Source organism: Salvelinus fontinalis, chromosome 4 (assembly GCF_029448725.1).
Source record: "Salvelinus fontinalis isolate EN_2023a chromosome 4, ASM2944872v1, whole genome shotgun sequence".
NCBI lineage: Eukaryota > Metazoa > Chordata > Actinopteri > Salmoniformes > Salmonidae > Salvelinus > Salvelinus fontinalis.
In genome coordinates, this window is record NC_074668.1 from 31767474 (window position 1) to 31839562 (window position 72089).

Genomic DNA, 72089 nt, shown 5'->3' on the forward strand with positions numbered 1-72089 from the left:
TCATATGACCTACTGAAGAGATAAGTCTTCAGTAAAGACTTAAAGGTTGAGACTGAGTCTGCGTCTCTCACATGGGTAGGCAGACTGTTCCATAAAAATGGAGATCTATAGGAGAAAGCCCTGCCTCCAGCTGTTTGCTTAGAAATTTTAGGGACAATTAGGAGGCCTGCGTCTTGTGACCGTAGCGTACGTGTAGGTATGTACGGCAGGACCAACTCGGAAAGATAGGTAGGAGCAAGCCCATGTAACGCTTTAAAGGTTAACAGTAAAACCTTGAAATCAGCCCTTGCCTTAACGGGAAGCCAGTGTAGGGAAGCTAGCACTGGAGTAATATGATCAAATCTCTCTCAACAGTTGATGTTGAGATGTGTCTGTTACTTGAACTCTGTGAAGCATTTATTTGGGCTGCAATTTCTTAGGCTAGTAACTCTAATGAACTTATCCTCTGCAGCAGAGGTAACTCTGAGTTCCTTTCCAGTGGCGGTTCTCATGAGAGCCAGTTTCATCATAGTGCTTGATGGTTTTTGCGAGTTCTTGACATTTAGTGGAATTGATTGACCTTCATGTCTTGAAGTAATGATGGAATATGGTTTCTTTTTGCTTATTTAAGCTGTTCTTGCCATAATATGGACTTGGTCTTTTACCAAATAGGGCTATCTTCTGTATACCACCCCTACCTTGTCACAACACAACTGATTGGCTCAAATGCATTAAGAAGGAAAGAAATTCCACTTTTTAACTTTTAACAAGGCACACCTGTTAATTGAAATGCATTCCAGGTGATGACCTCGTGAAGCTGGTTGAGAGAATGCCAAGAGTGTGCAAAGCTGTCATCAAGGCAAATGGTGGCTACTAATCTCAAATCTCAAATATATTTTGATTTGTTTAACAGTTTTTTGGTTGCTACATGATTCCATGTGTGTTATTTTATTGTTTTGATGTCTTCACTATTATTCTACAATAGAAAATAGCAAAAATAAAGAAAAACCCTGGAATGAATAGGTGTGTCCAAACTTTTGAATGGTACTGTATATCTGAGGTGGAAAATGATTGTTGTCTATCAACAATGACAAGCCACCAGGGTCTGACAACTCGGATGGAACATTACTAAGGATAATAGCAGACGATATTGTCCCTCCTGTTTGCCATATCTTCATTTTAAGCCAAATAGAAAGTGTGTGCCCTCAGGCCTGGAGGGAAAAAAAGTCATTCCGCTAGCTAAAAATAGTAAAGCCCCATTTACTGGTTCAAATAGCAGACCAATCAGCCTGTTACCAACCTTTAGTAAACTTTTGGAAAAAATTGTGGTTGATGAGATACAATGCTATTTTACAGAAAACAAATTGACAACAGACTTTCAGCACATTTAGAGGGAAGGACATTCAACAACCACAGCACTTACACAAATTACTGATGATTGGCTGAGAGAAATTGCTGATAAAAGGATTGTGGGGGCTTCTTTTCTGTACTTTTTACCCCCAATTTCATGATATCCAATTGGTATTTACTATCTTGTCCAATCTCTACAACTCCCGTACGGACTCGGGAGAGGCGAAGGTTGAGAGCCATGCGTCCTCCGAAACACAAGTGCCAAGAAACACCATACAAATGGCGACCAAAGTCAGTGTGCAGGTGTCCGGCACGTCACAGGAGTTACTAGAGCGCGATGGGACAAGGACATCCCGGCCGGCCAAACCCTCCCCCAACTCGGACGACGCTGGGCCAATTGTGCGCCCCCTCATAGGTCTCCCGGTCACAGCCGGCTGCGACACAGCCTGGGCTCGAACCCGGGTCTGTAGTGACGCCTCAAACACTGCGATGCAGTGCCTTAGACCGCTGTGCCACTCGGGAGGCCTGTGGGGGCTGTTTTGTTAGACTTCAGTGCGGCTTTTGACATTATTGATCGTAGTCTGCTGCGGGAAAAACGTATGTGTGATGGTTTTACACTCCTGCTATATTGTGGATAAAGAGTTACTTGTCTAACAGAACACAGAGGGTGTTCTTTAATGGAAGCCTCTCCAACATAATCCAGGTAGAATCAGGAATTCCCCAGAGGCTACTTACTTTTTTCAATCTTTACTAACAACATGCCACTGGCTTTGAGTAAAGCCAGTGTGTCTATGTATGTGGATGACTCAACACTACACACCTCAGCTACTACAGCAACGGAAATGACTGAAACATTTAACAAAGAGCTGCAGTTAGTTTCAGAATGGGTGGCAAAGAATAAGTTAGCCCTAAATATTTAAAAAACTAAACTAAAAGCATTGTATGTGGGACAAATCATTCACTAAACCCTAAACCTGAACTAAATCTTGCAATGAATAATGTGGGAATTGAGCAAGTTGCCATGACTAAACTGCTTGGAGTAACCCTGGATTGTAAAATGTAATAGTCGAAACATATTGATACAACAGTAGCTAAGATGGGGAGCAGTCTCTATAATAAAGCGCTGCTCTGCCTTCTTAACAGCACTATCAACAAGGAAGGTCCTACAGGCCCTAGTTTTGTCGCACCTGGACTGTTGTTCAGTCGTGTGGTCAGGTGCCACAGAGGGACTTAGGAAAATTGCAATTGTTTAGAACAGGGCACTAACATACGGTGCCAATAACTTGCCATGTTATTTTGTACAATTGGGGGGGGACTTCCCTTACATTAATAATATGCATGTTAATCTCTCCTGGCTCAAAGTGGGGAGATTGAGATTGACTTCATCACTACTTGTATTTGTGAGAGGTATTGACATGTTGAATGCAATGTCTGTTTAAACTACTGGCACACAGCTCGGACACCCATGCATACCTCATAAGACATGCCAACAGACGTCTCTTCACAATCCCCAAGTCCAAAACAGACTATGGGAGGCGCACAGTACTACATAGAGCCATGACTACATGGAACTCTATTCCACAAGTAACTCATGCAAGCAGTAAAATTAAATTTAAAAAACAGATAAAAATATACCTTATGGAACAGCGGGGACTGTGAAGAGACACAAACACAGGCACAGGCACAGACACATGCATACACACACACGATAACACAAGCACTATACACACACGTACACATGGATTTTGTGTTGTAGATATGTGGTAGTAGAGTAGTGGCCTGAGGGCACACACTTAATATGTTGTGAAATCTCTTGTAAATGTATTGTAATGTTTTTTAAATTGTTTAACTGGCTTAATTTCGCTGGACCCCAGGAAGAGTAGCTGCTGCCTTGGCCACCTGTCCCCTTCCAGCCCTAGTATAGTGCTTCCCTTCATGTTTGTGATGAGGAACAGATAGTAAGATATTGGGCTTGTGAGGAAATGAATCTACCTAGTAGAAACTCTGCTCTGCTTGCCTGGAGCTGTAACCAATGCAGCAGCAGAGATGTTATGTTTGTTCACTCTCTCATTGGAGAGTAACGGTACACCTACTGTATACCAAAGGAGCACAATGCCATTGTTTGAGACATGTGAGATTGCTGGGGGCTAATTACCGGTGATTAGTCATGCAGTTGCTCCTTGCATTTCATAATAATACAAGCATAACCATACTGTGTAAAACATACAAAATAAACTGTGTCTTTGTGTATTAATATAAAAATGCTAAAGTAGTAATGATATATATATTATTACTATAGAATAATACATCCGGCCTTTCCCTTCCAACTCTGCTGTTAATTTTACTCCCTGTGTGGGAGACAACCAAACTGGGATGCATGTGTCAATGCAAATGAGATTAGGAGAACTTCATTTATTAGGCATGTGATTCAAATCAAATGAGGCAGGGCAGGGGTGACATGGCATCAAAGACAAAGACCATATGAAGTCCCTATATATAAAAGATGTGATTGATCGGAGTCAGAGAGCAGTGACTTTTATGTTTGTCGTGAGTAAGTTACCAGATGCGCTCATACTGCTGCTATTTAAAATAGTGTTGATGTCCTCATATGGTTTTCTATCCAGTTACTGTAAAGTGGTTTTAGATATGACACACAGTTTTAGCTTGCTATTGCCATCAAACATGGGTTTGAAATGTATGTGAGTGGAATGACTCAGGTAGAGAAATAAGAAAAAGCATATAGTTAGTCTTCACCACAAAACCTTAGGTCTGTTATGTAGTATCATTATTACCGTTGCATTGATACATCTTTAGGGCGCTTATTTACATTCTTTAAACTGGCATCAGTGTTTTCTACTGACCCAGCATTATTTTTAATTTTTTTCCTATCTTCTAGTTTATTTTCTTACTTATATACAGTGGAGAGAACAAGTATTTGATACACTTCCGATTTTGCAGGTTTTCCTACTTACAAAGCATGTAAAGGTCTGTAATTTTTTATCACAGGTACACTTCAACTGTGAGAGACGGAATCTAAAACAAAAATCCAGAAAATCACATTGTATGATTTTTAAGTAATTAATTTGCATTTTATTGCATGACATAAGTATTTGATCCCCTACCAACCAGTAAGAATTCTGGCTCTCACAGACCTGTTAGTTTTTCTTTAAGAAGTCCTCCTGTTCTCCACTCATTACCTGTTAACTGCACCTGTTTGAACTCGTTACCTGTATAAAAGACACCTGTCCACACACTCAATCAAACAGACTCCAACCTCTCCACAATGGCCAAGACCAGAGAGCTGTGTAAGGACATCATGGATAAAATTGTAGACCTGCACAAAGCTGGGATGGGCTACAGGACAATAGGCAACAACTGTTGGCGCAATTATTAGAAAATGGAAGAAGTTCAAGATGACGGTCAATCACCCTCGGTCTGGGGCTCCATGCAAGATCTCACCTTGTGGGGCATCAATGATCATGAGGAAGGTGAGGGATCAGCCCAGAACTACACGGCAGGACCTGGTCAATGACCTGAAGAGAGCTGGGACCACAGTCTCAAAGAAAACCATTAGTAACACACTACGCCGTCATGGATTAAAATCCTGCAGCGCACGCAAGGTCCCCCTGCTCAAGCCAGCGCATGTCCAGGCCCATTTGAAGTTTGCCAATGACCATCTGGATGATCCAGAGGAGGAATGGGAGAAGGTCATGTGGTCTGATGAGACAAAAATAGAGCTTTTTGGTCTAAACTCCACTCGCCGTGTTTGGAGGAAGAAGAAGGATGAGTACAACCCCAAGAACACCATCCCAACCGTGAAGCATGGAGGTGGAAACATCATTATTTGGGGATGCTTTTCTGCAAAGGGGACAGGACGACTGCACCATATTGAGGGGAGGATGGATGGGGCCATGTAAAGCGAGATCTTGGCCAACAACCTCCTTCCCTCAGTAAGAGCATTGAAGATGGGTCGTGGCTGGGTCTTCCAGCATGACAACGACCCGAAACACACAGCCAGGGCAACTAAGGAGTGGCTCCATAAGAAGCATCTCAAGGTCCTGGAGTGGCCTAGCCAGTCTCCAGACCTGAACCCAATAGAAAATATTTGGAGGGAGCTGAAAGTCCTTTTCTGATGTATCAAATACTTATGTCATGCAATAAAATGCAAATGAATTACTTAAAAATCATACAATGGGATTTTCGGGATTTTTGTTTTAGATTCCGTCTCTCAGCCATACTTGTGGCCCAGCCTGCAATTAGCTAGGCTAGGGGTTAAGGTTTGGGTTAAGGTGTGGAGTTAGGTTAAAGGGTTAAAATTAGGGGAAGGGTTAGCTAACATGCTAAGGAGTTGAAAAGTAGCTAAAAAAGTAGCAAGTAGTTGCAAAGTTGCTAATTAGCTAAAATTCTAAAGTTGTCCGTGATGAGAGTCAAACACACAACCTTCGGGTTGCTAGACGTTCGCGTTACATGCCTAACCATCCACCCCGACCAACCAACCAAATATTTGTTTTGCCTGACATTACCTTCTGTCTTATGTAACCATACCAAAAGTAAAATATCATACTAATTTGAGTGTCCCGGATTTATATTTATTATGTCAGGTCTAATTGCCAACACATTGTGTTCTATACATTAAGCCTAAATGCCAAGCAGCTACTGTGATAAATAGAATGGTGTGGTTGTGTATGTGTGAGTCTTTTATAATAAGTCTGTTCCGGGATCAATGCTGAGCATTCAAAGAAACATTAGCATACATGCAGTAATACAAATTAGAATAATTTCCTGTTAAAAAAAAAATGTAATTAATGTGTTGCGTGTGTGAGGGCAAAGAGCGCGCGTTTAGAACTACAATCCCACAATGCAAAGAGCGCGCTGAAAAACGTGGGTACAGAGGTGTTGTGGATGGCAGGGGAAGCCAGGTTTGTTCAAACCGGGTGATGCGAATAGGCATTTGCTGCGATGGACGGGGGGAAGGCTTCCACGAATCCGGAATCTCGTTGTCTGTATGCAGTAATTTGGCCGGGGGTGGTCGAGGGCAGCCTGAGTTGAGAGAAGTTAGGTAGACATGAACGCACAATTAAAACAATAAATCAATTTAATGTCGAGTCTTTCAGCCAGTAAAAAGCCTAGCAAAGGAACTTTGAGTCGGTTTGACTGTTTCTTCGTGAGCTAATGGATTTATGAAAACGACGAACGGATCTTCTATCGCTTCTAAAATCTCTTAGAATTGACGTGGGGAATATTGCGCACACCTAATCACATTTTATAGTAGCCGATGTAGTCATATCCTACATGTTTTTTTCTTTCTTCGTTTTTACCTTGTACATTTGGAGGTCTGGGATTGGGGCAGACCTCTCCATGGAGGAAGCTTTCTTTTGATGCTTTGCGCATTGTTTTCTTTTCTTTTTGGCAAGTTGGGTAAACGTGGGAAAAGTATAATATATTGTAAAAGTTTCCTCGTTTATTACCACATATTTACGGGTTAAAATAAACTACGTTGGCTATTCAAGCTTTAAAAAAAAAAATTCAACATCAAATCTCGGAGTCCAACATTTTTCTACGCTGGCAGTTTCGTCGCCCCTCGAGGTTTTTGTCAAAAAGGTAGGTTTTTTTCAAGGTGTACATTCTAATAATTTGTATTTACATGTTCGGCACAGAGCGTGCTGCTAGAATTATTTTTTGCGAGGTCTACCTATCTAGCATTATTTAGATCAGGTATCCACATTGTGACAGATGACTCACAGAAAGAACATTTTTATTTGTTTAATTTATTTTTTATTTTTTAAATAGCCTGTAGCACTAGTCCCCTCCGATTTGGAGTCTGGACATATGTTTCTGGTTTGGAAACAAACCATGCACCAATGATGTGACTGGACTTTTATTTTCCCCCTTCAAGTTTTTATTTTACACATTTTAGAAAATTGCCTGTATATTCGGTTGAAAATTTTACATTTGGTGATGGTTTTGTAATTTTTTATTTGTTTGTCATGTGCTTAATTGGTTGGGGAGAGCATTTGTAGTAGTGGGGGGCAATAACCATCTGGAAGCTCAGTCACCTCTTCAAACACTTGGAATATTGGGAGAGAAGATTACATTTGTGAGTATTTAATTGTTGTAATTTATTTTGTTGCTTTTCCGGTTGATCTCTTCAATTAGCCTTAACATAGGCCTACATTAGGATTTAAGTTCCCCTTCCTCAGTGTGACATGCAAAATGTTACACCTTTGGTGAGAGGGTTTTGTATCAGTATGCATTTTCAATTAAGAAATATTATGACGTGGTGGCTATGCAGTGTATTTCTGTCTTTGTGATGTTTTTTTGAAAAATTGTTTTTTTCATTCCCATTTTATTAGATATATTGCCTTTACCTCCGTCACCTGTGTTCCTGGCTAATTAAAAGATGCAAGTCAGTGCTTGTTTTGACATAACATGTTTGCACAAGATTTTGCTTGAGTGTGTCTTCAAAACAGCCCATAATTTGAAATTAACTTCTGAAGAAAACAAAGTGTTCTTTACATGATTTATTTACCTCAGATTGAAATTAGATGCTCTTTTGCTTTAAAATATCTAGGGATCACACCCCCCTGCTCTCTATATAGTCTCTAGTACTCTTATCTTTAATCTCCAACATTTCCAGTGGTTATCAGTAGGGCCTACCCATCCTGACATTACCAAACTTTTCAAGAGGGAGGGATCCTGATTTATACCAGCCAAATCCCTACGCCCTCTCCTTCATATTCAGTCGTTTTAGATAGTTTTTAAGGAAAGATGCTTTAGTACTCGAGAGTTATGTGAAACAAACGAGCAAACTACAAAACAGACTCCTGGGAATAAGCTTAGTCAACTACATTGACTTCCAAGAATGCACATGTCGAATGTTCACAACAAAAGTGTTTACAATGTGAAACAAAAATAAGATCAAGAGAATATTGATTGGAAGATGCTTTTTTTCTGTGAAGTAATACTACTTAGAAGTATCAGTTACAGGGTTTTGATTTCAGGCTGTCTGTTTACCCCAAGTAGTAAGCATACTTACTGAGAGAAAAAAAAAAGTACATACTGTACAATTCCCGCTAATATCTAGCAACTTTGCACAGCCATTGAAGAGTGGGACAACATTCCACAGGCCAAAATCAACAGCCTGATCAACTCTATGCAAAGGAGATGTCACACTGCATGAGGCAAATGGTCACACCAGATACTGACTGGTTTTCTGATCCTCGCCCATATTTTTTTTTTTAAAGGTATATGTGACCAACAGATGTGTTTCTGTATTCCCAGTCATGTGAAATCCATAGATTATGGCCTAATTAATGTATTTAAATTGACTGATTACCTTATATGAACTGTAACTCACTAAAATATTTGAAATTGTTGCGTTTTATTTTTTTGTTCAGTTTACATGAAATCATGTGTCCACCCAAAAAGCCTGCGTTTGCCAATTTAGTGTTGCTAATGCTGACTTTGTATTGAAGCAGGTTTAGAATGGATAGTGTCAATGAGCCTTAAATGTTACTATCAAGTTGGTTTTAAATGAGAGGGAGAAGATGGATGGTTGAGCTAAGCAGCATTCCCTTAGGGAGTTCACCAGGAAAAAAAGTTGTTCTGTTGAGCTGTAGGAAAGGAAGTGAGGAATTGTCATGCCCTGTAATTTACTAGGCTGCTGGGTTGGCACAGTTATTGTAGCTTACTGTTTCTGTGGAAAGTTGTTTCAGTGGTTTAATAATAGTTTGTGGCGAAATGTGGCATTGAATAACTTAGCCTACATTGGAGAATATCTTACCTGTAATTTGTATGAAAAATAGACTGAAGTTATACATCTTTTGAAATAGAGATCACCTTGTTACAATACTTGATGCACATGCATAGTAATTAAACAACATATTTAGAAACTTGGGAGAATTCAGTCCTTTTTATTTTTTCATTTTTACTTGACCAGGGAAGACACATTGAGACTTGGTCTCTTTTTCTAAATGTGCCCTGCACAATACAATACACACACACACATGCAGGGCACATTTTGAAAGAGACCTACGTCTCAATTTGTCTTCCCTGGTAAAGTAAAAATGAGTGAGTAGGTGTGTCCAAACTTTTGACTGGTACTATACATACATACAGTTGAAGTTGGAAGTTTACATACACCTTAGCCAAATACATTTAAACTCAGTTTTTCACAATTCCTGACATTTAATCCTAGTAAAAATTCCCTGTCTTAGGTCAGTTAGGATCACCACTTTATTTTAAGAATGTGAAATGTCAGAATAATAGAGAATTATTTATTTCAGCTTGTATTTCATCACATTCCTAGTGGGTCAGAAGTTTACATACACTCAATTAGTATTTGGTAACATTGTCTTTAAATTGTTTAACTTGGGTCAAATGTTTCAGGTAGTCTTCCACAAGCTTCCCACAATAAGTTGGGTGAATTTTGGCCCATTCCTCCTGACAGAGCTGGTGTAACTGAGTCAGGATTGTAGGCCTCCTTGCTCGCACGCGCTTTTTCAGTTCTACCCACAAATGTTCTATAGGATTGAGGTCAGGGCTTTGTGATGGCCGCTCCAATACCTTGACTTTGTTGTCCTTAAGCCATTTTGCCACAACTTTGGAAGTCTGCTTGGGGTCATTGTCCATTTGGAAGACCCATTTGCAACCAAGCTTTAACTTCCTGACTGATGTCTTGAGATGTTGCTTCAATATATCCACATAATTTGTCTTCCACATGATGCCATCTATTTTGTGAAGTGCATCAGTCCCTCATGCAGCAAAGCACCCCCACATGGTGTTCTTTGGCTTGCAAGCCTCCCCCTTTTTCCTCCAAACACAGCGATGGTCATTATGGCCAAACGGTTCTATTTTTGTTTCATCAGACCAGAGGACATTTCACCAAAATGTACGATCTTTGTCCCCATGTGCAGTTGCAAAACGTAGTCTGGCTTTGGAGCAGTGGCTTCTTCCTTGCTGAGCGGCCTTTCATGGTATGTCGATATAAGACTCGTTTTACTATGGAAATAGATACTTTTGTAACTGTTACCTCCAGCATCTTCACAAGGTCCTTTGCTGTTGTTCTGGGATTGATTTGCACTTTCACACCAAAGTACGTTTATCTCTAGGAGACAGAACGCGTCTCCTTCCTGAACGGTATGACGGTTTGGCGGTGGGTCAGTCATGGTGTGGGGTGGCATTTCTTTGTGGGGCCGCACAGCCCTCCATTTGCTCGCCAGAGGTAGCCTGACTGCCATTAGGTACCGAGATGAGATCCTCAGACCCCTTGTGAGACCATATGCTGACACATGCACATTTGTGGCCTGCTGGAGTTCATTTTGCAGGGCTCTGGCAGTGCACCTCCTTGCACAAAGGCGGAGGTAGCGGTCCTGCTGCTGGGTTGTTGCCCTCCTACAGCCTCCTCCACGTCTCCTGATGTACTGGCCTGTCTCCTGGTAGCACCTCCATGCTCTGGACACTACGCTGACAGACACAACAAACCTTTTTGCCACAGCTCGCATTGATGTGCCATCCTGGATGAGCTGCACTACCTGAGCCACTTGTGTGGGTTGTAGACTCCGTCTCATGCTACCACTAGAGTGAAAGCACCACCAGCATTCAAAAGTGACCAAAACATCAGCCAGGAAGCATAGGAACTGAGAAGTGGTGTGTGGTCACCACCTGCAGAACCATTCCTTTTTTGGGGGTGTCTTACTAATTGCCTATAATTTCCACCTTTTGTCTATTCCATTTGCACAACAGCATGTGAAATGTATTGTCAATCAGTGTTGCTTCCTAAGTGGACACTTTGATTTCACAGAAGTGTGATTGACTTGGAGTTACATTGTGTTGTTTAAGTGTTCCCTTTATTTTTTTGAGCAGTGTATATATATATGTGTGTGTATGCATGTGCCATCAAAAGTTTGGATACACCAACTCACTCATTCCAGGGTTTTTCTTTATTTTTACTTTTTCCTATGAAAATAGTGAAGACATCAAAACTATGAAATAACACATATGTAGTAACCAAAAGTGTTAAATCAAAATGTTTTATTTGAGATTCTTCAAAGCCACCCTTTGCCTTGATGACAGCTTTGCACACTCTCTGCGTTCTTTCAACCAGCTTCATGAGGTCGTCACCTGGAATGCATTTCAATTAACAGGTGTGCCTTGTTAATTTGTGGAAACTGGTTATCGTGCGGACCACAACAGGAAAGGAATATTCAGAGTTACCTCTGCTGCAGAGGATAATTTATTTCGAGTTAACTGCACCTCAAATTGCAGCCCAAATAAATGCTTCATAGAGTAATAGACAGCCCAACATCAACTGTTCAGAGGAGTCTGCGTGAATCAGGTATTCATGGTCGAATTGCTGCAAAGAAACCACTACTACAGGCCATCAATAATAAAAATATGCTGGCTTGGGCCCAAGAAACACAAACAATGACATTAGGCCGGTGGAAATATGTCCTTTGGTCTGATGAGTCCACATTTTAGATTTTTGGTTCCAGCCGCCGTGTCTTTGTGAGACGCGGAGTAGGTGAAAGGATGATCGCCGCATGTGTGGTTCCCACCTGAAGCATGGAGCAGTGGTGTGGGGGTGCTTTGCTGGTGACACTGTCGGTGATTTATGTAGGATTCAAGGCACACTTAACCAGCATGGCTACCACAGCATTCTGCAGCGATATGCCAACCCATCTGGTTTGCCCTTACTCCCACTATCATTTGTTTTTCAACAAGACAATGACCCAACACACCTCCAGGCTGTGTAAGGGTTATTTGACCAAGAAGGAGAGTGATGGAGTGCTGCATCAGATGACCTGGCCTCCACAATCACCCAACCTCACCCCAATTGAGATGGTTTGGGGTGAGGTGGACTGCAGGGGGAAGGAAAAGCAGCCACAAGTGCTCAGCATATGTGGGAATTCCTTTAAGACTGCATTCCATGTGAAGCTGGTTGAGAGAATGCCAAGTGTGGAAATCGGTCATCAAGGCAAAGGGTGCAGATTTACCTAGTTAGATGGAATTTTTAAACAAATAGGGATTAATGTATAGATCTGTGGGTCTTTTAGCGAAGTCCAGCCAACCTTTTGATGCAGTGTATCGAAACTGTCACTTGTGACGAAACAAATGGCATTAAGTAGCTGGTGTCCAGTGGTTTGAGTAGTAGCAGCTGCACTTTGATAAATAATATCACCATAATAAAGAACAGATGAAAAGTTTGACTGAATTATCTGCTTCCTACTGCTTAGAGAAAGGCACGATCTGTTTCTGTAGAAATAGCCAACTTTCAATCTTAGCTTCTTAACCATCTCATATGTTTATTTTTTTTAAATTTCAAATCAATCCAAGTGCCAAAGTATTTATATGCCGGAAGATGTTCAATTGGAGAACCATCTAATGAGTGAACATGTAGTTCATCTGAAACATTCTTACAAGAGTTTAAATAGCTATAAAATCTGTCTTGTAGTTCTAACACAGCCAGATCAACAGTTGGGGCAATGGCATACTTAATGGTGAAAAGCAGACTAAACACATCTGACTGCTGCCGACTTGTAAAAGCAGCTTAACTGGGTGGAATGGGCAAACTGAGTAAGTCCCCTAAATTGAACTCCCATGGAGAGAAGCTTGGTGTCTCTGCTCCGTAGACTGGCTCTGGGAGGGGAGAAATGAGTGGGGTTGGACTACAGAATCTAACAGAGCTAAGGAATTGTATGCATGGGTGAATACAGTAATTACGGGGCCATGCTTTGGCTTACACCCTGTCTCTCTACATGTTTTAAATTCAACTTTATATGATAAAAATATGCCATTTAGCAGACCCTTTTATCCAAAGTGACTTAGTCATGCTTTGTGAAGGCAGATCTCTTCGCTTTCTGATTGCTAAAACATTTGCAATTTTCAGATTTCTCTGTCTCTATCAAAACTCACAACTCTTGTGACCTGCATTACACATTGATCCAGCAGCTCATCTCCGTCTCAAATGTGACTCCGTGTGGATTCAGTGTGATTGTATGTTCAGTAGAGGCTATGTGACATGATAAGCGGGGACCCTACAGCTATTGTTTGAGAGAAAATGTTTTTGTTTACTTGGATAAGTGTCTACTTACTTTTAGTGTAATTGTATTCTAGCAGCCTTACGGCCTCATTTCAAGAACACATATAACAATGCTAGTGTCAACTGCCAGAGACCACATCTCTTGTGACTGTGTATTTATTTCCAAACCCTAATGTTGCACAACATCTATGAGATGAGGGTATTTTACACAAGTCAAGCGGTGCTGCAGATGCGTAATGCATATGTCAATATCTAGTATTCTCCGTAGTTGTAGGAGATGGTGAGAATAAATGAACTGAACGTCTTTATTTTGTGTGCTTTTCTCAAAATGTACCTGAGGAGTCTAGTGGACCACAAATTAACAATGTTTATACATGTCAATAATCCCTTTTTGGGAATAGGTTTGTCGGATTATATAATATTCAGAAAACATTCATTTAACCATTTGTGTGTTTCGTGCGGTATGTTCTTAGCATAGGCCTACAGTAAAAATGCAGTTTGCACTTGACAAACTTGGGCGTTGCGTGATATTTCACACTCTGACGACATTATTGGTTCCCTCATCACGGAGCGTTGTCTAAATGGTTGTGTAGTGATGAGCGCTCGGGGAACGTGGTTGGCCGTGTGCTGTGCGGACTTCCTTCTGTTTGGCAGTTGAAGTGGATTCTTGGAGCCTGACCAGGCACTGACTCACTGCTTACGGGTCTGTGCCGGAACACTAGGCCATTCTTGGAAAGTGAAATTGAATTTATTTTGACGACAGTACAAGGAACATGTTTAAGTGGAGAACACTCATGAAGACCATTCAGACGTTGCCCATCATTGTTGCCTGTTAGACAGCCAATCTGTTAACTCATATGGATGACCTGACCTCCCTTGGATGTTTCCCATAGATTTTTTGGGGGGTTTGGATCTATAGATTTTGGATTACTCCTACAGGCTTTTACATCAGTGAACTATGTAGACTATGTTCATATATGCATCCTATCTCATGTATATTGCTGATTTAATTCCAAAGATGCTAATGCTTGTTACTTTAGACAAAATGTATGTAGACTTCATTGTTTTCGATAAGGTGTGTTCTCAGAATCCAGCACCCTACAACAACTTGACAGGGATGGGAACAAATTGTGATTGGAGATTGCGTTGGGGTTGGGGCCAAACCAACTGTTGGGTGAGAGATCTGCTAGTGTAATAAATAAAAAAAAATAATTGTTATGGCTTGGCGGCCTTTCTACAGGGGTGTCATGTAGCAGCCCTGAGTTTTTGGGTCCTTAACAAATGCCTCGGGGGATTATGGGGGTGAGGGGCAAGCGTTAATCTCTTGAGCCAGATGCTGCAGGGTGTAGGGGCGAGCAGATATGCATGTGAGGGTCACCCACAACAGTTTGCCCATGTACAGCACACGTCCCCATCTTCAATTTGCCATCAATAGCCATGGGGGAGCTAGTCTGTGACATGAGCTCTGCCTGCCCAGTTATCTCTTGTCTTTTTGTATCCTTTCTTTATTCTTCTTAATTGTTTCCTCCTTGTTGTATCATGGCAACAAAGATGACTTTGTAGCACTCACATTGTTGCCTCTTTTAGAACAAGCTTATTTAAAGTTACTGCTTAATAAAGAAAGGTGTTTTAGCTACTCTTGCATATAAATACTTAAACAGCTCTTTAGAACTAGGGAATACAATTTCACTTGTTTGTTCAGGTATTTCAAAACAATCTGATACATGCTTTGTATTTTCTTATCACACAGGGAGTATCTGCACATGCAAAAAATGCAAACACCAACCTTGAAATTCAAAAACCAACATTTTTATCAAAGAACAATGGACAATCTGCTGTACTTGTTACACTGAACAAAAATATAAACGCAACATGTAAAGTGTTTGTCACATGTTTCGGGGGCTGAAGTGAAAGATCCCCCAAAAAAATCATACACACAAAGCTTATTTCTCTCAAATTTTGTACACAAATTTGTTTACATAAGTGAGCATGTCTCCTTTGCCAAGATAATCCATCCACCTGACAGGTGGGGCATATCAAGAAGCTGATTTAAACATCATGATCATTACTAGTGATGCACTGAGATTAAATTTTTGGCCGATTCCGATATTTCTCTTGCTCAAACAAACTATACCGATTTATTTAAAATGTTAGTGACCTTTTTAATCATTTTAGTACAGTTAAATAGTCAACGCACACACATGGACGCAGTGGTCTAAGGCACTGCATCTCAGTGCAAGAGGTGTCACTACAGTCCCTGGTTCGAATCCAGGCTGTATCACATCCGGCCGTGATTGGGAGATCCATAGGGCGGTGCACAATTGGCCCAGTGTCGACCGGGGCAGGCCGTCATTGTAAATAAGAATTTGTTCTTATCTGACTTGCCTAGTTAAATAAAGGTTACACACACACCACACTGACCAAAAAGTAATTTTATTGGCATTTATGTATGTCCCCATTACCAGAAAAACATAATCAAAACCTATTTCTTTCACTTACTTGCTGTGCTGTTTCGTTCAGATTTCATTCTCAACCAGGATTTCTATGGAACGCCGTTTGGGTCTTTGCATGTCAAATAACACTATTTGACGTGTCAAACAAGCTTGTTGACTGAATATAACTGCACGTTACATAATTTAATGCGTTCATTTTTTTTTTTACTTCGTTATTACACATTGATTACACTCACTCGTATTTCATATGTCACAAAGATTCCTCGATACGTATGCTATGATGCTGGTAAAGTTGTCTCGCGCACCGACAGTGCACCTACAATGTTCTTCCTCCAAACATAGCAAAACGACATCTGTTTCAGTAGCTATAGTTAGCTAGCTAACTTTATAGCTAGGTGTCATCTAAAAGAACCCTTTGCTTTAATGGTCGGACCCATCTATGTGAAGCTAGCCACAATAGTGGACTTTGCAGTTACTTTTATTTTGAAGGCTATGTCATTGACAGTGATGCAAATTAATACAAATACTAGAATTATGCCATAATTGAATAGATCATGCTACACGAGGTTGGAATGTTATATAAAATGAACGAAAGACAATTTTGTTAACTTGACAATCTGTTGAAATCAAACTGGATGTATTATTCTTTAGAATTGCATTGGGGGCATACTTATTTCACTGTACAGCCTTACCTATGGATTGTGGATCAATGACATGGGGTATCAGTCTACTCAGTGACACCCAGAGAACATTATCCTCAATCCCCAATCCTTAGGTAAAGCTGTACAGTAGCTCTTATTGCGTGACTCTGAAACAACTGTGAATTGAGCCACATTTATTGTCATTCTGTGTATTGAACACTATTCCCAAGGAAAAACAATACTGTGTGGATGTTTGGAGTCTAACTCTGAGGAGGACGTTGGGATAAAATATCTTGGTTATTGAGTAGACTGATACCACATTTTAATTGATCCCCAATCCTTAGGTAAAGCTGTACAGTGCAATATGAATGTCAATACACACAATAGGCTGACTGGGAGGTGATTTCACACAGTCACAATCCTGCGATAAGAGCTACAACGCTAATATTTGCGTAAACTCTTCAGTTGTGTTCTGTGGGTGTCACCGAGTAGACCAGTGGTCACCAACCTTTTCTGAGTCAAGATAACTTTTGCAGTCAAAAAGCAAGCTGAGATCTACTGATCAGATTATATATATTTTTTACAATAACCGCACAAACAGTTTTGTAGGAATGAGGTTTGGGCAGTAGGCCTAATACATTATCACAGCATATTGGCTATATGAGTGACCTGCCAATATCAGACCATATATTTCAAAACTCGAGCTTTGATAACAAATTATATCAGTTGGTTTAGCACTTGAGGCACTGTGGAGCATGAATTTAAATAATATCCTTTTTAATTTTACTGGACTGATAGTACCTGCATCTGATGGTCAACGAGGTCAAATCACAACATCAGTGATCTTCAGGTCGAAAAGTCGGAGCTCTAGAAAGATTCCCAAGTTTCCGAGTTGGATGACCGCTAAACAATTTTTTTCACAACCGCCTCTCACGGTCCCTGCTCTCACCTTCCTTTCCTCCGGTGAGACTGACCAGAGAGAGGGGACACCGTCTTCCACCTGATGGCGAAACTCGAGTTGCACCGCATCTGCCTCATGCACAAATTCATGTTGTTCCTGACCAGAGAAAGTGAAATATTCCTTAATATTAAAATCGACACAAGCTGCTAATAATAATAAAACGTAGGGCTTTCGATACTTGGCTACTCATTCATTGCAGCTGCAGCCCGAGCGGAAGTACAGAGAAGCGTGTTTTGTAATAGTGTTGAATATAAACGGTGACAGTGCTGATTTATAAACTTAAACATGAACTCACTCATATAAACGGCAGCTCTTTGCTGTATTCGTTGACAGTCTCTCTGTGGTCTTGGTTTTAAAATGATTAAATCTTACGTAGGCTAGTAGCCTATTAAACTTGGCTTTGGCCTGGTCATGGAAGCTTTGTAGCCACAGTGATTTGAGCAATCCGATTGGGCAGCGTAGTAGGTGCACTAGATTTAGTCACAGATTTGCCTGTCCAGCGGGTAGGCGGTGTTTGTCTCATGGGAACACTTTGCTTACCTGGTGCGCAGGACTTTTGAATCAAGTGCACCTACCGGCAACAGCTCAAAATCATTTTAAAAAAGGAGCGCAAGCCTTTGTCTTTCGTTGACTTTTCTACAGAAATCGACTAGGAATGCCTTGAAGATTCATCGACCGGTTGGCGGCCACTGGAGTAGACTGATACCCCATTTCATTTCTTCACATTCCAACCTTGTTTAACATTATCTAGTCTAAATATGGCATGATTCCACCAATTGTAACCTTCTGCATCACTTTCAAAGAGGTACTTTTATGTTGAAGGAAAACCGCAAATTCCACTATCGTGCATAATCCGTGTTGTGGCTAGCTTCGATCCGGTCGAGCCTTTCTAGCCAGATGAAGCTAGCTGGCTGCTTATAACGTTCGTTTTGGTCAACAGGGTTAAGTAGCTGACTAGCAATTTATTTTCAATTTCAATAGGTGAACAAGTGGCTACCTAGCTAATACTTACTCACAAGGATTCCTAAATTGTTGCTAAGAATAATGAAAATGACTGCAGTTTCTAATGGTCATTGTTTTCAGGCTGGTTGTATTAGTGCTAGCTAGGTACCAAGCTAAAGCTAGCTAGCTACCCCAGAAGTTGCGGTCGAACAAATAATGCTTTATTACCAACGCAGTATTGTAAACGCATCGTTCGTGGCCGGTGTTTGCTGACCTTTTCGTACAGCTTTGACAGTGCTACTGATAGTAGTGGTGGCACTTGGCTTACTCGTGCAAATTCAGAACACACAACATTCTATAATAGAACTGTGTTATTTGACGTGTCAAATTTAAAAGCTTATTTAACACGTTTCTTTTTTTTTGACACACAAAGACCCAAACGGCGTTCCATAGTATGCAGTGACAATATCACTGTGACTCCGGTAGGGCAACATCTGAAAAATAGCGCACTTGATAGTGTGTACCGGTGCTTTCACCAGTTGTGAAAGCCAACATCACCCACGACAGAGAACGGTTGATTGTCAAGGGCAAGGAATTCCATTATCTTGGCGTTTGAGTTGCCTCTCAAATGTTCAATAGGGGGTGCTGTTTGCACTTTGTAATAATTTAGTTCCCAAATTAAACTGCCTCGTACTCAATTCTGGATCGTACAATATGCATATTATTATTACTATTGGATAGAAAACACTCTCTAGTTTCTAAAACCGTTTGAATTATATCTGTGAGTAAAACAGAACTCGAGTTGGAGCAATTTTCCTATGAGGAAGTGAGAAATCTGAAATCTGCAGGCTGTTCTGAGGTCGGTTTATTAATTTGCATGTCTTTTATTGGTTGAGATGCACTGCATACGCCTTCCCCTGGATGTCAGCAAATAGTGAGAATTGAAATGGAGATGCTAGGCAGATCTGAGGCCTTATAAATGGGCTGGCAACGTGGGATCCTCTCTTTCTTTCCTTCGCCATGACGCAAGACAGACCTCAGGATGGCATTCTAGAAAGCTCCCGTTATAGCCCTTAGATATATCCGGCTCTGATTTTATTTGATATAGGTGTTAAAGACATCATAATGTTGTTATTTTAAACCGAGTTATATCAGTATATTGCGATTTTCGGCTATTTATTTGTGCTGCGTTCTAGTGAGTTGGGCACATCTGGCCCACATGGCTAATGTTTACTGCTAATTCCAAAGTTGAAGGCGATCGACAATCTACAACCGAGCAACGATTCTTTTGGAAAAAGGAAAACTTGCCCAAGATTCTGATGGGAGCTCATCAAAAAGTAAGAAGTATTTATGATGTTAATTCGTTGTTCTGTTGGAAAATGTAAAAATACTATTCCGCCATTAATTTCGGTGCGGTCTCGCTTTAACGCACGCTGTATGTCGTAGTAACGTTAATTTAAAAAATCTAACACAGCGGTTGCATTAAGAACTAATGTATCTTTCATTTGCTGTCCAACCTGTATTTTTTTAGTCAAGTTTATGATTAGTTACTGATTAGATTAGGTGCCTCTCCCAAGATTTCTCCCGACATTTTGTTGGCAGCTTGGCTACTATTTTCATTGTATAACCACGATTTGTGCCGCTAAATATGCACATTTTTGAACAAACCATATGTATTGTGTAATATGATGTTATAGGACTGTCATCTGAAGAAGTTTGAGAAGGTTAGTGAAAAAATTAATATCTTTTGCTGGTTTATTCGTTATCGCTATTGTTGGCTTGAATCAATGCTGTTGTGTGGTTGGCTATTGTAGTAAGCTAATATAATGCTATATTGTGTTTTCGCTGTAAAACACTTAAAAAATCTGAAATATTGGCTGGATTCACAAGATCTTTGTCTTTCATTTGCTGTACGCTGTGTATTTTTCATAAATGTTTTATGATGAGTATTTAGGTAATTCACGTTGGTCTCTGTAGTTATTCTAGTTGCTTTGGTGAGAGTTGTGATGGGGGCTGCAATGTAAAACTATGATTTATACCTGAAATATGCACATTTTTCTAACAAAACATATGCTATACAATAAATATGTTATCAGACTGTCATCTGACGAAGTTGTTTCTTGGTTAGTGACTATTTATATCTTTATTTGGTCGAAATTGTGATAGCTACCTATGCAGGAAAAAAATGGTGGAGAAAAAAAAGTTGTGTCTTTTGCAATCGTGGTTAGCTAATAGATTTACATATTGTGTCTTCCCTGTAAAACATTTTAAAAATCATTAATGATGGCTGGATTCACAAGATGTGTATCTTTCATCTGGTGTCTTGGACTTGTGATTTAATGATATTTAGATGCTAGTATTTACTTGTGACGCTATGCTAGGCTATGCTAGTCAGCTTTTTTACTGATGGGGGTGCTCCCGGATCCGGGATTGTGATGAAGTAGAAGTTAATCTTTCAAATGCCTGCTCGACTTTTTGACGACTGGATGCACACAGCAGACATTGCGGGCTAGGTTAGGAATGCTGTGTTGCACGTGTAGGGCAAAATTTTACTTGGTCATTACTTTATGTACCTACGTTATATAGGTATGCACGTCAGCTTTGACATCGGGTTTGCACTAGACATCAGGCCGATACGATGTTGGAATTTTTAGCTAATATTGTCCGATTCCAATATGTTCACCGATATTTTGTGCATCCCTAATCATTACACAGGTGCCCCTTGTGCTGTGAACAATAAAAAGCCACTCTAAAATGTGCAGTTTTGTCACAACACAATGCCAAAGGTGTCTCAAGATTTGAGGAGGCGTGCAATAGTCATCCTGACAACAGGAATGTCCAACAGAGCTGATGCCAGAGAATTTCATGTTCATTTCTCTGCTTTAAGCCGCCTCCGTTTTAGAGAATTTGGTAGTACGTCCAACCAGCCTCACAACCGCAGACCAAGTGTATGGCGTCGTGTGGGTGAGTGGTTTGCTAATGTGAATGGAGTGCCCCATGGTGGCATTGGGGTTATGATATAGGCAGGCATAAGCTACAGACAACGAACACAATTGCATTTTATCTATGGAAATTTGAATGCACAGAAATATGTGATGATCCTGAGGCCCATTGTAAGACCTTAAAAGAAAATGGCCATCTGTGATCAACAGATGCTTATCTGTATTCCCAGTCATGTGAAATCCATAGATTAGGGCCTAATTCATTTCAATTGACAGATTTCCTTATATGAACTGTAACTCAGTAAAATATTTGAAATTGTTGCATGTTGTTTTTATATTTTCGTTCAGTATAATTCTCTGGTGCAGCGTTAGTCTTTCTAGGTGTTTGTTTCACATGAACAACACGTTAGCTAAAGGCATCTGCATACAGGTTCAGTTTGCTCCTAACAGAACTCAACTAGGTGACGTGAACGTCTGTTTTTGTATACTCCCTTAAAATACCTTTGCTTGAAAAATGAGAAAAAACATTGGCAATATTACGGTTTGAGATGAGATGCCGTACTCAACATACAGTAACTCTTCCTCAATAGTCAGAATCAGTCTAAGATAAATCAAGAAATCTGTCATTAATTTTGATGTTTTTGCCGAGGAGGTCTTAGTCAAGCAGTTTTACATCTAAGACGTTTTGGTGCAGTATTTCTCAAGTGAAAGAATTTGCATGAAAACTAGTCTGTCGCTGAATAAAAACAAACACTTCATTGAAGAATTCCTATTGTTGCCCAATCACCAACGAAGGGGCGTAGACTACAGCTACCCAACTTTGGCTTGCATCAAGAAAAAATGTTCAAACACCCGGGAAAAAAACACCAAAACAAAATAAGTAACACAATTTCGTCTTCATATATGTGCAATCTGTTTCGACTGGGAAGCATGCGGTAAGCCCAACTCTCAGTTTAGGTCTCGTGGGTTTTCATGCAAGGCTCTCAAATCATAACTTTGCATTTTGTGTTTCACATGTCACGTGAGCATAGTTTCACCGTGTTGTTTGTTCCTCCAGTTTGGCACAGTGAATGGCTCAGTGCTGATGCCCCAGAGGTCCGGATGGAGTTCCAGTCACAGAGTAGTCAACAGCTGTAGCACACCCCACAGGATGTTGGCGGTACAGAGTATGCTGGTGGTTCTGGCCTTTCTTGCCCAGATTTTACTCTCCCAGGCCCGACCTGCCATCCCAGATGAAGGTAAGGCTCCCCTCCCTGGCCCTTTAAAAAAACATTATTTTATTATTTTTATTTTTAAATATGGCGCCAGTCCATCACCTAAATTGTATGTCTACTTGTCACATTTCTCCTGATCATGTTTTTGTGGTCAAAATTAACCACAATATATTTGACTGGCTCTTATCCCAGACCCTTTTGAAATGGGTCATATGCTGCCCTTTTTTATTATTAATGTACTTCAGAAGATGTAGTTACCAACATAAACAATGGTCTAAATTTGTAATTTTATTTTACAAGCACTCCATCTTACCTGTAATGCTTTTATTCCTCTGGTCTCTATAGTTGTACTATAATCTAGTCTTTTCCAGTGTTTTAAGTTTCTTTGTAGTCTGTGCAGCCCCCACCCAATTCCCTGTATGATGTAGATGTAATGAGCCTAACTGGATCTAGTTTGACATGGCTCTCAGTATCTGCTATGTTATATTGTTGTAGCACTGAAATAGCTATGTTTATAGGTTGCCTACGAAAAGGCAACCTAATAGTTGCACAAGCTCGGCTGAAAAAAAGGAAAAGGGTCACTGAAACAGAATCCTGAAAAATGTGTATTTTGGATCAATTCCAATAGTGTAATGGCTGCCTGGATTTGTGGGTGTATAGTTCTGGATGCTTACACTCAGCAGTCGGAAGTAGAGTGCTGCAAAAGGAATATAATAAAGCCCAGCATTATAATTAAAGTAATTATGAACGAGGGTATCTTGGGCTGTACGCCTTCTAAATAAACTAGGCAGGGCTGTGTTTATCCCAATACAGAGAGGGGAGGGAGTAAATGCCTCCCATCTGTAGCCTCAGGCCCAGGCAGCTTCACTACCTAGCTAGTAGTCCCTGCTCCTCTCCTCTTTTGTAATGAAAATGTGTTTGTTTTTTTGTCAGATGGATGAGTAAACTACCAGGAAACTATAAATTAGCTGTTAAAAAATAAAAACACCCATGAGTCCATTTGGAACCAAAGAGAGAGGGTTTCTGAGAAAACAGTGTATATTCTTACAGCTATAATGAGAGACTGGGGGATATATTGCCAGTGGAGTTGGGAGCTTGATGCGTTCTCTCCACCCAGTTTTCAATCACCAAATGGCCAGGTATTATTTAGGGCCCCCTCTGCCTTTCTTCCAGCCCTCCTCTCCACACTACTTGGGAGTGCATCACCTTCCTCATGCTTCCCTGCTGGGTGACTGATTGCTTCAGCTGTTCACAAACAATCACGGCAGAATTATTTGGTCACATTCTTTTTGTCATGGGTGGAAAACAAAATTGCTTATTACGTGGAAATTGTCATGTTTTATTCATGTTCCTTTAAAAACATACTTTATTTTGCTTACTCTTCAGTATTTGTGGCTTGTTTCTCATTGAGGAGGATTGGGTTGAAAAGGCCCTCAAAATGAGAAGTCTTTTTAAAGGAGACAAGTCATTGAATGGTGGGGCCGCATGGGAAAACTGTTTCCCAGTGGATTCCTTGAACTGTGAGATCTGCTTCCTGTACTGAGGTTTGTGGCACTGTCAGTCAAAGCAGAAAAGACACTGACACTTAGTAGAGGACTCAAAACCCAGAGCTGCCATGGCTACCCTAATTCAGACTCTCCTCAGACATAGAGGGGTTCAGAGGCACTATACAGAGAGAGAGGTTTAGATGGAAATGTTGGCCATTGCTGAAAGTTTTTCAAAGGTTATCCCTTCCAACTTTTGGGTTTGCTAATAGACCCTGTGTTCTATCACTTCATGCAATTCCTGTCTGTTGTCACGATCAACCCTTCACTCACTCTGTCGGTCATATCAGTGGGGGGAGACTGGCCACCAAGAGAGTGGTCTTTCTGCTTACGCCATCTCCCTGCTTTCACTGGGATCTCTGTGCTGCACTCAAGCATCACTCTGGCAAGAGCAGGAAATCCCAACAGTCATTCACGCGGCATATTGCTTCCTATCTGGTAGCCAGCGCATGTTCTATAGACTGGAGCCAATGAGTTCAGTTTTTGGAGGCAGTCCTGTGCTCATAGACTCAAGCACTTTTTTGTTGTTGTTCACACCCTGTGTTGCATGCTTACTTCTTTGACAAAATCCCTTTCATGATTTTGTGTAATTAAGTTGATTTTCAGGGTTGTCAATCGATTTTTCCAAATGGTTGGAAGAAAGCATGCCAGCAGGACTATTCCAGCTGGGTTGCTTTCTGAAAATATAGTCCCTAATTCATCTTAATCCAACCATGGAAGCAGAAGGATTATCTGAGCCACAACTTCCTCATGGAAAGCTTACTACTTTGGTTTGACTGACTGTCTATTCACCTGTATTTTTAGTTACACACAGATATCCCTTAATGAATGTAAATAGTGATGGAATGACTGTAGACAATGTTAATTTAGGTCCCACTGTGACACAGGGTATGCATTTAGATGACTCTTGATTTTGAAATACATAAACTAGACGTTGGCCTCAATTAGACATTGACTCAATGCTTCCCACTTGATTCTCCGATTTTGGAAGAAATAAAAAAAAATAAGGGTATGCAAAGTATGTCTGCTCCTCAATAGTGAGGCCAATGCTGCAACTTGTTGCTGTTTGTGATCCCAATTGTAATCATAAGACTGGATTGACTTCGCTCCACAACCGCGACAAGTCAATGGGATATTTAAGAGCCGTCTGCAGCTAGATTGATAGCTGGAATGTTGACATAGCCTTATCAGCTTGATAGACTTTAGGAGGGAAAAAACCTAAGCAAGATCATGACCCCACACAGAGTGTGGTGGACCCCTTTTATGTTTTAGCCTGTCTCAATTAGATAGTTGTGGCCCATCCCTAAATGCTGCTGCTTCTTCCAGTTCCCCCCTTCCCTTTGGTTTTTGAGGAGAAAGTTGATCCTACCCTCTGGCCCCTTTTTACTGCTGGGATTAAGGACATGTCAGACATGTGATCCAGGAAATACCTTTACTAGGCTCAACTGGGGTCACCATGGCAACTGGCACTAGATCCTGCTGCTGCAGGCCCCCACTTGCTCTCTCCTCTCTTGTGTACACGCTCTTGCTCTCTCTCATACTCCCTCTCCCCCTTATTGTTTAGAGCCTTTGTTGAGATGGAGAGAGCGCTTAATGTTATACTGAGGGTATGGTATATAGTATAGGTGTGGTCCCTGGTTGAAGAGCCTAGTTTATGCACATTGTACAGTGCATTCGGAAAGTATTCAGACCCCTTTTTCCACATTTTGTTATGTTACAGCCTTATTCTAAAATCGATTTAAGTAACATTTTTCATTCATCAATCTACACAAAATACACCATGACAAAGTGAAAACAGGTTTTTAGAAATGTTTGTACATTTATTACGAATAAAAACAGATACCTTATTTACTTAAGTATTCAGACCCTTTGCTATTATACCTCAGCTGCATCCTATTTCCATTGATCATCCTTGATGTTTCTACAATGTGATTGGAGTACACCTGTGGTACATTCAATTGACTGGACATGATTTGGAAAGGCACACCTGTCTATACAAGGTCCCACAGTTGACAGTGCATTTCAGAGCAAAAACCAAGCCATGAGGTCGAAGGAATTGTCTGTAGAGACCCGAGACAGGATTGTATCTAGGCACAGATCTTGGGAAGGGTACCAAAATATTTCTGCTGCATTGAAGGTCCCCAAGAACACAGTGGCCTCCATCAATCTTAAATGGAAGAAGTTTAGATCCACCGCCTGGCCAAACTGAGCAATCGGGGGAGAAGGGCCTTGATCAGGGAAGTGACCAAGAACCTGATGGTCACTCTGACAAAGCTCCAGAGTTCCTCTGTGGAGATGGGAGAACCTTCCAGAAGGACAGCCATCTCTGCAGCACTCCACCAATCAGGCCTTTGTGGTAGTGGCCAGACGGAATCACTCCTCAGTAAAGGGCACATGACGGTCCGCTTGCAGTTTGCCAAAAGGCACCTAAAGGACTCAGACCATGAGAAACAAGATTCTCTGGTCTGATGAAAGCAAGATCTTTGGCCTGAATGCCAAGCGTCACATCTGGAAAGAACCTGGCACCATCCCTAAGGTGAAGCATGGTGGTGGCAGCATGCTGTGGGGATGTTTTTAAGCGGAAGGGACTGTGAGACTAGTCAAGATCAAGAGAAAGATGGAACTGTACAGAGATCCTTGATGATAACCTGTTTCCGAGTGCTCAGGACCTCCGACTGGGGGCAAAGGTTCACCTTCCAACAGGACAACAACCCTAAGCACACAGCCAAGGCCATGCAGGAGTGACTTCGGGATAAGTCTCAATGTCCTTGAGTGGGCCAGCCAGAGCCTGGACTTGAACTCGATCGAACATCTCTGGAGAGACTTAAAAATAGTTATGCAGCAACGCTCCCCTTCCAACCTGACAGGGCTTGAGAGGATGTGCAGAGAAGAATGGGAGAAACTCCCCAAATACAGGATTGCCAAGCTTGTAGCGTCATACCCAAGAAGACTCAAGGCTGTAATTGCTGCCAAAGGTGCTTCAAAGTACTGAGTTCCTCTGTTCTGGATCTGGGGACTGGGAAGATACCAATTGCTTGAACAGACAGTTTGGTACCTTTTCAACCCATCAACACCTCGCACAAAGACCAATAGTGATGCAGTCAATCTCTCAATTTTGAGCAATGAGATATTGACATCCATACCACTGACATTTGCTATCCGTGTATACCTACAGTGCCTTCAGAAAGTATTCACACCCCTGGACTTATTCCACATTTTGTTGTTACAGCATGAATTCCAAATGGATTAAATAATTTTTTCCCTCACCCATCTACACACAATACCCCATATTGCTAAAGTGAAAACATGTTTTTAGAAATGTTTGCTTATTTATTGAAAGTGAAATACTGAAATATCTCATTTACACCCGAGTCAATAGATGTTAGAATAACCGTTTGGTAGCGTTTACAGCGGTGAGTCTTTCTGGGTACGTTTCTAAGAGCTTTGCTCACCTGAATTCCAAAATATTTGCCCATTTATTCCTTTCTAAATTCTTCAACCTCTGTCAAATTGGTTTTTGATCACTGATAGACAACCATTTTCAGGTCTTGCCATAGATTTTAAGTAGATTAAAGTCAAATTTGTAACTCGGCCACTCAGGAACATTCACTATCTATTTGGTAAGCAACTCCAGTGTAGATTTGGCCTTGTGTTTTAGATTATTAAGGTGAATTCATCTCCCGGTGTCTGTTGGACATCAGACAACCAGGTTTCCTCAAGGGTTCTGCCTGTACTTTGCTCCGTCTTTTTTATCCTGAAACTCACCAGTCCTTAACAATTACAAGCATACCCATAACATGATTCAGCCACCAATACGCTTTAAAATATGGAGAGTGGTACTTAGTAATGTGGTGTATTAGATTTGCCCCAAATATAACACTTTGTATTCAGGACAAAAAGTTTATTGCTTTGCCACAAATTTTGCCGTATTACTTGAGTGCCTTGTTGCTAACAGGATGCATGCTTAGATAATGTTTGTTCTGTATAGGCTTCCTTCTTTTCAATTAGGTTAGTATTGTGGAGTAACTTCAATGTTTATCCATCCTCAGTCTTCTCCTATCACAGCCATTACATTCTTTAACTGTTTTAAAAGTCACCATCGGCCTTATTGTGAAATCTCTGAGGAGTTTCCTTCCTCTCCGGCAACTGAGTTAGGAAGGACGCCTGTATCTTGGTAGTGATTTATTATTTTATTTTTTACCAATAGGTGCCCTTTGCGAGGCATTGGAAAACCTTGGTCTTGTGGCTAAATCGTTGTTTGAAATTCACTGCTCAACTGAGGGACCTTACAGATAATTGTATGTGTGGGGTGCAGAGCTGAGTTAGTCATTTAAAAATCATGTTACACACTATTGCGCCCAGTGTGTGTTCAACTTATTATGTGACTTGTTAAGCACATTTTCACTGCTGAACTTATTTGGGCTTGTCATAACTAGGGCCCTATGAAATCCGTGTTATTTTTTTTCCAAATTCCTTTTTTTCCTTTTTAATTTTTCTGAATTCTGTGTTTTATGATGTACAGACATTTTATCAGAAAGCGTGTCTAAAAATGTGAATGAATAAAACGTCTAAAACGTCAATTTAATGATGCTGCAACACATAGCACAATTTTTTTATCAAGGCAAGTGTGTCAATAGTTCAAAGTGTTTCATAAATCGAAAAAGTAATGCAAGAGTCTAGGTAACATTGCAGCAAGCAATAAGCAAAACCTAGAGTTATACTAATGTAAAAAAAAAAAAAAACGTTGTATTCGTTGGTTTTTGTAAAATAAAGTGCTTCACAAGTTTTTAGTTATAAATGGAATAAAGAGTCATGCAAGAATCTAGGCAATAATACAACAATAGGCAAAATCTATGGTGCCATCTTATGAGCTCCTATGTCTGCCCATTAAGTTTTCCATCTATCACAGACATCTCCATTGAAGTACATGATTGTCAGCCTCTTTGTGTTGAGCTCGGTGAGTGCCTCTGTAACAGTATAACTTTAAACCGTCCCCTCGCCCCGACACGGGCGCGAACCAGGGACCCTCTGCACACATCGACAACAGTCACCCACGAAGCACGGTCGTTACCCATCGCTCCACAAAAGCCGCGGCCCTTGCAAAGCAAGGGGCAACCCTACTTAAAGTCTCAGAGCAAGTGACGTAACTGATTGAAATGCTACTAGCGCGTACCCGCTAACTAGCTAGCCATTTCACATCCGTTACACCTCTCGCTTGTCTGTGAGTAGAGTCTTGTATTTGCTGAAACTCCTCTCACAGTCGACTGAGCTGACTGGGAAGTTGATGTAGGGCACTGCCACTTCTGCAACTCTTGGGAATCTCGCACTCAGGCCCCTCCAGTAATCCGAAAGCTCCAAAGCAGGTGAGGGCTCACTGGACACACAGTGCTGATAGGCAATCCATTCTTCACTGAGCTCTGTTGATGGGCTTGCCATGGGTTTCAGTTGTGTGTAGGCTTCAATCTGCTTTTCCATGGCTGGGGCCTGCCTAGGATTGAACACCCTAGGCAACCTGTAGACCTCTCTGGCTGGATGTGTGTCCCAGTGCTTTGAGAACTTTGAAGGCCAAGTGGAATGCATCATGGAGATGGTCAAGCTCCTACCTCTTCTCTCCAATCCCCATCTTTCTCAATAGCTCATCTGTCTTGGCACCATACCCACATTTTTTTGCCGTTCCATTCACTAGGTAAGAGCCCAGATCCTCCATGACATTGTATGCAGACACTGCTGTGGGATGGTGGGTTCCTTCCAGGATTGACAGAGGTGTCATCAGTTTGACGCAGCCCTCTGAGATAAAGGTTAGCTTAACAGTGAGGGCCTGTACCTTCTCCTCTGTTTCCAGCTGGCTGAGGATATTTGTGACTGCCTGGGATGACTTTTCTCCCAACAAAAACTCTCTGTACAGATGAACATGCTCTGTATGTTACTTCCCTGCCTCAAAACAGCTATTCCATCTGGAGCTCACTGCTTCAGGAGGAGCCTTGGCCTGCACAAACTCCTTCATAATGAGGAAGCTCACCCATCTTTTCTTTCTGGCATGCTTCTTGAAGGAGACAGATCTCATCCATGTCACAAGTGTTGCAACTTCAGCGAAGTATTTGTTGTGCTGCCAGGTCTCACCCACCAGATTAATGACATTGCAGAGACCGGTTACATGGACACTGTTGGACGTCACTCCTTTCAGAACTTCCTTGTATGCCTTCAGTCAGTAGGAGGCATTATCTGTGACCACTGCCCAGGCATCATTCAGGTTCAGATGGTTGCTGTGAAGGGAGGCTAGTACAGCTGGGAAAATGTGGAGTAGTTTCATCTGTCCATGAAAATGACATCCACCAGAAAGTACTGGTTTTCAACACCTGCAATGAAAGTTAAGGAAAAATGAATTATGTTTCATCCAAAATAAGTGTTATTTAAATTGCAAGTGTAAACACAATATAGATACAGCGATAGTTGGCTAGATGGAGAGGCAGACAGCTGCTGACATTATGCATCGTTATATTTCAACACGATAGCTCGTCGTTTGGAATATCACAATTTGCATGCGGACAATTCACATTGCAGAATGTAAATGTTGGCTATCGCAACAGTATATCAATAGGCTGTTAACTCACCAATGACGATGTTTAGAATGCTGCAATCCCTTGCATCAGTCTCGTCAACAACCACTGCAAACTTCTTCCCACGGATCTTCTGTAGAATGGCAGTCATGTTGGTCGAACACACGGGGCAGGCGAATTTGACTGAGACTGCTTTCATTTTCGGCAACGCTCCTCCCTGTTTGCAATACTTCACTAGAAACGGCTGTAGATTTTTTAGCTTGTCAGACTCGGCGCACACAGCCACAAAGTCCTGAATAAATTCTCGTCTTGAATCTGCTGATGCGCTTGCACAAGTAATGGTCGTTTGAAGAGGCATGCTTTGGCTAACACGGTGCTTTTCCTTGTTCTTCACATGGGCTTTAGACTTTAAGTGGTCATCACACGTATTGTTACGGGTCCAATCAATAGTATGTTGACAGAATTTGTAAAACAGCTTATCGCCTGACTCATAATAGTCTGTTGGGTATTGCTCTGCTCTGAATTTAGGGGTTAGGGTCAAATTGTTTAGTTTTTTTGACGACTTGGCCGTCCTAGACGGCCTCTTTGACATGTTTCTCAAAGTGACAGCCAAGTTGTGAGGTGGAAACGGAATTATTTATCGAGGCCTACTCGTCTGTAATTTTACAAATATAAAATAATTTAGGTTACTGCAATAATTAGGCCTACTTTTGATTTAAAAAGTACCAGGTTGGCTTGTCCTTATTTATAGACACTTTTTTTTCACCTCTTCCACACCAACTTTGCGGAACCTTCAGTGCTTGTCTTTCATTATTTGGTCCGTTATGCATGAATATGAAGGCTCAGCATTTGTTGTTTGCATGTCATGCTTAAGGTTGCTTATCTTGTCAACAAAAAAAGTTATTAAAGTGGTTGGCAGTATCAAAGGGTTTTGTTGTGAACAAGCCATCTGCCTCAATGAAGGATGGAGCTGAGTTCGCTGTTTTTTGTGCCTAGAATTTCATTTAAGCTACTCCAGAACTTTTTACTATCATTCTTTATATCATTTATATTTGTTCCATACAGTTTTTCAATTAATCTATCCATGGGGATTTGGCTGTTTTAACAGTCACTTTCTTGATGGGCGCATGCCTATCAATAACTGGATAAAGCAGTTTCATAAATACTTCCAAGTGTGGCATCAGGTTGTTCCTCATTACACATATCAGACCAACAAATATTTTTCACATCTTTGACATAGGAATCACTGAAAAACCTCTTGTATGATCGCTTATACACAATTTCAGGATATAGCTTATTATGATTTACTACATCTGATAGGTGTGGATACTGCTTTAGAGCAGATTTGTGCCGCGTTAGTTAAGATGTGGTCAATACACGTGGATGATTTAGTTCCTGTTTTGTTTGTAAATACTATGGTCGGTTGACTGAGCCTGAACTAGATTGCAGGCATCAGTTACAGATTGAAGCTTATTTTTGAATGGACAGCTTGATGACAACCAGTCAATATTTAGGTCACCCAGAAAATATACCTCTGTTGATATTATTATCGACCATTTCTCACACACAGTCGAATTATAAACTTTTAGCACTCTGGTCTATAGCAATTTCCTACAAGAATAGACTTTAAGTGAGGCTGATGAACCTGTTGCCATATTACTTCCATATATTCTGATATGACATCCTCTCTCAGCCTAACAGGAATACTCTAAACATGTACCGAGTGTACAATACATTAAGAACACCTTCCTAATATTGAGTTACAGCCCCCTTTTGCCCTCAGAACAGGCTCACTTCGTTGGGGCATGGACTCTACAAGGTGTCAAAAGCGTTCCACAGGGATGCTGGCCCATATTGACTCATGCTTTCCACAGTTGACTGGATTTCCTTTGTGTGGTGGACCATTCTTGACAAGGCTTAAAAATCCTTCTTTAATCTGTTTCCTCCCCTTCACCTACAGTGATTGAAGTGGATTTAACAAGTGACATCAATAGGGGGATCATGGCTTTCACCTGGTCAGTCTGTCATGGAAATGGAGTTTTAAAAACATGTTTTGTACACTCTGTGTATATGTGTATACACAGAGTATATTGTACACTCTGTGTATATAACACCACCTCCATTTGCATTTCAATATTTCCTGTATATATTTAAAAAGAAAAAAATATTTTATTTGACTAGGCAAGTCAGTTAAGAACAAATTCTTATTTACAATGACGGCATAGGAACAGTGTGTTAACTGCCTTGTTCAGGGGCAGCACAACAGATTTTTACCTTGTCAGCTCGGGGATTCAATCCAGCAACCTTTCAGTTACTGGCCCAACACTCTAACCACTAGGCTACCTGACATGGGCAGTCAATCCGGAACATTTCAAGAACTTTGAACGTTTCTTCAAGTGCAGTTAAGTGTAGCTGCACCATCAAGTGCATCCTGACTGGTTGCATCACTGCCTGGTATGGCAACTACTCGGCCTTCGACCACAAGGCACTACAGAGGGTAGTGTGTATGGCCCAGTACATCACTGGGGCCAAGCTTCCTGCCATCCAGGACCTCTATACCAGGCAGTGTCAGAAAGGCCCTAAAAATTGTCAAAGACTCCAGCCACCCTAGTCATAGTCTGTTCTTTCTGCTATTGCACGCCAAGCGGTACTTGAGCGCCAAGTCTATGTCCAAAATACTTCTTAACAGCTTCTACACCCAAGCCATAAGACACCTGAACAGCTGGTCAAATGGCTACCCAGCCAAATGGCTGCCCCCACCCCTCATTTTTTTTCTCTTTTTTTTTCAAGAAACATGAGCAATGGACATTAGACCGGTGGAAATCTGTCCTTTGGTCTGAGTCCAAATTTGAGATTTTTGGTTCCAACCGCCGTGTCTTTGTGAGAAGCAGAGTAGGTGAATGGATGATCTCCACATTTGTGGTTCCCAAAGGGAAGCATGGAGGAGGAGGTGTAATGGTATGGGGGGTGCTTTGCTGGTGACACTGTCATTGATTTATTTAGAATTCAAGGCACTCTTAACCAGCATGGCTACCACAGGATTCACCAGCGTTACTCCATCATCTGGTTTTCTCAGTGGGACAATCATTTGTTTTTCAACAGGACAATGACACAAAACACCTCGGCGGTGTAAGGGCTATTTTTACCAAAAAGGAGAGTGATGGAGTGCTGCATCAGATGACCTGGCCTCAACAATCACTAGAACTCAACGCAATTGAGATGGTTTGGGATGAGTTGGACAGCAGAGTGAAGGAAAAGCAGCGAACAAGTGCTCAGCATATGTGGGAACTCCTTCAATACTGTTGGAAAAGCATTTCAGGTGGTTGAGAGAATGCCTAGTGTGCAAAGCTTTCACCAAGGCAAAGGGTGGCTACTTTAAGGAATATAAAAAACATTTTGATTTAACACTTTTGGGTTACTACATGATTACATGTGTTATTTGATAGTTTTACTGTTTTCACTATTATTCTACAATGTAAAAATAAAGAAACACCCTTTAATGAGGTGTGTCCAAACTTTTGACTGGTACTGTATATTGAAAAAAGTCATATTTACATGGTTATTAAAATGTCACGCCAGGGTAAGCCTACACGAAACACAGCCCTTATTTTAAGTGTTTATAAAACCCCCCATAGGAGTCATTTTATGGTGGAAAAATGAATGTAACATTTTCTATGTTACCGCTAAGTTTTATGGGTATTATGACTCATACTTGGGTACTCTGACACAAGAGCATGAGAATTTGTTTTGCTCAGTCATTGCAAAAAAGTGCTGAACATGTTGGCTCACTATTTAAGAAGAAGATGGAGAACAAGCTATAGGATGAAAAACACCTGAGTTTTGGCGCAGGTACATTTACACTAGAAATTTAGCATACGCTCGTATCCAGAGCAACATACAGTAAATGCATTAATCTACAGATAGGTGGGACAACCACAGGCACAGAAAGTACATTTTTCCTTAAGGTAGCCATCAGTAAAGCCCGAGCTGGGGGGGGGCTTGATGGCACCACTCTGAGTGGGCAGGCCTTCCCCGGGAGCAGTTCAGTCTTGTTGAGCTTGAGGTGGTGCCCTGGGGGACACCAGTAGTGAGAGTACGTGGTGCAGACGCATCCTCTCCATGTCACCTGGTAGGAGCGGCCTGCCAGGTAGGATGTAATCCAAGAGCATGCAGAGCCTGAGACGTCCAGTCCTGAGAGGTTGGAGAGGAGGATTGGATGGTTCAAGGTGTCAAAGGCAGCGGATAGATCTAGGAGGATGAGAACAGAGGAGAGTGAGTCAGCTTTGGCAGTGAGGAGAGCTTCCGTGACACAGCAGTCTGTTGATTGACCCCGTCTTGAAGCCTGACTGGTTAGGTACAGACGACTAGCTCTAACATTAGGGGTACATAGCAAATCGATATTTGGAGTCAAGTATCTGAATAAAATTGCAATATGTAACTATAAAAAAAAAAACAATTCTCCCATCACTGCAAAGGATGCAGAAAATGTATTATGACAGGTGTTTGTGCCAGACAATACCACTTGGAAAAGGCAAAGATGGCTTTTTCACTGTATAGCAAGTCCTCAGCCTACAGCTAAGGCTTAGACCACATTGTCCTCTAATGTTTTTCCAGTGTCTGGAACAGACAAATGTCCCCATAGACTCCCAGACAAGTTTAGCTTGATGGACAATGTGATGGACTATATGTCAACATAATTGGTTTACTCCCACCCCCTGGTCGTCTATGTAGTCGTAGAAAACAGGGGACTCAGATGTCAAGCTCCCCTCCCCATTCCTCTAATCTAATTCCACCTTCCTCTCCCAAAGAGCTCCTTGCCAGCCTGACGATTGGCCCTTGACTAATTTGGGGTGCGATTGAATTTAATGGAGAGCATAGTCAGGGATTGGGTGGAGAAGGTAAGAGGCTGCAGCTCGATTTTCAGCGAACGCAAACAAGGGCTTAGATTCAATAAACCGTGCGTGAATGTGGATGATGGTACTTTCAGGGACATCGAGGAATGAGCTGCTCCCTTGTCTTTTTGTTATTCCTTTTATCATATAGCTGGGCACAAGATTATATGTCACAAGACATATGCCTTTTTATCAGTCAATTTGATTAGAACATAGATTGCGGCATCACAGTATGAGAGCTTTTTGTACATTTACCAAATGTCAGATATGACATGCACTTTTTAGATTTTTGTACTTTTTTTCCCTCAAGACATTTTCTTAAGACTGGTCATGTTGTAGATATTATATAATCTGTCTCCTGCTGTATACAGTTGCATACATTTTGATATGCATCTCCCAGTATCATATGAACAATTTTTTCTGTAGTTTTCCTATCAGCCCATTGACTAAAGGGATACTTCTGGAATTTGGCAACGAGGTCCTTTGTCTAATTCCCCAGAGTCAGATGAAATCGTGGATACCATTTTTATGCCTTTGTGTCCAGTATGAAGGAAGTTGGAGGTAGTTTCGCTAACTAGCATTAGCATAATTAATGGAAGTCTATGGGTATCTGCTAGCAGTGTGTTATTTGGAGCGTGCCTGCTTTTAAAAAAATGTATACTATTGTACAGGAAGGTACTTAGCCCTCACTTTGCCCTGTTTTTCCCCCTAGTCGTCCCTGCACCACCTGTGAAAATCCAAGCGGAGCTTTACACCCTGTACCCTGGAGACCGACTGGAGCTGAAATGTAACACTGAGTCAGTCAACTGGACCAAGGACGACGCATTGGTGGTGGATGGGGAGCACACACGTTTACGAGACGGCCAACTGGAGATCGAGGGGGTGGAGCCGGCTGACTCGGGCCTGTACACCTGCGTCGCCTTTGGCAACCACAGCTCCTACTTCTCTGTCAATGTTACAGGTAAGGTTAAATATACTAAGCTACCACTGAGCGTTCAAATCACTGGTCCCGTAGAGAGAAACAATTAAAGGTGTATCATTGCAGGGAAGCCCAAGTCCTATGACAAAATTTGTCCTCTTTTCCTATTCACCAGTTGATATCCTGGCATCCTCTGAAGATGAAGAAGAGGAGGATGAGTCTTCCTCAGAGGAGGCAAAGCTGTCTAGCAGTCAAAAGCTTTTGCGTAAGTGTCTCATCCTCCTAGTCCTACTACCTGTCAACATTTCTGTTTCCTTGAAATGGTAGAACAGAGCTTGGACCAGATTCTGCTCCTGTTGAGGTTAATGCCTTAAGCTTAACATAACAAAGCCCTAACTAATTTGGTTATTTACAGTCTCAGCTACAGTTCATGTGTGTTTCACCTATTAGGCGTGTTTGCTGTTCATCTAAGAGTGATTTGTCCACGGTTGTGATTGAGGAACAATAGCAGCCCACAGTGGTGGTTACACTTGAGTAAGAAATGTCACGCTAGTGACTCAGCTCGGTCCATTCCAGACGTCCCCTGATTTAGTGTTTGAGTCCACGGTGCATTATAAAGCCAGTCAGTCGTGGTCAGCTGGCATCTGGTGATTGCCTTGGGCCCACGGGGAAGTAAGCAGCTAGCGTGGCGGGCACCCCTTATGATGACCTTGGGGCCCCAGGAGACTAGTCAATCCTATACTGGTGTTTAGTGTGTGTGTGTGTGTGTGTGTGTGTGTGTGTGTGTGTGTATATATATATAATGAGTGCAAATTCCATTAAATTCAATCGCACCCCATATATAATTTTTTTTTTTTTTTTTTTTACAGGAAATGGTCTTGACTGTTTTTGTAGTTTTATGAAATACTCCTTAGCCTGATGGAAACTACTTGCACACATACTTGATGTCAATTTTTGTCAGAGGTGTTTAACTTTTCTGTCTTTCTCTCCCTTGTTCTTCAGCGATGGCCCCTCAGTGGGCTCAGCCAGAGAAGATGGAAAAAAAGTTGCATGCTGTCCCAGCCAGTAAGACGGTCAAGTTCCGCTGCCAGGCCAGTGGGAACCCTACCCCAACACTCAAGTGGTACAAGAACGGCAAGGAGTTCAAGAGGGATCAGCGCATCGGGGGCTTCAAGGTAAACCTCCCCTCCCTGAATTCACCCCTTGGTACTAGACTGCCCAAAGACCATACTGTACATTGATCCTAATTGAATATCCCCAAACTCCTTGACCATGAGTGCAGGTGTGATGGTGATATCATCACTTTTAGATCACCAACCCCCACCCCGCAGCATTAGAGGCCTGTTAGATAGGTGTGATGGTGATATCATCACTTTTAGATCACCAACCCCCACCCCACAGCATTAGAGGCCTGTTAGATAGGTGTGAAACTAGCTCCTGCTTTCCTCTAACTGGGGAACAATGCAAGGTGAAATCCAATGCCACAAAGGGATGATTGTGCCACAAAAGCATTCCTTGAGGATAGCAATTTTAGCACTCCTTAAGAAGCAGGATACACCTGGCTGTCCTCATTTTAATGAATCTGGGTAACTGCTGTTTACTGCATTTGTTTTCTGTCAAGATATATCTGCGTAGAGCAAAACCAACTTCTCAAAAAGGAAACTCAATGTCATTTGTTTTTCATAGAGGAGACAGGATATATCCATTTCACATCCAATTATTATTTTATTTTTTTATACATATTTTTTTATTTGATGCCCGTTGACAAACTACATGTCTGATTCAATTGACATTAGGCAGTTTTCCTTCCATCTGTGTTCGGGAGCAGAATAGGACAGCTCGCTGTTAGAGGAAGTGAGACCGTGTAAACAGTTCACAGTAATGGGCGTGGTTTACTTATCTTTTCCCTGATGCAGATAGCATCTGTATACTGTGTGCTTGGCTTTTAAAGTTGACCATATCCGCACTGCAGCGTGGATGGTTGTGTGTTGGCTTGCGACAGCCTCACGTGGTGTAAGATGTGCTGGGATGTTGTAGGGGGCCAGGGTCCTGTTCATCTGCTCTTCCCATCAAGGTGTTGTCCAGCCTTGTCCTCGGCAGGCCCCCCCAGCTGGGACACATTAAGGAGTTTCCTATCAGCTCCCTGCCTTCTCTCCCCCACCCAGCTTTACCATCTGGCTGCTGTTTTTTCAGTCAAGGTCTAGATGGGAGGCTGGGGATGTCTATGAACGGGGCTCGCCAACCACCCCGCGCTTTGGTTTTATGACCACGGCTGCATTGTTCATATAGTCTTAATGTATGGAGACGGCAGGAGGAAATAATACAGACCACATGTATTATCCCAAGCACAACACATCTGGCCAGAAGCAGCTGTAGAACCCCAGTACATTTTAGCTAAATGAGAGAAAGCGTAATGCAGGGTCTGCGTGTTTGATGTTGCCATTGTCTGAGAGGTTTGTTCGAGTTTAATCACACACTACCGGTCTTGGCAGATTTATGGAAGAACAATTATAACTTGGAATATAGAGAGCAGGATTTAGCCTTAGATGTACATGGGCTGTAACCTGACTGTAGTCAACCATAGCTTTTCCCGGAACAGGTTGTGACATACAAGTCATGTAACCACCAAAAAACAGTTTCCCAGCCTCAATATGTTTCCAATGGTGCATTAATGTACTATTCCTCAAGCAATGGCCACAATAGTTTTATACGACATGGGAAATAGTATCCTGATAGTTCCTCCTCCTTCCCATGGGGAAAAAAATTATCTTTTGATCTGGATTTCATTAGACATCATTGAACTCGTTAGTTATTTGTACAAAATGGGGAAATATTAACTAGCAGAATTAAATGTGCTCTTGAGAGGTTATGTAAATCACAATGTCAGAGAAAATAATCATTCAAGAAATGAACTTATGAATCAGGCTGGCTTTACAGCCTTTTTTATAATCTAAACAAGTCTCTTGCGTTTTATAGTATTGATAGGATGTCTTGTGAAAGTATGGGGCTTTGGGGATCTATTTAAGTCTTAGAGCTTTGGTTGGACCAGCTGTCATCTTCAAGTGCCTTCCATACTTCCTCCTCTGACAAAATATTTAACCTTCCTCTTCTCCAATTTGTAGGTTCGAGAACACATGTGGACCATCATCATGGAGTCTGTAGTGCCATCCGACAAAGGAAACTACACCTGTGTAGTAGAAAACCAACATGGAAGCATTAACCACACTTACCAGCTGGATGTTGTCGGTAAGTCTCTTCTCGGGGTCGTTGTATAGGTGAAATTTCTTGCTAAGCATCCCAAAGCCTAACCCATTCCCCTGGTTTAATCATCAATTGGATATCCATGTAGCCTAAGTATTGTTGGTTCAATATAGCTAATGGTTTACAACACTAGGCCCTAGTAATCGAAGTAATGCTGGCCCTTTTTCCAAGGAGAGTCACATGGTCTTTCAAATGAGTCTTTTTTTTAAATTAACCTTGTTTGCGTTGTGGCTCTGTCGATGGAGCTGTGTATAAGGGTGAAATTAATATTCCCTCCTGGACCTGCCCTGTCACTGACTCACGCTCCATTGGTTCTATAAATCAAAGCTCCACCACAGACAGTGGTGTCTCCTGGGATATTTGCGGCTGGGCCCGGGGTTGGCGTGACTTCACTCCCCAACCTTGATCAGCTGTGAGATCATTTTGGAGACGGAGTGTAATTCTACAAAATGTGTGCAAAGCACCACACTGATCTCTGTATCAGGAAAGCAACCGAAGCCTGACAAGTTGTTTCCCTGCCAGATGCTGGGCTCATTAGTACGGTTGGGGGAGTTATCAGTCATCAAAAGGGCGCCCAGAGAACATTTCTTTCAGGGCAGCGGCTTCAAACTTGTCTGCAAGCTTGTGTTTCCAGTCATTTGGGCCAAATGGCAACAATTATACAGGCGACAGAGTAGTAGGGGAACTGTTATATCCCTGGCTGTAAAACTTACCGTATTTAAGTAGTGAAATGACATGAGACCAGGGTAACCTTGTAACCTTGCCTAGATCAGGCTCTACTGACATGTTGTCTGTTACTCTCCTAGTTCAGCCATGCCTCAATCCCTATTCATTACTGGAATGAACTAGAAATGTCACCAAATCACCAAGCTGTTTTTCCACAATGATAATCCATTGTTGTTTTTACCAAGGTATTTCTGTTGCAATGACCACTAGGATTTTCCACAAGTATGTGGTTGACATGTCTTTCAATGTGATTGACGTGTGTCTGTGTCGCAGAGCGTTCCCCCCACAGACCCATCCTGCAAGCCGGACTGCCAGCCAATAACACTGCGGTGGTGGGCAGTGATGTGGAGTTTGAGTGTAAGGTGTTCAGCGACCCCCAGCCTCACATCCAGTGGCTGAAGCACATCGAGGTCAATGGAAGCCGCGTGGGCCCTGATGGCTTACCCTACGTCCGTGTCCTCAAGGTAGGGGCTCGCAGTGCACGGACTGAGTCCACCAGACTGTACACACCACATGGCTGCAAGTATTATTTTCAGTCTGGAACAAAAGGTGATAAAATGTAGGTTATGGGTGCGTTCGTAAATTCACTCTGGCTATCTACTCCAGATTTCAAAGCACTCTCGTCTGACTGAGCGCAGAATAACTGATGAATTTACGAACACGGAACACCCGTTGAATATGACCGGTGTCAATAAACGTAGGCAATAAAATGTTATTATATTGTTGCCAGCAGCACAGTTAGTCACCAACGGCTATAGATATCATGACAACAGCCTAATCAGCTCTGCTAGGACGCTTTGAACACTTCGAGATCAAAACGCTCAGAATTTAGGAACAGACTGCCAACATTCTGTATTTACGAATGCCCAGAGCGCATTTACGAACACACCCTAAGTAAGAGATGGCAACCCATGTAATACTTGGGTAATACAGTCAAACTGTATTAGATTTCAATTAAATCTAGTTTCTCATTTTCATTGTATCAGTTTCATTGTGTCTTCTCTATTCTATCAATTCAAGGTTGTCTGACAAAGGAGGGAAAATAGTATCCCTCTCCTAGGATATGATCCCTCTATGTAAGAGGTAGTTTCCTATGCCCTGTTGAGTAAAGCTCTATGCTTGAGAGAGGAAAGTCCACACTAGCAAATGATTGTGATCTCATTCAACAGCGACAACTGCTTTTTGACCCCTCAATCTGATTTACAACCTCATTGACTTGTTGCACGTGACTTGTTTTTGTTTGCAGCACTCTGGGGTCAATAGCTCGGACGCTCAGGTGTTGACCCTCTACAATGTCACTGAGGAGGAGAGCGGGGAGTATATATGTAAAGTGTCCAATTATATAGGCGAGGCCAATCAGTCAGCCTGGCTGACCGTCATCAGGCATGAGGCCCAAGGTAACCGCCCCATGTAGCAGCAGTAGCTCAGAGCACACAGAGAGCCTCAGCCAGGGGCTGTTAGGGCCACCTGGAGACTTAGTGACTTATTTAGGGACAACCTCAGCTGTTTCTTTCCTCCCTCGCTCCCTCCCTCCCTCTATCCCGCCTCGGTGCTCCTGACTGTAAATGACTCTATGGAAAATTCCCAGCAGAGCGGTTGAATGTGTTTAGTCTTCGTTTATGTTGGACTGCTTTCTCTTCCCTGCCCCATGCCTCTCCTGTGCCATCCAAATAAGGGCTTCTCCTACCATCCACTGCTATTACTTTCACTCCCTCGCCCTTCAAAGTCTTATGCTCTTATTACTGCCTTGTTTTTCCCCCCACTGCTTTTCATCTGTCTTACTCAGCCGTTCCATCTTTCAATGAGCTCCCTTCTTTTCTTGTGGATTTGTTGTATGGTGAAGTGTGCTCTGCTGAGGGATTTTCCATGTAGCTCATCTCTTGCATGTAGAGATGAGTCTATAGGGTATGGGATGTCCGTCCCTGCTTCTCCTCAAATGGTGATGGTACAGTGAAGGGGTTCAGTGCTGCGGTGCGGTCTCTACCTAACTAGCTCCTCCACTAACTGACTGGAGGGCTGATTCTGTCAGCGCCCTCTAATGGCAGTGTGGGTTTTTACTCTTGGTAGGGGGGATGGTGTTGGACTGAGAGGGGGGGGGGGGGGGGGGGGGTGAACACCCCAGCCACCCTCTGTCCTGTCCCCTCCACTACCAGAAGTTTTTCTCTTTTCAGAATCTTTTACTCATGCCTCCCTTTTTCCTCTGGTCCTCTTGTCGGGTCTGCTTCCATTGTTCTTTTCTAGACTGCTGGCCTTAACACCACGGACAAGGAGATGGAAATCCTCCAACTGAGGAATGTGTCTTTTGATGACGCTGGGGAGTATACCTGCTTGGCGGGCAATTCTATCGGGTTATCTCATCACTCTGCATGGTTGTCCGTTGTTAAAGGTATCAATGGTTCTCTCCTCTGATCTCTACTTCCTCTTTCCCCTCCCTCTCCCCTTTGGCCTGGTCATCCACTTTCCACATTTCTCTGAATATGGTCTCTGTAGACCCTACTTCAGTGAACAATGTTAATGTGTGTGGAAGCCAGGCCAAGTTGTGCTACTAACCTTCACCCTCACCCTGTAAGCATGGTTCCAGGCCCATCCAACCTTTCTGGATGGGACAGTATGGTCCATGTTGAGAAATGTTTCCCCTCTGTCTTTCTGTTTTATGGAATAACAGAATGCCAAACACCCTATCTGACCCATAGAAAGTACTGACCTCAACTGACAACCCTTGAAAGCTCAAGTGTTTATACGCTCAACATTGGAAAGTAGAATAAAAATAAATTACTACAATTAACATTTTGGCCAATTTCATAAATGATTTGTCATTTTTCCATGTTTCAAGTGATTAACTTTACAATGCACTTCTACTTTATTGCTATAAGATGAAGTTTTACATTGAAAAGGGGTTGTTTGGCAGTACTGTTGGTGTTTTACTCAAACCTATGTCTCTCCCATTCTGGTTTCAATATGGTGTTTACATTTGATTATGTGTAAGGGTAATGTTTTCTGACAAGCACTGCAAATGACATATATCCCTGATGTCATTTCCTGCTGTGAGGACAAAGCCTGCTCTTAAGGCTAGCTTTGATAATTGGCCCACTGTAGTAGATGGCTCATTCCTCAGGGTTGGAATTTGTCCAATTATCAAGCTGCTTGTCATTCAGCCTCTAGACACAAGGGCAGCTCACTTGTGTTGCTGGTGTTGGTATCATTCTGGTGTTTTTTGGAAATCGAGGTAAAAAAGAAATGTCCAATATGATGATTTGAATCTATATTGCAAAATATTACAACACTGTTCTGAATTGGAGATAAGAAGATTTTGATTAAACAAATGTTATATTTTGTGTCTAGTCTACTTCAATACTTAGGTGATTTGCTCCTTATCATGAGAGTCAATGTCAAATTTTGTAATTACAAGGAAATCATAATGAAAATTGTTTGTACCAACAACCACCACACAAGCCATTTAAAACTGGGCTTTTATGCAGAACCACCATTTTATGTGCCCTAAGGAAGTCAGAATGGGACATTTTACTTTAGACAAATTTAACTAAACTTAATATTAAACATGTTTAAAATGTGTATCGGTGTTCAATGGCATGTTTTTTTTTGCCTGTGATATATGTTCTCCTTAAAAACAGAGCCTTTGCACACAAATAAATACATTAAAGTTAGTAAATTTAATGCTCATCAGTTTGCAAATGTCTCTGTGTAATATATTTGGGTTTGTCCCAACTCAAGAGAACTTGGCTGCGGGTCACACTGGAAAAGAATGTGGAGTGAAACCCTAGGCCTGAAAGAAGTGATTATGGTGCCACAATAGGAGTTTGTGCTCTGTGCTTTGTGTGTGGTGTCAAGGGCTCTGTTTTTCTGTACATGTCAGCTGAGTGGTCTTAGTGAACGTATCAGGGTGATTGTGTGTGTTACATGCCTGTGTGTTGTGAAAGTGTGATTGGTATTTGAGAATGCATGGACCTCTGTAGTTGCAATTTGACCCAGTGTGGTTGACCTCCTGCCCCCTATCCTATCGCGTTGCCCTCATCCAGCAGTCCCCCCTTCTCCACCACCCAACCAAACCTACCTGGAAGTGCTGATCTACTGTGTGGGCTTCTTCCTCATTGCTGTCATGGTGGCCGTGGCCATCATCTTAAAGATGCGCAGCTCGTCCAAGAAGAGTGACTTCAGCAGTCAGCTGGCTGTCCACAAGCTGGCTAAAAGCATCCCACTGCGCAGACAGGTAACAGAAAGTAGATAGGGGGTTTGAAATCTTTATACCTTTTCTTGCTCGTTGTAGTATTCTCATCCCATTTAGTGTAATCTTTATGGCATCTTCAAATTTGTTTAACTTATTCTTTTCAAATGGAAGTGTTCATTATATTGTGAAAATAAAAAACATTAATTCCTTGAGCTTCTGGTTCCCCAAAGAGCCGATGGGCTGACTCAGGTTGGTGTGAGTAGAGGGCAGGTGTTCGTTCCATCCTGCTTTCTGCTTCCACTGGGATCAATTAGTTGTAGTTGTGAGATTGTGTCTACAGACTTATTTCAGTAACATTTTGGGGGTTTAACAAATTGTACATTTACTTTCTGTCCAAACTGGACATCTGTCTGTTGTTCCTTTCCTGGCTCCACTATGAGAGAGTAACAGCAGGCTTCTGTATTCCAGGTGTCAGTGGACTCTAGCTCCTCCCTCCACTCCGGGGTGATGTTGGTGCGGCCCTCCCGCCTCTCATCCAGTGGCTCTCCTATGCTGTCTGGGGTGTCTGAGTACGAGTTGCCCCAGGACCCACGCTGGGAGCTACCCAGAGACCGGTATGCAGATGACTGGAACACACCTATCAAATACAGACATCACATAACACACCTTTTGAATGGGAAAATTGCCTGTGTCACAATCCTCTCAAATTTGTTTGTTTCTTCCTCACCCTTTGACCCACTCAGACTGGTGCTGGGGAAACCCTTGGGAGAAGGCTGCTTTGGCCAGGTGGTGATGGGAGAGGCTGTAGGGATGGACAAAGAGAAGCCAAACAGGATCACCAAAGTGGCCGTGAAGATGCTCAAATGTAAGTCGTTTTCCCCCCTCATAAACAATATCGAACCTGTGATTTGGGCACATGGCTGGGTCTCCTATATGGCATGTTGGGAAGTTATTTAAAAGGAGCATAGAAGGTAGCAGAAAGACACAACCGTAATTACAAGATAGGAGGAGTGTTTTACTCAGAGCCGTGATGCACAGACATAAGAGGCATCTGCTACGGGCTCCTGGCCGCTGTAAATGGGAGACCAGAGTAAAAATGTATGAGAACCCCCTGACTTGGGATATGTGACTGTGTTAATAAAACTGTGACGAGTGGGGATGTAGGAAAATAGCAATTTATGTGCTGCCTTTATCTCCAGACTGCCCCCCCCCCCACTACCTGAATGTCCCTTTGGAAGTAGACTGTCCGTAGCCTTTTGCGTATAGTTGGTGTCTTTGGAACATTTTTAAATAGTAAATTAAATGTACTTTGAAATCATTTTGTGCAGCATAATCTACCTAGTTTTTTACAAGCTTGGATTGTTTTACTGTACATGGGAATTCTTTATTATTTGCAAATCATAGAGGTTTCAGGGTTGAGTGAATTTTATGAGTAAAACAAAATGGAATTTCTTTGCTCCCCTCAGCTGATGCTACAGAGAAAGACCTGTCAGATCTGATCTCTGAGATGGAGATGATGAAGATCATTGGGAAGCACAAGAACATCATTAACCTGCTGGGAGCCTGTACCCAGGATGGTAGGTCTCACTGGCACATACCCCCCTTCTTCCCTTCAAATCTTTCATTCAGAAATGCTGAAAACATGTTTAATTTTAAAGAAAAAATGTGGTGTTTTGAGACCCTTGCATTGTTCAGTTGTTTAACAGCATGTTAATGTGTCCAATGTTATGAGTAAGGGATTCTGACACCTAACTTCCGAGCTCTCAGTTTGAGATGACCACAGCTGCTGCCAGGGTTGCCATATCTTTCAAATCTTCACTGACAAGCCCTGGCACCATGCACTGTGTTCTGACCGTGCTGTGAACATTGCAGAGCTTTCTGTCCTAAACACAAGGCTTGTTTGTGTTCCACCTCATCCCTTGAGAAGTTCTAGTAGAAGTTACTGTAGGAATCTGGTAGCATTGCACAGATTATTCCCCCCGGCTTGGTTTGAATTACAAACTCAAATTTTTGGCAAACTGTTTTCAAGTCGATGCATTTACTATAGATAGTGATGTAGATTTTGTTTAAACACTTGAGTACACGTGTAAACAGACATTTAGATTATTTTTCTTGTTCTTTATTTATATCTTGTAGAGTCTTAACTCTGTGATTTTTTTTTTTTTTGTTGTTGATGATTTTTTAATGTTTTTTTCCCCCCTGACCACAAAATAGCTGTCCAGAATACACCATTAGTCTTCTGTCTCTGTGTGTGTGACATGTTAGGAGAAAGATACAGCTGTTGGTTATAATTCAGAGCTTAACTCTCACTATGACCCCTCCACCCCTCAATGAAATCCTTCCTTACCTCTTGAAATGCCATTCTGCTCCTATCAGTCTGTCTTGTCACAAAGTTATTCTAAATGCCACATCCTCTAGTGGTGTTGAATAGTGAGTGACGCTTGTCTCCCCCTCCCTCCCCAGGTCCTCTCTATGTTATTGTGGAGTATGCCTCTAAGGGAAACCTCCGGGAGTACCTGAGAGCTCGGCGTCCACCAGGCATGGAGTACTGCTACAACCCTGACCAGGTGCCCATAGAGAACATGTCTATCAAAGACCTGGTGTCCTGTGCCTACCAGGTGGCTCGCGGCATGGAGTACCTGTCCTCTAAGAAGGTAACATCAGGATCCGACTCTACGTACATCAGCACAGTTGAGTATAGTACAGTGAAGATGCAGTGTATGTTCTGGGCCAGCTAGACCTAGTTCTTATGTGTCTGTGTACAGTGTATCCACAGAGACCTGGCAGCCCGCAACGTGCTGGTGACGGAGGACAATGTGATGAAGATCGCAGACTTTGGCCTGGCCAGAGATATCCACCATATTGATTACTATAAGAAGACCACCAATGTGAGTGTGCTACTAATTACATTACCTACCTCAGCCATGCCAATTCATGTGAGAATTGCTTCCCCTTACCTTATTCCATCTCTTGTGTAAATAAGCCAATTTACACTAGCATTTAACCCATAGGGTCGTTTACCAGTCAAGTGGATGGCCCCAGAAGCTCTATTTGACCGGATATACACGCACCAAAGTGATGTGTGAGTATGGAATAGATACACCTTTACCATTTGTTGGAATGAGCAGAAGTTGGACAGATTCATGTGACCTGTGTGTTGACTGACGGGTTTGTTCTTCTGACTCTGCAGATGGTCTTTCGGGGTGCTGCTGTGGGAGATCTTCACCCTGGGGGGCTCGCCGTACCCGGGGGTTCCTGTGGAGGAATTGTTCAAGCTGCTGAAGGAGGGCCACCGCATGGACAAGCCCTCCACCTGCACCCATGAACTGTAAGCCTCCTTCCTCAGTGTTTTATCATTAGAATGGATACTATGGGATTATCCCAGAGCTCAGGGACGCCGCAGTAAAGATACTGTCCCAGAGCTCAGGGACGCCGCAGTAAAGATACTGTCCCAGAGCTCAGGGACGCCGCAGTAAAGATACTGTCCCAGAGCTCCGGGACGCCGCAGTAAAGATACTGTCCCAGAGCTCAGGGATGCCGCAGTAAAGATACTGTCCCAGAGCTCAGGGACGCCGCAGTAAAGATACTGTCCCAGAGCTCAGGGACGCCGCAGTAAAGATACTGTCCCAGAGCTCAGGGACGCCGCAGTAAAGATACTGTCCCAGAGCTCAGGGACGCCGCAGTAAAGATACTGTCCCAGAGCTCAGGGACGCCGCAGTAAAGATACTGTCCCAGAGCTCCGGGACGCCGCAGTAAAGATACTGTCCCAGAGCTCAGGGACGCCGCAGTAAAGATACTGTCCCAGAGCTCAGGGACGCCGCAGTAAAGACTACTGCCCCAGAGCTCAGGGACGCCGCAGTAAAGATACTGCCCCAGAGCTCCGCGACGCGGCAGTAAAGATACTGTCCCAGAGCTCCGGGACGCGGCAGTAAAGATACTGTCCCAGAGCTCCGGGACGCGGCAGTAAAGATACTGTCCCAGAGCTCCGGGACGCGGCAGTAAAGATACTGTCCCAGAGCTCCGGGACGCGGCAGTAAAGATACTGTCCCAGAGCTCCGGGACGCGGCAGTAAAGATACTGTCCCAGAGCTCCGGGACGCGGCAGTAAAGATACTGTCCCAGAGCTCCGCGACGCGGCAGTAAAGATACTGTCCCAGAGCTCCGGGACGCGGCAGTAAAGATACTGTCCCAGAGCTCCGGGACGCCGCAGTAAAGATATTGACACAAACCAGCAGCAGAATTATTACTCTACCTTTCCCTCCTTCTCTCCCGCTCTATTCTCTACATTTCTCCTCCCTCCCAAAGATACATGATGATGAGGGACTGCTGGCATGCTGTTCCCTCTCACCGGCCCACGTTCAAACAGCTGGTGGAAGACCTGGACCGTACCCTGGCCATGACGTCCAACCAGGTGAGTCCCCACATTTGAGCACACCTCAGCAGTTCACACACACAGTCAACAGAGCTGATATCCTCATGTTACTGTCAGGAGTAAATGCAAAATGTTAATGTGTTTACTTCACATTTAAGCCACTTGTCTGTATGTGGGTGTAAAAGTAATGATATCCAAAGCCAGATATGAATGTTCTGGCCGGTGTCTAATCTTCTCTCATAAATGCCATCTGTGTGTGTTTGCAGGAGTACTTGGAGCTGTCTGTGCCTCTGGACCAGTATTCCCCCAGCTACCCTGACACACGCAGCTCCACCTGCTCCTCGGGCGAGGACTCGGTCTTCTCCAACGATGCTGGAGCTGAGGAGCCCTGCCTGCCAAAGTTCCCTCCCCACTCCAACGGGGTGGCCATCAAGAAGCGCTGATACCTCACTCCCCTCAAATACCCTAACATTCCTTTTCCTGTGTTCTCCTCTGTACCACTGGCCTGGTATGGATATTTCCCACCTTCCCAGAGACTAGGTAACACACCAGTGGAGATTGTGACAGGGGCTTACTTCGGAAATGTTTAAACCGACCAGTAGGGCATCAAGAACTCAAGGCAGTTCGCTGGCTCGTGGTTGAGGTGGAAATGTTTTCAGGGCACTTTGTATTGTTGGGATTTTCTTTCTGTTTGTGTCAAACAGTGCAGGAGAAAGAAACACTCACTAATTTCTCTACTCTGAGCATTCCACGGAACAAGGGAAGCAGACAGGACTGAATTGAAAGGATTATGAATTGGATGGATCGGAGTTAGAATTATGTCTGTTGTATTTGTTCATCAATAATAAATGAAAGCATTTTGCTTTTAAGACCAATTCCAGAGAATATATTACCAAGGGACATTCATGCATTGTATACACTATATATACAAAAGTATGTGGGCATGCTTTCAAATTAGTGGATTCGGCCATTTCATCCACATCTGTTGCTGTCCGGTGTATAAAATCGAGCACACAGCCATGCATTCTCTGTAGACAAACATCAGCAGTAGAATGGCCTTACTGAAGAGCTCAGTGACTTTCAACGTGGCACCGTCATAGGATGCCACCTTTCCAACAAGTCAGTTTATCACATTTCTGACCTGCTAGAGTAGACCGGTCAACTGTAAGTGCTGTTATTGTGAAGTGGAAACGTCTAGGAGCAACAAACAGCTCGGTTGCGAAGTGGTAGGCCACACAAGCTCACAGAATGGGAGTGCTGAAGCGCGTAAAAATCCTCGGTTCTTGGTTGCAACACTCACTACCGAGTTTCAAACTACATTTGGAAGCAACGTCAGCACAATAACTGTTCGTCGGGAGCTTCATGAAATGGGTTTCCATGGCCGAGCAGCCGCACACAAGCCATAGCTCAACATGCGCAATGCCAAGCATCTGCTGGAGTGGTGTAAAGCTCGCCCCCATTGGACTCTGGAGCAGTGGAAACGCGTTCTCTGGAGTGATTAATCACGATTCACATCTGGCAGTCCGGCGGACTAATCTGGGTTTGGCGGATGCCAGAAGAACGCTACCTGCCCCAATGCATAGTGCGAACTGTAATGTTTGGTGGAGGAGGAATAATGGTCTGGGGCTGTTTTTCATGGTTTGGTCTCGGCCCCTTAGTTCCAGTGAAGGGAAATATTAATGCTACAGCATACAATAACATTCTAGACGATTCTGTGCTTCCAACTTTGTGGCAACAGTTTGGGGGAAGGATCTTTCCTGTTTCAGCATGACAATGCCCCTGTGCACAAAGCGAGGTCCGTACAGGAATGATTTGTCGAGATCGGTGTGGAAGAACTTGACTGGCCTGCACAGAGCCCTGACCTCGACCCCATCGAACACCTTTGTAATGAATTGGAATGCTGACTGCAAGCCAGGCCTAATCGCCCAACATCAGTGCCCGACTTTACTAATGCTCTTGTGGCTGAATGGATGCAAGTCTCCACATCAATGTTCCAACATCTAGTGGAATGTCTTCCAAGAAGAGTGGATGCTGTTATAGCAGCAAAGGGGGGACCAACTGCATATTCATGCCCTTGATTTTGTAATGAGATGTTCGACGAGCAGGTGTCCACATACTTTTGGTTATGTGGTATGTTGGTGCAATGGTCAGTTATTTCTTTCAAACTACAATGTCCTTGTAAATACAGTTAGGAATTAATAAGAATATATATATATTTACACTGTTCTTGTTTTTATTACCATATTTGTTTTGTTTTTGTACAAGGATGCTAATGTTTGATCCATTTGAGTATAATCCATAGGGGGAGTTTGCTACATGAAATTACTTTTAAATTGTATTGAATATTACGTGGCCAGTTTTTGCCTTCTCAATTCTTTGTCAGCTTTGCTTTTTTCCCTTTAATCAATCGGCTGCTTAACCATTAGTGGAAACATTCTACGTATATTTTTCTTTTCAAGTACAAATGTTTTTCATGACAACCTGCAATACAGCGTTATTCTTAGCTCCACATCCGCAGTTGATGTCGATTAGAGAAACCAGCAATGTTCTCTCACTGAAATCCATGCTGTAGTAGTGTGTGGCAGTCTTTTACGCACCTCTTCTCATTGATTATCGGTCGTTTATTTTAAGTACGATCACAGCTGTACATTTTTCTAGTTAACCATGCTTAAAATAAAAACAGAATGATATGCTTTAGAAAACACCATGCACTTTCATTGTGCGTGCATGCCTGCCATGTAATGAACTGCTCCCCTCCATGCTTCTACCAGGAGACCCATTTGTTTTCAGAGCACGTGTCATTGTAAAAGTTACATCAAATAAAATGCTATTGAAAAACTCTTAATTTAAAGCTTTCAGTTTGAAGGAACTTAATAAACGGGTCTGTAAATATCTTGATTTTGTTGTTTGTGATATAAATCGTGTTTACAGAGCGAGAACGATGGTCACTTCAATCTCGTCCCCATTTAGCTCAGGTTACTGGGGGTGATTAAATATGATAATGTGCTGCTGACACCAGAAGAAATGTCCACTAGTGCAGAGAGCCATGGGCAGCTGTAAACATGTCATTTATTGCAGTGTGAATGGCTTGGTTTGGCTGGCTCTCCAGCTCCATCCATCAGCCTCCGCTGACCCTGATATCCACATCTGCCTCTGGCTTCTTGCCATGGACTGATGCATCACCTGGATTGCTGTTTCCACGCAACAGGCTTAAACCAGTCACACAGGGACAATTCCTGTTCCCTGTTAAGAGCTAGCTTTTACTGCTGGAGTCAATGGATCGAGCCTTTAGTACCTACTGTATATCATTGCTAAAGGGGAAAGGATGCAAGAACGAGTTGGGGTTTTGATTCTGTGTGAGTTATTTCATCCTTCAGGCCAGTGTACTTGAACTGAAATATGAATGGTAACTAAGGACTAGTACTGGAGAGGGGATTAAGTGAACGTTTCAAATGGCCCTATTATCAGAAAAGGCTTTTCCAGGGACATTGCCTCTCAGCAGTCCTTAACCAGGAAATGAGAAGCCACCTCTGTTCCCTTCCTGGATTCTGAGGCCAATGATGTCACTTGAATGTTGATTTTTGGGTGGAATTGTATTAATCCCTGGGAACGTGTACCAATAAAAGGGACTTCCGTGTGCTGTGGCTGTGACCATCAAGGGCTCCGTATGGAAATAAAATGGACCCCTGGAACCTTGGTTTATAGCCGGCTAATGGTGCATCGCTAAGAAGGCAGGTGCAATTAAGTGGATGGTATTATCACTTCTGACAGGTGTTCCAGGAAGAGTTGGGGGGGGGGAAAGTTAAGTAGTTAGTGTTCAATACAGCAACAGTGATATGATCAGGGCTCTACTAATAGTCTCATACTGGCTTGGGGTGCATCTGATTTATGAGCATGTGTTAAAGTAAGACTTTAATATCTGTTTCATTTGGTATACAGGCTACACTGGATGATGTCTTCAAGCATCGTTTATTGTTCATTGTTATTAGGATGTGCTATTGACCCTGCTGAAAAAGCCAGCATCAGACCAGCCAAAATGTCAGTGCTGGTCAAACTGGTCGGAATAGCAGGGTTGGGGAATAACGGATTAATCTCTTACTTGTAACTGATTACAAAAAACTAACTGTAATCTGGTATATCACAAGCAATAATATTGTGAAAAGATTAGATACTTTTGAAAAACTAGATTACTTCTAGGATTACTTTTAAATTCAGAAAGGATACTTGTGAAAGCAATCTGACACCTTTCTGTTTTCTGAATATCTTTCAAATCCGTATGGTAAAAAGGTCGTAAATGTAAGTTTGTTCCGCCTGAGCGAGTCTGACCACAAGTCAGAGACCTCTAATACACCAAATGCGTTTGATGGATTGTGGGAAAAGAGAAGGAATAGGCTTTTGTTGGCTACACGAAGGGCTATACCGAATGCAGCATTTGGAATACATTTTTCACATGCAAATAGCACTTCAGTAGTGCTCAAAGCATACCATTCCATGAGAGTACCAGTCATTACCAGTTTTGAAAATCACAGATTTTCTTACTTTTAATCCTAAACTGATGTCACAGAGAAGCATGTTTTAGGACCTTATATTTTCACATGTAGACACTGGTATTGTGCTGGAGATAATGAATATGATGTTGAAAAGTGGCGGAATTGCTCTTTAAGGGGAAGGTAATCTAAAAGTAACAAAAGTAATACGATTACGTTTCTGAGTTTGGGTAATCCAAAAGTTGTATTAATTATTACAATTTTGGACAGGTAACTAGTAACTGTACTGGATTACATTAAGAAAGTAGCCTACCCAACCCTGCTGAACAGCATGGTCTAGCTGATTTATGCTGGCCGAACAGCATGGTCTAGCTGGTCGTGCTGGTGACTAGTTTATGCTGGTCAAGCTGATCTGACCAGCACGGTCTAGCTGGCAAAACAACGGCCATCATTATCATATTTCCCAGAATGCTCTTTTGTAGTTACGTTTTTAGAATTGTTTCAATACCTCTCTTTTTGCGTGTTGATCGATTAATTGATTGATTAATCGTATGCTACACAAAGATAAATAACAAATCTTGTTACTAATCCAATCTGTTGGTTGGACTTATTGCACTCTGTTACTGAAATGATTGCTCCAGTTTAGGTATTCTCTTTTTTTTGTCTTTCTAACACTGCCAGTCATTCTGAATGCAGATTGTGGGTGAATAAAAGGTTCAACTGTTGGATATCCCCACTTTCTAGATTCCAATAGGAATTAAAGATACATTTGCAAGCCCGCATAATGTCACTTGCAGGCCTGGTAATAATGGCCTCGGAAAAGAAGGCAGACGTTTTACGTGTCCCCACTGATTTAGTTTTTTAGTTTGTGTTTTTTGTAAAATAAAAAATTACTTATTTTGTACGTAATGTTGCCGCTACCGTCTCTAATGACTTCTGCTCTTTAATTACCTGTTACGTTTATTTCTTGTTCTTATCTGTATTTTTTTCAACTGCATTGTTAGTTAGGGGCTTGTAAGTAAGCATTTACTGGTGACCAGTTTTTATGTTGGTATGCTGTTAACCAGCATACCAGCATATGCTGGTCACCAGTGTCCAAAACACAGCGAAGGCTGGTCACCAGCAAAACCAGCAGTAGTCACCAGCATATGCTGGTCTTTGCAATTTTTTTCACAGTGGAGTCTGAGACTGAGAAAACAAGCAAGAGTGTGAGAAATAAGTCAATAATGAGTCTTCATTTAAAGTCTGGGAAATATTTGTTTAAATAACTGCTTTAGTCTCAAGAAAATATCTGATTTAAGATGCGTAATGATTCCACAGAGTGCTGGTTTAGTTATTGGTGTTTTAACACTGACCATGACTGTGGGGACTCCGATTAATTGATTTATTTTCTTGTTCACTTATGTTGTCTTGATTTATTGAAGTTTGGGCTCCTTGTCTCTGCGTTTTTTCAAGATACAGAAACCCTCCATTATTGTCCACAATTTGTGGCCTGTCAGGACTGACAGATGACCTGCTCTTCACCTTGCAGACTCCCCACGGAGGTGACGCATTGTCAATCAGCCATCATTACTCAGCTTCAATTGACAGTGGGTCTTGGGAAGGTGGCGGGGGAAACTTGCTTATTAAAGCCTCCACCAGAGAGAGGAGTGGTGACATCAGCCTGTTGTTGTGCGCCTCTGGCTGTTTCATTGCAATTGAGACAATTATTTATGGGAACAAGGGAGGAGAAAAGTGGAGGGGGTTGTCATTGCACATGAGGGGTAGAAGGGAACAAAAGGGAGTGGGACAATGCAGGGGCTCATGAATATCAATTCGGCCAGCTTCCATCTGCTATGTGTTGTGGAGGAGACTGAGGCCTGTCTCCTGTCTTAAAGGCAGAGTGTCTACACATGCAGGGCCCACAGAATGAGGGGGGCACTGCCTAGAGCGAGGGGGGCACTGCCCATAGTGAAGTGGGCAGTGTCCAAAGCAAGGGGGGCACTGGCACTTTCCAGAGTGTGGGGGCGCTGTGCTGTTAGAGCTGTTAGAGCTCTTCAACAGCCACTAAGACCATGTCACCTATAATGAGCTGTAACCAACACAGACGAATCAAAATAACAATTTTGAAGCACAAACAAGGGAGAAAAATGTGGGCTGTGAATTACTCAGTAATGTTTTGAATCCTAAAATAACGTCAGAAATTATATATTTTACTTTGTCTGGTGGGTTGTTTCTCCATCCTCTTTATTGAGGGTTAGGAGTTGATGATCGTCTGGGTTTTTATCCGACTGTGGCCATTGTGGTTTTTGGGTGTAGTTCAGTTCTTGCAACACAGTTTACAGTGGTACATTATATGTCATTTTTATGATGTAAATGTTTTCAAAACAAAAGAATAAAGAAAGCAGCAGTCTCATCAGTATAGTGTAGAATCTCTAACAGCATACTGAGGTCAATATGACAGCTGTTGGAAGGGAGTATACATGCTCTTTGGCTGTTGATTCTGGGTTCTCTGTTGACGACTGGGCCCATGTCTGTGGGATGGCTATGTCTGTGACAGGCCGCCAGGGCCCTGGGACAGAACTGACAATCGGGGTTAGCATAGAGCAAGGCCTGTCCAGGAAAGGCCTTGCTCTACACTAACCCCAACTGTCAATTAGGTTGTCCCTCACTGGCCATCACAGTATTGTCTCTCACTTCCTGCCCTGCTCCTCCCTACATGCTCATCATGGAAGCGGTCTTGCGCTCAAAGTGAAAGAATAAACCCTGGCATTCACACGTCACAGAGAGACAGAGAACGGGACAACTAACACATACAGTGACATTCCGTCACCTATTAATAGCCACTCTGAAAATGGAAAATGTTTTCAAGTTTATGTTTTGTAAAAACATTTGGAGACTAATTCATTCCATAAATGAGGGATTATGACTGTGAAAGAGGTTGGACTGGAGGGGAAACTGTGGCAAGAAGCTACTTGACTCAAGCATTTATGGAGTCTGGCAGTATGGGTGTGGTTGGGGAAGAGGAGATGGAGGACAGTGGTTTTGTGTAGGTGGGTGTAAAGCTACCAGCAGATGGCTGTGTCAGGTTGACAAGGCGTGTTGGCCTCCTCACAAAAGTGATGCCTGCAGGCATGGCCCCTCTTCTTTCTCACCGGATCAACTTTCTTCTGCGTTGGAATGAGTCAGACACCTCCTCCAGGCTAAGACATATAATCTGGGCTTGTCAGGCCCTTTATCAAACAGGATCAACTGGTGTGCCAAGCCTTTCTCCTCTGTCCCCACGGGCACGAGGATACCTGCACATGCATTCCTTCAACACATCCAACTCCCAAGAGGCATATCACCTATCTTTTATGATGGCTCAGCTCAAGGTGGGAGATGGTTGTTCTGCATCGTACTGCATGATATCAAGCTATGATACAAACATGATGTTTGGTTGTTGGAGGATTTCTGAGCTCTGGTAATTCCGTTTCAATTAATCAACACCAAAATGCTGCTCAACAGAAATGCCCTAAACCACTATCTTGGAAAGGGGGTGGAAATTGAGATCTGGACGGACATGATTAAATTGATTGGATTTAATCATTGATTAAAGTTGTTTACTTTGAACTTCAGTGGTATATGACAATAGTAATCTGTTTTCCCAGTAAAAGATGAAGACACCATGTACAAAACCCCTCCCACTCCCCTCCTACCTGGGGGGAAGCCCTCCCCTCATTGGTTGCCATACAACTCAATCGAAGCTCATTAACTTCTCTGGGATATGTGGGACGGTAGCGTCCCACCTAACCAACAGACAGTGAAATTGCAGGGCGCCAAATTCAAAACAACAGAAATCTCATAATTAAAATAAACTTCTAAACTTCTCGTTAATCCAGCGACAGTATCTGATTTCAAAAAGGATTTACGGCGAAAGCACACCTTGCGATTATGTTAGGTCAGTACATAGCCACAGAAAAACACAGACATTTTTTTCCAGCCAAAGAGAGGAGTAACAAAAAGCAGAAAGAGTTCAAATTAATCACTAACCTTTGATGATCTTCATCAGATGACACTCATAGGACTTCATGTTACACAATACATGTATGTTTTGTTCGGTAAAGTTCATATTTATATCCAAAATTCTGAGTTTAGGTGGGACGCTACTGTCTCACTTGGCCAAAAGCCAGAGAAAATGCAGCGCGCCAAATTCAAATAAATGACTATAAAAATCTAACTTTCATTAAATCACATATGAAAGATACCAAATTAAAAAGGTACACTGGTTGTGAATCCAGCCAACATGTCAGAATTCAAATAGGCTTTTCGGCGAAAGCAAACAATGCTATTATCTGAGGATAGCACCATTGTAAACAAAGAGAGAGAATCATATTTCAACCTTGCAGGCGCGACACAAAACGCAGAAATAAAAATATAATTCATGCCTTACCTTTGACAAGCTTCTATTGTTGGCACTCCAATATGTCCCATAAACATTACAAATGGTCCTTTTGTTCGATTAATTCCGTCGATACATATCCAAAATGTCAATTTATTTGGGGCGTTTGATCCAGAAAAACATCGGTTCCAACTTGCTCAACATGGCTACAAAATATCTCAAAGGTTACCCTGTAAACTTTGCCAAAACATTTCAAACTACTTTTGTAATACAACTTTAGGTATTTTTTTACGTAAATAATCGATAAAATTGAAGACGGGATGATCTGTGTTCAATACAGGATTAAAACAAACTGTAGCATGCTTTCTGGTTACGCGCCTCTAACAAACAGTACACTTCACTCGAGCCTCATTCTGAACAGGGCTACTTCTTCATTACACAAAGGAAAAAACCTCAACCAATTTCTAAAGACTGTTGACATCCAGTGGATGCGGTAGGAACTGCAAGAAGGTCCCTTAGAATTCTGGATTGCCAATGAAAACTCATTGAAAAGAGAGTGACCTAAAAAAAAAAAAATCTGAATGGTTTGTCCTAGGGGTTTCGCCTGCTAAATAAGTTCTGTTATACTCACAGACATGATTCAAACTTCAGGGTGTTTTCTATCCAAATCTACTAATAATATGCATATCCTATCTTCTAGGGATGAGTAGCTGGCAGTTGAATTTGGGTATGCTTTTCATCCAAACGTGAAAATGCTGCCCCCTATCCTAAAGAAGTTTTAAGAACGATCATGTCAATCTGAAAAAGCTGGGGCTACCACTTTAAATACTTCATCCTTTTTAAACCAATCAGCACGGACCACAAGAGATGAGTTATTGACTCCGTATTGCATGAATGTGGTGTGTGGCGGCAAAGGTAGTTACTTTGTATCGTTATGTAGATTTATATTGTTTGATTGTTGTACGTATAAGTGCACCTGTATTTGCTAATTGTGTTACGCTGTAGTGTTTAGAGTATTTCAGGTTGGGTGTTTGCCCTTTATTTACTATGTGCTTCTGCTTTCCATTAATGCCAGGTTTCTGTTCATCCTAGTGTAACCATCTACATCCTCCTCTACATCACCATCTTTTATCATCTGTTTCACTGTCTGAATCCTACAAAAACCGAAGATGCAAATCTAGTCAATAAAAGGTCAAAAGGTTGGCAGACATGCCCATTGCAGTACCTCCCATCCGTCCTACCCAGTTTCTTTGAGCTATTTGACACACCAGTTATTGATGGTGTGACAGATTGGTGTGGATAGTGTCACATGTCTCCTGGACGATACTCTAGCCTACCCCAGGGCGCTTTTCTCAACTTGGTTCTATTTCCTGGCTGGCTGCAGCAAGCCTTTTACATGTTCCCTCTGCTAGTCAGAGTGAGTGACGAGATTGGGAAGGGAATGAATCACAGCAGGGTCGTTGTTCTCAGAACTAATCAGATCACTTGGCCTGCCCTGAGCCATATATCTTTGTAAGCTCTTTAATTGAATTGAGTCGGGATGAGAGTGCCTGACTGAAATGCCTTCCTATGTGTAACTGAGCCCCAGCAAGACAACATACAGTATTAGACTTCTGTTTGAAAAAGGATTTTGTTGTGGTTTTCTATTTTATAGGATTTCTGTCACAAAACAAAGGGTCATATCCCCTTTCTGCAGAGCATGAGCATTACAACCTACCTGCTGCACCCCTAAAATGTAATCTGCTCTGCAGCAAGCAGGTGACAAGGTTTTATCCTCAGTTTTCACATGTATTGCCCAACAGTAAATAATCTGAAGCTTTAAAAAAAAAAAAAATATTACATTTGAATTGGCTGAAAAAGACAGTCATCAAAAGTGACAGATTTGTCAGACGCGACCTGTTACAAACACTTACCTTATTGGATTTCTTGGTCACCTGGTTTAGTGGTTGGATGCATTTGCACCCGACTCATTGGGGATGCTGTGGCTCCTTCAGAACTTTCTCTTTCGGCTTTATTAGCATGTTACTATAAGGTAAGGACTCATTTTATTGATGGGAGACGTAAACTCCCTGGCTGTTAGTTTGTGGCTGGCTGGCACCACTGTCTTTTTATATCCACTTTGGGAAACGCTTCCAACGAGTCTAGTTTCATTTGGGCGTGTAGAAGACTTACTGTACTGGAATTACCATGTTGCTGGTATTACTTTGAGAAGTTTCTCCATAGCATAGCTAGTGACACCTGTGTGCATATGTCTAAGTGGAGTCTGAACGTAGCTGAGTGAGACCACCTGTGCAAATGCATTACCTGGGGCAGCTGGATTTTCCAAGAGCACAACAGTAACTGAGGTGAAACAGGAAGCATCTTACTTCATATGTAGCCAGAGGGAGGCTGTGAAAGCCAGACATATGGCAGCAAGGACAGAGAGCCTTCTTCAGGCTGCTTGGCCCTGGCTTCGGATGTGGGTTAGAATATGAATTTTAAAAAGTCTATGTTAAACACTGAGTCATGCCAGTGAACGCACAGTAGCAGTTATCCAAACATGTCTGATCCCCACAGGTAACAGGCCAGGGCAATGAGGTCACTGAAAAGGCTTCAACAGAGAGTTGAATAGCTTTCATTCAGAATACACGTGCCACACAGGAGAGGGAATGGTGGGGGGAGGAGCACAGTCTGGTAGAGGAGAAAAGAGGGCTCTGTAGTTCTGAACTCTAAACTTGCCAGACTTTACACCGTCAACTGCTTCTATTCCAAGGTCTTTAGATTTGGATCTCAATTGCAGGAAAGCCGATATGTTGAAGTTCAAAAGCACAACTGTTTATGCTATAACTGTTGGAGACGTGCTGACTGGACAGAGAAAGCTGCTGTGCTTGTAGGAACACGTCTAATCTCAAAGTTTTCTCCTCATGTCTGCTGCTGTGCTCTACAGCAGGTGTAGCAGTGTGATGTTGTTCCCCTAGATTACGCACCAAATTGCACACAAGGACCAATTCAAATAGGCCAGGTCAAGAGGGGATGTTAATAATCTGGTAATAATAATAATAATTCAGTGTATTTTTTTATTTAATTACAGCTGCATAGCTAATGTTTTTATTTGGTGTACAAACACTTTTTCATACCAATATTGTACATACAAGTGATTGTAAAAGTTTTGTATATTTTGGTTTGGCCCATCGCGGGTTATCTGTATCCCCATACCACTTTATCGTTCTCTTTTGCCTGACCCTCGGCTAGCAAGGTATGTTGTCCTTGGCTCCGAAACTGTTTAATATGGAACTGTCATAAGGTTATACAATGTACTGTTTTGCAACCACACGTTTGTTATAGTGTGGACAGTGTAGGAATTTATGTTAATTTATGTCAAGTTTCACAGAGCTCACTGACTGGGGTATCTGTTGTAACTTCTAAGTACTTGTGACAGTGGTTGAGTGAGTGTACATGTGCTCGCGCAGGTGCCGGAGAGCTGTGACTGCACCAAGGGTAACGTGTGTGTTGTCTCTTCGTGTGCAGGTATGTCTTTTATTTTGTCAGAATTATGTTCTGTATAGTTTTACTTGTATATGCTGTTGTGCAGCGAGTGTGTGCACGCAGCACCTGTTAATTCCTTTTGGCGCTCTTTTGCCTGACCCTCGGCTAGCAAGGTGCCGGAGAGCTGTGACTGCACCAAGGGTAACGTGTGTGTTGTCTCTTCGTGTGCAGGGCAAATAAAAAGATTTCAACGAGCAGACCATCAGTTGTGGCAGCGTCTTCATTAAGAATTACACAACGCAGAACGAACCACGCTACAAACTGGTGCCGCGACCTGCCGACTGGTTAGCTCAAGCTGACCACCGGAGCTGTGCATGTGGAGGAGATGCGCGACCCGCGCATGCGCACTTGTTGATGGTTTGCTTAAAGTGAATGTATACTGTAAATAGTGAAGGTGAATGTAGCATATTCACTAGATAATTGTATTGGCGTTTATTTGCATGTTTTGAGGGAATTTGTTTATTGCATTTTTTTTGTATTTGTATGCAGTAAATTACATTGTAGTTTAGTTCTCTATTGAGCCATGGAAGACTCTCAAGTCCATAAGATGAGTTATGCTGGGGATTTTGGTGTGGTTAGTGTGGGTAGAGGGAGGGGTGTCCATGCATTTACACCATTGGTACAGTCAGCTCCTGGGAGTAGAGTGGCTGCTAGTCCTGAGTTTACAAGCACTGGGAGGGGTAGGCTGTTTACTCCACCTGACCAGGGTATCCCACCTCTGTCTCTTGATGTACCATTGTCCCCAGTCCTCAGTAATAATGGGACACCGAGTCAGCTTAGTGACCTTATTAAGCAGATTGGTTCAGAGATAGGAGAATCTATCAGAGCGAGTTTACTGCAGCCTGGGGCTTCAAGTCTTTCTCCTGCCCATTCCCCTGACCAATCCCAGCAGTTTCCCCTGCCTCAACAATGTGGGTCAACTTTAATTGATGCGTCCAAGCTGAATCTGGTTGTGAAGTCAGAGGTTAGTGCTCCACCTTTCTTCAGGGGTGATGGCTCAGATAAGTACTCTGTCCTGGAGTGGGAGGAGCTAATGGGAGTCTACCTAGAGAAGAGGGGTTACACTGGGTCTGAGAATGTTGGGGAGGTGATGTCTAGGCTCATGGGGAGGGCACGGGATGTGACCAAAGTCTGGATGCGTAACAACCCTGTTGTCACAGATGTTAAGGCAGTGTTCAGTGTTCTCAAGCAACACTTTGGGGATACTGTCTACTCAGGTATGCCATTAGCTGACTTCTATTCAATGAGACCATATGCTAATGAGGGTCCACTAGATTTCTGGATTAGGCTTAACAAAGCTGCAGAAGCAGCTGAACAGTACCTTGTAAGTGAGGGTAGAACCTTGCCCAATCAGTGCTCAGAGTTGGCAGTCATGTTTGTACGTAACTGTCCTGATAAAGAGTTGGCCCAAGTGTTCAAATGCAAACCCCTTCGTGACTGGACAGCCAGTGAGGTACAGGATCGTTTGGATGAACTGTTAAGGGAGCGTAAAGCATGTAGAACACAACTTTCACAGCAGGTGGCTGCTGTCTTCGACTCCCCCCAGGAGGAAGTGGATCCTGAGAGCAGACCTAATGTGTCATCTTTTTCTCGATGTGGCCGTGAACCAGAACAGGCCCAATCTGTATCTGAGGGTGGGACATTAGAGAAGGTTTTGAGTATGCTAGAGAAGGCTCTTGTCAGCAATACTCAGTCTGTGAACAGAGGGCCCCGTAAACAGTTCCCCAAACGTGAGTGCGCTGTCTGTGGAAGCACTAATCACTGGACCAAAGCTCACTGTCAGATGCACCAGCTGTGTTTCAAGTGCTTCTCTCCTGGCCACATGAGCTTTGACTGTAGTGAGACTGGGAAGCGAAAGAGCCCTGTATGTGGGCAGACTGGCAGGTCTCAGGAAAACTAGAAAGTCTCCATTCTGAGGAGGGCAATGTGAGGCAGTCTAATTTTTCCTCCACTGATGATGATATCCAATCTGTTTATTCTTATTTTTGTGAGTCAGTACCCAAGAACAACACAGTAATTTTTCAGAACACAATGAGAATTTCTCAGAATGACAGTTTGTTTTACACCACCGTGCTAGTACAGAATAAAGTTGAGCTGAAGGGGATGTTAGATAGTGGGTCCATGGCTACTACTCTGCGCGCAGATATTGTACCTCGGTTGAGGGAGGCAGGAGTGGTAGAGGGGAACTTTCTAGCTCCTTCAGACATCATACTGGTGGGTTGTGGTGGGACGCAAACTAGCCCAGTGGGCATGTGTGACTTGAAACTACAGCTTTATGGCTTCAGTTATGTAGTCCCAGTGCTGATTGTAGATGGGCAGGTTGATGAACTCATTGTTGGCACTAACGTGTTGAAGTCTCTGATTAGACAGTTCAAATCAAATGACAGCTACTGGCAGGTGGTGGGTACGCCAGGTCCCTCTGGACAGTGTGAGGACAGCCAGTTCCTGCGTCTCCTATCAAATCTGGAGAGATGGAGAGGAGACTCCATCCCAGATAAAGTGGGCACCATTAAGTTGAAGAGGGCAGTAACGCTCCAACCCATGAGTGAGCATCTTGTGTGGGGCCGCTTACCCCCAAAGACAAAACTCTCTGTGGGCAGTACTGTTGTTGTCGAACCCAGCACGTCTCGTTGTGTGAATCGACACATACTAGTAGGGAGAGTAGTTACGCCTCTGTGGGGGGATGGATGGCTCCCTGTGAAGATTGTGAATCCAACAACTTCGCCAGTCACCCTGAGACGAAATGCTAAAGTGGCAGATGTGTACCCTTGTATTGCATTGGAGGATTTTGATGATGTCAAGCAGAAAGCTGCTTACCAGAACGTGGCAAAAGCACAATGTGACAGCTCACATGGCAGTCTTACAGCCAAGAGTTCAGTTGATGGCAGTGTAGTTAATGGAAACAGTACACTGAGCAATCTTGGACTTCAAGGCCTGTCGGTTGAGGAGTGTCCAGTCTCACAGTTCTGGAAAGACAAACTTGTCGGTTTAATTGAGAAGTATGACACGGTGTTCTCTAGACATAGCCTGGATTGTGGAGAGGCAAAAGAGTTCTGCCATCGCATACGGCTGACTGATGACCGCCCATTTCGATTACCTTATCGTAGGCTTTCTCCAGCTGATTACCAAAAACTCAGGGAAACACTGGATGATATGGAGGAAAAGGAAATCGTCAGAAAATCCAGCAGCGAGTATGCCTCACCATTGGTGCTGGTATGGAAAAAGAATGGGGACTTGCGTCTATGTACTGACTTTAGGTGGTTAAACGCCCGCACAGTGAAGGATGCTCATCCCCTGCCTCATCAGGCTGATGTACTGGCGGCGCTGGGAGGTAATGCCTTCTTCAGCACAATGGACTTGACATCAGGGTACTACAATGTGCCACTGCATGAAGAGGATAAGAAATACACTGCCTTTTCCTCTCCTTTAGGTCTGCACGAGTACAATCGTTTGCCTCAGGGCCTTTGCAACAGCCCGGCTACGTTTATGAGAATGATGCTGACCATCTTTGGGGACCAAAACTTTCTAAGTCTCCTTTGCTATTTGGATGATCTGATGGTTTTTGCTAAGACGGAGGAAGAGAGTCTGCAGAGACTTGAGATGGTTTTCCAGCGGTTGCAGGAGCACAATCTTAAACTGTCTCCGTCTAAGTGCAAGTTTTTGAGGAGGTCTGTTAAGTTTTTGGGCCACATCATTTCTCAGGAGGGCGTAGCCACTGATCCTGCTAAGATTCAAACCATTTTGAATGTGACTGAGAGTGAGATGATGGAAGCTGATGGTGTCACTCCGTCTCCTAGCAAAATCCGTTCTTTCCTTGGTATGGTAGTATACTATCAACACTACATTGAGAATTGTTCCATGGTTGCTAGGCCATTGTTTCAGCTGACTACAGGTCAGAAGAAGCCTAGGAGAGGCAAGGGCAGAAAGAGGCCTGGTCCCTCTCGCAGGCTCACTGCTGCAGACTGGACTGCCGAGTGTCAACTCGCTTTTGAAGCTTTGAAAGCAGCACTAGTTGACCAGGCACTGCTGGCTCATCCAGATTTTTCTCAGCCATTTTTGCTTTCTGTTGATGCATCTACTAGTGGTTTGGGAGCGGTACTATCCCAAGTGCAAGATGGGAAGGCCATAGCCAGGCCAATAGCTTTTGCTAGTAAATCTCTTAATCATGCACAATCCAAGTATCCTGCTCACCGGCTGGAATTTCTAGCCATGAAATGGGCCATTCATGATAAGTTCAGCCATTGGCTGCGAGGGCATAAGTTTACGGTGTGGACCGACAACAATCCACTCAAATATATTCTTACAAAGCCGAGACTTGATGCATGTGAGCAGAGATGGGTTGCAAAGCTGGCACCTTTTGATTTTGATATCCAGTACATACCAGGGCCCAAGAATGTCGTTGCTGATGCTTTGAGCAGAGAGCCATTTGTCCGCCCCAAAGTTCTGCACCGACTGACAAGAATTCCATATGATGTCCTGCTGGAGGAAGCCAGAGGTCTTCGACTGGATGATGTACAAGACATGTTCCGTCTCTCCTGTGAGCAGCCCGAGGCTGGCTGTGGAACGTCTATGGCTCCTGGGAGTGAGTTGAGTAGAGCTGGAGACGATGTCAGTGGGTTGGTTTCCTGTGAAGAGGTGTCTGCTGTCCTCCAAGCCCATCGCCGATGGGATGATGGTGCCACAGTGAGGTCCGTTTCACATGTGCAGCACCTTGAGAAGTTGATGTCCATGGGTCAGAGCCCTTTACCTGTCCTTACACACAAGGAGCTGTATGATAACCAGTCACTGGATCCTATCATCAGCAGAGTAATGTTCTTTGTAGATAGAGGCCGGCGCCCATCTAGGAGAGAGCGAGTCTTTGAAGCTAAAGAAACAGTTTATACTCTAAGACAGTGGGGGAAACTCACCACGCGGTTAGGGATTCTGTATCGTGTCTCAAAACACCCAGTGAGTAAGAAGAAAATATTCCAGTATGTCGTACCTGTGTCTTTGAGAGGCCTTGTGTTGAAGGGAGTTCATGATGATGCTGGTCATCAGGGTCAGCAGCGCACATTGTGGCTCACGAGACAGCGGTTTTACTGGGAATCTATGGAGAAGGATGTCAAGGAATATGTGGCCCACTGTAAGAGATGTGTGTTGAGTAAAGCACCTGAGCCTGAAGCGAGAGCCCCACTTGTCTCCATTGTGACAACGGCACCTTTAGAACTTGTGTGTATTGATTTCTGGACTGCCGAAGATTCAAACAACAAGTCTATTGATGTGTTAGTAGTGACTGATCACTTTACTAAGCTGGCCTGTGCGTATCCATGTCCAAACCAGTCTGCTAAGACTGTTGCTCGTGTTCTCTGGAATAATTTCTTCTGCATTTATGGGTTCGCTGATTGCATCCATTCTGACAGGGGTGCAAACTTCGAGAGTTTACTTATTGCAGAATTACTTCAGTTATCTGGTGTTGAAAAGTCCCACACCACACCTTATCATCCCATGGGTAACGGTCAAGCAGAACGTCTGAATCGCACACTGGGTGGGATGATTAGAGCTCTGCCAGCTAGGTCTAAGGCTAAATGGCCTCAGATGTTGAACACATTGACATTCTCCTATAACTGCACTGTTCATGAGACTACTGGGTTTCCACCCTTCTTCTTGATGTTCGGACGCACCCCTAGGTTGCCGGTAGATGTTATGTTTGAAAGTGTGCTGTTGGATGGGGACACAGTAGATGTGGATAAGTATGTCCAGTCTCTGGGTGAGGATCTGAGAGAGGCCATGACATTGGCCCAGCAGCATGCCAGTAAGCAACAAAAGAGACAAGCCGAGGTCTACAACAGACGGTCTAAGGGTCACTCGGTGCAGAAGGGAGATAGAGTTCTACTTGCTAACAAGGGGGAGAGGGGCAAGAAGAAACTGGCTGATCGCTGGGAGAGTGTGGTGTACATAGTGGTTGCAAAGAACAGCTCACTGAACACATATCGTATCCAACACCCTACCACTGGACGCATCAAAACTGTGCATAGGAACCTGATTATGCCAGTCAACTTTCTGCCTTTACCTTCGTGGGAGGAACCTGAGGGTCACGGATCTCTATCGAGTGGTGACGTGATCTCTGAGATGTCTGCAATGTCCAGCCAAATGGATGGGAGTGACGCCAGGACTGTCCACTGGGTAGCAGGCCTTCCTGAGTCTTCTGGGAGGATACTCCAAGAGGATGGTGAAGTCCCGGCTGATGGAAGTGAGGTGGAACAACCGTATGAAGTCCCCTTAAGTGAGGTGTGCTCAGCAGAAGTGGACCAGAGAGATATCCCCGAAGCCTACAAGAGTTCTGATTGCGAAACTCCATTCAGTGTGGATGATGTTACCTTGGTTGAAGATGCTTCGTCAGTGTGGTCTGTGACAATCTACCAGGATTCTGATCAGTCGTCTGACACTACTAGTGTTGAGTCGGTAACTGAAAGTGTGCTGGCTCCGGAGATGCGGATCTGTAGTACTCCCCATCCTGAGGTTAGACCTCTGAGCAGGGTTAGTGCTGTCTGTGACATTCCTGCTAGGTTTGTGGGTGAGGGTGTTCGGACTAGACTGGGTAGACTTATTAAGCCAGTGGATAGGTTAATCCAAACTATGTCTACACAGGAAATGAAACAGTTCTTGTTTTCTCAGTGACGGTAGGATATTGCCTACCTTTTCTTTTGTAGGAATGTAGGAAATCTAAGCATGTCTTAGAATGATTTGTGGGTTTGTCTAATATATTTGACAATTCATGTAACTTTGTGTGTAGTCCATCGGCATAAAATGTATATGGCATTTTTCGTATACGGTTGAATAAGGGATTAGCTACCCCTTATTTTTCCTAATCCTTCGCGGGATAGCTTTTCAGCTGATCGACCATTTGTGGGTCTAGAATTAAGGGACTACACTGGGTTACTCTGTCGCCCTGTGGGTGTGAATTTTTTTTCTTTCTTTGCTTTGTTACCTTTGAGGTAATGTGTTTTGTTTTGGGTCTATAATCTAGTGTAAAACAGTGGGGGTGAATGTAGCAGTGTGATGTTGTTCCCCTAGATTACGCACCAAATTGCACACAAGGACCAATTCAAATAGGCCAGGTCAAGAGGGGATGTTAATAATCTGGTAATAATAATAATAATTCAGTGTATTTTTTTATTTAATTACAGCTGCATAGCTAATGTTTTTATTTGGTGTACAAACACTTTTTCATACCAATATTGTACATACAAGTGATTGTAAAAGTTTTGTATATTTTGGTTTGGCCCATCGCGGGTTATCTGTATCCCCATACCACTTTATCGTTCTCTTTTGCCTGACCCTCGGCTAGCAAGGTATGTTGTCCTTGGCTCCGAAACTGTTTAATATGGAACTGTCATAAGGTTATACAATGTACTGTTTTGCAACCACACGTTTGTTATAGTGTGGACAGTGTAGGAATTTATGTTAATTTATGTCAAGTTTCACAGAGCTCACTGACTGGGGTATCTGTTGTAACTTCTAAGTACTTGTGACAGTGGTTGAGTGAGTGTACATGTGCTCGCGCAGGTGCCGGAGAGCTGTGACTGCACCAAGGGTAACGTGTGTGTTGTCTCTTCGTGTGCAGGTATGTCTTTTATTTTGTCAGAATTATGTTCTGTATAGTTTTACTTGTATATGCTGTTGTGCAGCGAGTGTGTGCACGCAGCACCTGTTAATTCCTTTTGGCGCTCTTTTGCCTGACCCTCGGCTAGCAAGGTGCCGGAGAGCTGTGACTGCACCAAGGGTAACGTGTGTGTTGTCTCTTCGTGTGCAGGGCAAATAAAAAGATTTCAACGAGCAGACCATCAGTTGTGGCAGCGTCTTCATTAAGAATTACACAACGCAGAACGAACCACGCTACACAGGCAGCCTGTTTTGTCTAAAGTATGGCACTCTCCACACTCTAACGTTGTTAGAATGTTCTCATTGTTATTTATTTTATGCTTCGCTTATACTTGGCGCTAACATGGGTCCTTTGTCCTGATCTTGTTTACATTCTGATTGTGGCCACTTTTTCAGACATACATCTACACATGGTGCCAATGTTTTTTATCCACCCACTGTCTGCATTGTGACCAGATTTCCCTGTATGCAAATTATGTCAGATATTATTTCAAAATGTATATTTTTTAAAGACGTTGATGCCATAAGTCTATGTTGCCACCTGTCAATGATTTTAGAAGGCAGGAAAATTATGGAAATGGTTTTACTCTCCACATCTGTCTACACATGAGATATCCATACACATTGTGTACCTGATTACCTCCTGAGGTGGTCAGGAAGATCAGATCACAATGCGTTTTTTTATTGTCTACACCTGTCAAAACATGTGGGCACAATCAGAAAGTGAACAGATCAAGACAAATGATGCATGTTAGCACCAGGTATAAACAGGGCTTTAGACAGCATAAACTGTGTTACAGCCCCTCTAGGTGTCGAAAGCGCTCCACAGGGATGCTGGCACATGTTGACTCCAATGCTTCCCACAGTTGTGTCAAGTTGGCTGGATGTCCTTTGGGTGATGGACCATTCTTGATACACACGGGAAGCTGTTGAGCATGAAAAACCCAGCAGTGTTGCAGTTCTTGACACAAACCGGTGCGCCTGACACCTACTATCATACCTCGTTCAAAGGCACTTAAATCTTTTGTCTTGCCCATTCACCCTCTGAATGGTACACATACACAATCCATGTCTCAATTGTTTCAAGGCTTAAAAATATATTTTTTAACCTGTCTCCTCTATACTGATTGAAGTGGATTTAACAAGTGACATCAATAAGGGATCATAGCTTTGACCTGGATTCACCTGGTCAGTCTGTCATGGAAAGAGCAGGTGTTTTTTTCCCCTCAATGTATGCTATATGACATGAGATATAGGGCTGGGGCAGGGAGGCAGTAGTGACTGAAAAACCTGACAGAGTGCCATTTCATCAACTCTAAAGTATATGAATCTTCCAGGTAGACTTTAAAGGGGTAAACAAATATTTTCATGAATATGTAATTAATATCACACATACAAACAATACTATTGAATGCGAAGGTAGTAGATCAGTTGCTGTAAATGTTTGCCGTTTTTGCTACCTGGCCTCAGAGCCAAACAAAACATACTTTACGTATGATACCTACTAACGGTCCAGTTACTTTAGACAGAGATGAAAACAGGGAGGTCTGGGAGGATCGGTGCTAACCCTTCCCTTTATTCTAAATGTAGCCCAATCACCTTACATGCTACGTAAATTCACCTAAACTTTGTTATTTTGGTCACCCTAACTTCCAATGTAAATTCCCCCCATAATGTTCCTTTGTTGTTGCAGCGCAATAAGCAACCTGGTCTCAGAGACAGACGTATAATATTTTACAACTGCTATTCCATTCATAATGTAAACTAACGTAACTCAATATATCATAGTAAATGGGGTGTCAGATTTACGTACACAATAATAGGAATTGCCCTGAGACCAAATTGATTTAGCAGCAGTTGTGGTTAGTTGACATGGCAGTGTTTCTCGTCTTTTTCCTACCAATGTAAATGTTTCCTGATATGTACTCTGAATATTGATGCCCTATAGTTAAATTGCCCCTGGAGTGGAAATGGGATAGAATGGAGCACTGTTGAACACCACATAGAATTCCTCTATTATTGCCTGTCTGAAACAGAGCAGCGTGTTGGGACCTAGGCAACATGATAATTGTAGACAGTACCCAGCAGACTCAAAGGTGGTTACTATCTGTTCGTGAAAACAGTGTTGATGTGAGGGAAAGTTGGCTGTGCCTGGCACTGCAGCTCTGCTCCTGTTCTGTCTCCTCTCATGGCTGCCACCAAACTACTGGCTGCTGGATCCACACAGCTCCATTATATGGCCAACAGCTCCACTGTGTGGGGATGCAACTCCGTTTTCCATATTTTCAGATTCAATAGGTTCTAATATGGGTTGTTTATGCTCCGGAGCATCCTCCAGCTCTGCACACGTTGGCCTACGTGTAAATAAAAAGTAAGAGGCCAAATGTGTTGTTACTGCCTCCATCTGAAATCTGAACAAACTGTAAATTGCTGATTCATGTGATATACAGTACATGTTTTACAATAAAAATAAACTTTCATATAAAAATATAACTTGGTAAAGTATTGTTTCAAAGGTCTTATTTCTGATTTTGGTGTCTGTATACTGTCAAGTTCCGAGAGAGAGAGAGCTGTGCGTGTCCGCGGCAGAGTGTGAAGATCCCAGAGCCTCCTCACCCTTCCATTCCCTCCCAGCTACTGCCCTTGTTGCTCCTCTCCCCTCCCCCTGTCTGGCTGCCTCCCTGGCCATATTTTTAAGGCTTCTGTGAGATAGTAAATAATTCAGTCAGCGGCACTGCATACAGGTCCTAACGCGAGGAATTGCAGCCTCACTCCCACAGTCTGCGCTCTGACCGCAGCTCTAGGGAGAACACACACACATCCAGGGAAGTTGCAGAGCACACACACAGTGAATATGCCCTCTCTCTGGCTCTGCTCTCTCACTCTGCTTCTCTCTCTTTTGATCTGCCTCTCCAAATCTTCAGTCATTTGATATCTCAACATCAACACTACTACTGCTGCTGCTGTAACCAGAGAAAACACAACTTCTTGAGGCTCAGTGGTCTTAGTCCCTGTCCATCTGTCCATCCAAAAAGGAAATATGCTGGATGCCGGATCGAGAAGGGTCCCGGGATGGCTGAGGCTGTTGGCCGGCCTAA

The 72089-nt window shown here is 42.8% G+C and overlaps 2 protein-coding genes across 8 annotated transcripts in view; both read left to right on the top strand.

The window, feature by feature from the left end:
* The first annotated feature begins 6206 nt into the window (after positions 1-6206).
* On the top strand, positions 6207-51876 carry LOC129853534 (fibroblast growth factor receptor 1-A-like). 7 transcript variants are annotated; one of them, XM_055919677.1, is made up of 18 exons: positions 6207-6930; positions 22366-22546; positions 36228-36476; positions 36610-36699; positions 37437-37609; positions 39557-39680; positions 40695-40885; positions 41668-41818; positions 44459-44649; positions 45076-45221; positions 45351-45472; positions 46074-46184; positions 47071-47261; positions 47373-47495; positions 47619-47689; positions 47798-47935; positions 48912-49017; positions 49245-51876. In XM_055919677.1, the coding sequence occupies exons 2-18, from the start codon at positions 22393-22395 to the stop codon at positions 49419-49421; spliced, it is 2508 nt and encodes an 835-aa protein (XP_055775652.1). In that variant the 5' UTR covers positions 6207-6930; positions 22366-22392; the 3' UTR covers positions 49422-51876. The 7 variants fall into 7 exon arrangements, with proteins under 7 accessions (XP_055775652.1, XP_055775645.1, XP_055775648.1 ...); XM_055919670.1 differs by lacking the exon at positions 41668-41818 and adding an exon at positions 42663-42807 and having other exon boundaries at positions 6208-6930; positions 44459-44655; positions 47071-47297; XM_055919673.1 differs by lacking the exon at positions 41668-41818 and adding an exon at positions 42663-42807 and having other exon boundaries at positions 6208-6930; positions 44459-44655.
* Positions 51877-71699: 19823 nt separating this feature from the next.
* LOC129853536 (leucine-rich repeat LGI family member 3-like) overlaps positions 71700-72089 on the top strand; it is a 12964-nt gene continuing 12574 nt past the window's right edge. Inside the window, exon 1 of the mRNA XM_055919680.1 lies at positions 71700-72089. This exon is cut by the window's right edge and continues 151 nt beyond it. Within this exon, the coding sequence (XP_055775655.1) occupies positions 72032-72089 (58 nt within the window). The 5' untranslated portion in view covers positions 71700-72031.

Bases quoted from the DNA above. Each gene is read 5' to 3' on its own strand.
- LOC129853534 (XM_055919670.1), top strand. From the start codon at position 22,393: ATGCCCCAGAGGTCCGGATGGAGTTCCAGTCACAGAGTAGTCAACAGC. The intron at 36,477-36,609 runs GTAAGGTTAAAT...CCTATTCACCAG, and splicing joins CTTCTCTGTCAATGTTACAG to TTGATATCCTGGCATCCTCT. The intron at 46,185-47,070 runs GTAGGTCTCACT...CTCCCTCCCCAG, and splicing joins GGGAGCCTGTACCCAGGATG to GTCCTCTCTATGTTATTGTG.